This window comes from Talpa occidentalis, unplaced genomic scaffold (assembly GCF_014898055.3).
Source record: "Talpa occidentalis isolate TD23 unplaced genomic scaffold, MPIMG_talOcc4v2.1 talOcc4.4, whole genome shotgun sequence".
Lineage (NCBI taxonomy): Eukaryota > Metazoa > Chordata > Mammalia > Eulipotyphla > Talpidae > Talpa > Talpa occidentalis.
In genome coordinates, this window is record NW_023604295.1 from 102,880,278 (window position 1) to 102,951,956 (window position 71,679).

At 44.1% G+C, this 71,679-nt stretch overlaps 1 protein-coding gene across 2 annotated transcripts; it reads right to left on the reverse strand.

Moving 5' to 3' along the window:
* Positions 1-7,062: 7,062 nt before the first annotated feature.
* On the reverse strand, positions 7,063-47,366 carry LOC119256941 (inhibitor of carbonic anhydrase-like). 2 transcript variants are annotated; one of them, XM_037524676.2, is made up of 17 exons: positions 47,309-47,366; positions 41,479-41,639; positions 39,575-39,683; positions 38,612-38,773; positions 37,284-37,431; positions 36,172-36,224; positions 33,130-33,308; positions 31,545-31,716; positions 30,593-30,735; positions 28,819-28,909; positions 27,644-27,700; positions 25,671-25,826; positions 22,617-22,758; positions 14,830-14,894; positions 13,905-14,089; positions 7,941-8,130; positions 7,063-7,217 (listed from the first exon to the last, which is right to left on the reverse strand). In XM_037524676.2, exons 1-17 carry the CDS (start codon positions 47,349-47,351, stop codon positions 7,183-7,185), a joined length of 2,091 nt encoding a protein of 696 aa, XP_037380573.1. In that variant the 5' UTR covers positions 47,352-47,366; the 3' UTR covers positions 7,063-7,182. The 2 variants fall into 2 exon arrangements, with proteins under 2 accessions (XP_037380573.1, XP_037380571.1); XM_037524674.2 differs by having other exon boundaries at positions 37,284-37,434.
* Between the last annotated feature and the right edge of the window lie 24,313 nt (positions 47,367-71,679).

Genomic DNA, 71,679 nt, shown 5'->3' on the forward strand with positions numbered 1-71,679 from the left:
TGAAATGAATTTTAATATCAAAAATACACAGTTACAAAATGGGAATTTGTGTTTTCCCTCTGATACAAGGACAAAGTTTTCTTGTATTGTTTGTTTGCTTTTTTTTTTTTTTAAATAATAAATTTTATTTTTATATTCCCCCATACAATTGCAAACGCCCCATTCTGACCCCAATCCTTCCCCTCCCGCCCCCCACCCCCCAAAAAGTGTCTCTGGTTCATAGTTTTTTGTTGATTTTGATTTTCACTTTCTTATATTCATTTTCCTGGTCCCTTATTTAAGTTTTCTAGATTCCTGCTATGAGTGAGACCATCCGGTATTTTTCTTTTTCTTTTTGGCTTATTTCGCTGAGCATGATCCCTTCCAGCGCCATCCATGTTGCTGCAAATTGCATGTGTTTATCTTTTTTGAATGCTGAGTAATATTCCATGGTATATATGTACCACATCTTCTTGATCCAGTCATCTATTTTTGGGCATTTGGGTTGTTTCCAAAGCTTAGCTATTGTAAACAGTGCTGCTATAAACATAGGGGTGCAGGTGCTCTTTGGAATTGATGTTTCTGTGTCCTTTGGGTAAATACCTAGGAGTGGAATTGCTGGATCATATGGAAGCTCCATGTTTAGTAGGTCCAGAAATCTCCACACAGCTCTCCATAGTGGTTGGACCAGTTTGCACTCCCACCAACAGTGCAGAAGAGTTCCTTTTTCTCCACACCCTCGCCAACATTTGTTGTTGCTAGTTTTTTTAATATGTGCCATTCTCACTGGTGTGAGATGGTATCTCATGGTAGTTTTGATTTGCATTTCCCTGATTACAAGTGATGTTGAACATTTTTTCATATGTCTGTTGGCCATTTGCATTTCCTCTTCAGAGAAGTTTCTTTTTAGCTCTTTTGCCCATTTTTTGACTGGATTATTTTCTTTGTTGTTGCTGAGTCTCATCAGCTCTTTGCAGATTTTTGTGATCAGTCCTTTATCAATAGTGTTGGGTGCAAAAATGTTCTCCCAGTTGGTGGGGTTTCTCTTTGTTTTTGTTATTGTCTCTTTTGCTGTGCAGAAGCTCTTTAATTTGATGTAGTCCCAGCTGTTTATCTTTGCCTTCACTATCACTGCTTTGGGTGATGTGTCTGTAAAGATGTCTTTGATGTGCCTATCATGGAGTGTTTCGCCTATATTTCCTTCTATGTATTTTATGGTTTCAGGTCTTATGTCTAGTTCTTTAATCCATTTTGAGTTGATTTTTGTGTATGGTGTGAGGTAGTGGTCAAGCTTCATTCTTTTGCATGTAGCGACCCAGTTTTCCCAGCACCATTTATTGAACAAACTTTCTTTGCTCCAATGCATAGTCTTTGCTCCTTTGTCAAAGATTAGTTGACCATAAATCTGTGGGTTTATTTCTGGATTTTCTATTCTATTCCATTGGTCTGTATGTCTGTTCTTGTTCCAATACCATGCAGTTTTGATGATTATGGCTTTGTAGTATAGTTTGAAGTCTGGGAGTGTGATGCCTCCATTTCCTTCTTTTTTTTTCAGTAGAGCTTTGGCTATTCGGGGTTTTTGGTGATTCCATATGAATTTCAGCAATAATTGTTCTATTTCTTTGAAGAATGCCATTGAGATTTTGATTGGAATAGCATTGAATCTGTATATTGCTTTTGGTAGGATGGCCATTTTAATAATGTTTATTCTTCCAATCCATGAGCAGGGGATGTCTTTCCATTTCTTTGTGTCTTCTTCTATTTCTTTTAACAGTGTTTTATAGTTTTCTTTGTATAGGTCCTTTACCTCTTTTGTTAGATTTATTCCCAAATATTTGATTTTTTTTGTTTCAATAATAAAAGGGATGGTTTTTTTGATTTCTTCTTCTTCAGATTTATTGTTTGTGTATAGGAAGGCTACTGACTTTTGCGTGTTGATTTTGTATCCTGCCACTTTACTGAATTGATTGATGAGTTGAATTAGTTTTTCTGTGGAGATTTTGGGGTTCTCTATGTATATTATAGTGATAGTTTGACTTCTTCTTTTCCTATTTGGATTCCTTGGATGTCTTTCTCTTGTCTTATTGCTCTGGCTAGGACTTCCAGTATTATATTGAAAAGCAGTGGTGAGAGTGGACATCCTTGTCTTGTTCCAGATCTTAATGGAATTGCTTTCAGCTTTTCACCATTGAGAATGATACTGGCTGTTGGCTTGTCATAGATGGCCTTTATGATGTTGAGGTATGTTCCTTGTATCCCAAGAATTTCAAGGGCTTTTATCATGAATGGGTGTTGCACTTTGTCGAAAGCTTTCTCAGCATCTATTGATATTATCATATGGTTTTTATATTTCTTTTTGTTGATGTGTTGGATAACGTTGATTGATTTTCGGATGTTAAACCATCCTTGTGCCCCTGGAATGAATCCAACTTGGTCGTGGTGAATTATCTTATGGATACATTGTTGGATTCTGATAGCTAAAATTTTATTGAGGATTTTTGCATCAGTGTTCACTAGGGAGATTGGCCTATAGTTTTCCTTTTTTGTGTTGTCCTTATTCGGTTTTGGTATTAGTGTAATATTGGCTTCATAGAACGTGTTTGGTATTGTCCCTTCCTTCTCAATTTTTTGGAAGAGTTTGTGAAGGATAGGCACTAATTCGTCTCTGAATGTTTGGTAGAATTCATTTGTAAATCCATCAGGTCCTGGACTTTTGTTTTTGGGGAGGTTTTTGATTACCATTTCAGTTTCGCTGCTTGTAATTGGTCTGTTTAGGTGTTCTATTTCTTCTTTATCTAGCTTTGGGTGATTGTAGAGTTGTAGGAATTTGTCCATCTCCTCTAGATTGTTGAACTTGTTTCCATATAACTGTTCATAGTAGTTACTGATTATTCTTTTGATTTCTGCTGTGTCCGTTGTGATTTCTCCTCTTTCATTTATGATCCTGTGTATTTGTGCTTTCTCCCTTTTTTCCTTTGTGAGCCTGGCTAGGGGTTTGTCTATTTTATTTATTTTTTCAAAGAACCATCTCTTGGTTTCATTGATCTTTTGGATTGTTTTTTTAGTTTCAATTTCATTTATTTCTGCTTTGGTTTTTATTATTTCTTTTCTTCTACTGGTTTTGGGTTTTTTTGTTGTTCTTTTTCTAGATCTTTGAGCTTCGAGATTAGGTTGTTTCTTTGAGTTCTTTCTTGTTTTTTGATGTGAGCTTCTATTGCTATATATTTTCCTCTTATTACTGCTTTTGCTGCATCCCATACATTTAGGATATTGGTGTCCTCCTTGTCATTCAATTCAAAGAATTTTTTAATTTCTTCTTTGATCTCCTCATTAGTCCAGTGGTCTTCCAGTAGTGTGGTTTTTAATCTCCATGAGGTAGGATAGTTCCTTGCCTTCTTTTTATGATTTATTTCTAGTTTGATGCCTTCGTGGTCAGAAAAGATGGTTGGTATGATTTCAATCTTGGTGTATCTGTTGATGTTTGTCTTGTGCCCCAGTATGTGATCAATCCTGGAGAATGATCCGTGTGCGCTTGAGAAAAATGTGTACTCCGTTTTTTTTGGGTTTAGTGTTCTATAGATGTCTGTTAAGCCCAAATGCTCTAGGTCCTTATTTAGAGCTTTAGTTTCTTTACTTATTTTTTGTCTTGTTGATCTATCCATTGTTGATAGTGGTGTGTTGAAGTCTCCCACTACGTATGTGTTTTCTCTGATGTCTGTTTTCAGAGAGGACAACAGTTGTCTGATATATTTTGGTGCTCTTTCGTTTGGTGAGTATATGTTAATGAGTGTTATTTCTTCTTGAAGTATTGTCCCCTTAATCATAATGTAGTGACCATTGGGGTCTCTTTTTATTTTTTTGAGTTTGAAGTCTGTTTTATCTGATATAAGTATAGCTGTTCCTGCTTTCTTTTTTGGCCCATTTGCTTGTAGGATTGTTTCCATCCTTTGACTTTGAGCCTATTTTTATCTTTTGTAGCTAAATGTGTTTCCTGGAGATAGCAAAAGGTTGGGTTTTGTTTCTTAATCCAGGCTGCAACTCTGTGTCTTTTTATTGAAGAGTTTAGTCCATTTACATTTAGAGTTAATATTGATATGTTAGCATCTGTATTTGCCATTATGTTTGTCTTTCCTTTGATTTTATTTATTTATTCTTTTAATAACTTTTTTTTTTTCTGGTCTTCTTTCCTTGTTATTCGTCCCTCTGAGGTTCTGGCTTTAGGATTCCTTGTAGTATTTTTTGGAGTGGGGGTTTAGTCGTAATGAAATTCCAGAGTTTCTCTTTGTCTGGGAAGGTCCATATTCTTTCTTCATGGAGGAAAGAGAGCTTTGTGGGATAGAGTATTCTTGGTTGGCATCTGTTTTCTTGAAGTCTGTTGACTATGTCCCTCCACTCTCTCCTTGCCCGTAGTGTTTCTTCAGAGAAGTCTGATGTCAGCCTGATTGGTTTTCCTTTGAATGTTATCTGTGTCTTCCCTCTTGTCAGCTTCATTATTTTTTCCTTGTCCTGGATTCTTGGGAGCTTTACTATTATGTGTCTTGCTGTGTTTTTCCTTTCGTCGTGGAAGTTTGGTGTTCTTCTTGCTTCTTGTATATCAATTTTCAGCTCCTTCTTCGCATTTGGGAAGTTCTCTTCAATTATCTCCTGGAATATTTTCTCTGTTCCTACATCTCTCTCCTCTCCTTCTGGAATTCCTATAACTCTTATATTTCCTTTCCTCATGGATTCAGATAGTTCCCGAAGTCTTTCTTCATTCTTTTTCCTTCGTACTTCTCTTTCCTTTTCTGTTTTGGTTCTTTTTATTTCTGTGTCTTCAAGAGTACTTATTCGTTCTTCCATTTCATCTATTCTGCTTTCAATGCTTTTCCCAGAGTTCTTTAGTTCCTCCATTAATTCTTTGATCTCCTGCATTTCTTTTATTTCCCTCTTTAGGGACTCTATTTCCTTCTTCTGATCTATCACTTTTTTAATCATGGCAATTTTAAATTCTCTTTCTGGAAGGCTCATAAGTTCTTCCAAGTTGCTGTCGTTGCAATCTGGGGAGTGGTTTTCTTTTTGTGGTGTGCTTCTTTCCTGAGGAGTTGTTAGGTTGTGTGTGGTTCTTCTACTCCCTACTGTCTGTTTTCTAATTTGTCGTATGCATTGGGACACTGTGTTGCTCGGACTGACTGGCATCTTGGGTGAACTTCTCCGCTCCCCTCTGGCTCTTCCAGGAGCCATCTCTGTCTTCTGGGGGAGCTTTCTGCTGGTTTTAGGCAGTTTTTACTGAAGAAATGTCCCTGTTCTAAAATGGCGAAGCGGGATGCAGTCCCTGTGCCTCGGGTTTCAGGCACACTCTTCTGCGCCCCCGGTCTGCCCCGGACGTGGGTGCCTGCTCCCTCTGTGGGCTCAGACTGCTGGTCGGAAGGGGCCTGGTGTGGGGTGGGCTAACTTCCCGGCTGGCCACTGCGTCCTCCAGGCGCCTTCTGCCCTTTTCAAGCAGTCTTAAGAAATTTCCTGTTCTATGGGATGTTAGTGACTTTTTTTTTTCCTGGTCACTAGGTGGCGCCAGAGATCTCTCCTATTGTCCTTGGGGGGCGGTTTTTCGCCCCCCCCCCACCCCGTGGGACAGGGAACAGAGCGGGAATGGTAGGGTAAACCTCAACAGCTTTGGGGTGCTGTGTCTGCCTTGTGCCCCACCGTCGTGGGGAACCCACGCTCCTAATTTCGTGCCGCGGGTCTCAGTTCAAAGCCCTCAGGTACAGGACGCGGGCTGTAGCCCAGTTCAGTGGCGCGGGAATGGCGCCTTTTGCACCGCTCCAGTGCCTGGGCGCCTGATTCCTGCTTACTCAGGGAGGGACCTTCACCTCAGTGAGGACCTCCGCGCGTCTCCCCGCAAGCCTAGGTCGCAGGCGCGGGGACCTGGGCCGCTGCGATCCCGGTCCGCGTTTTCTTTTCAAGCACGCCAAGCGCGCCGCGTTTCCGCGCCAGCTTACCAGCAGCCCGGGCTGTGTGCGCGTCTCCCGGGGTCTTTGTTCTTCTCTAATGGCGCCCGGAGCCGTTTGCTCACCGCCGCGGCGGATCCTGCAGGGTTCTCCTCAGCTCCCGTTCACAGGGTGTGGTGGCTGCAATAGTTCCTTTCCACGCACAGTCCCGCTTGCTGCGTCGTTTGTTCTTGTGGGCCGTTTTGGTTTGTTGTTTCCCTCCTCTCTGCCGGTCGGAGAGTGCCAACTCTGTGGGCGGGGGAGGGGAGCAGGGTTCTGCGCTTCCCTCCCTTCTAGTCCTCTTTGATGGCCACTTTCTTCTTCGGGTAGTTTGCTGGCGTCACCCGTTTATCTTCCGTGTCCCAGTTCTCTCTGGGACCTGCCGCTTTTCCTCCCTATTAACTTTTTTTAATGGGAGATCTTACTCGCAGCGTCTCCTCGCTGCCATGTTGCTCCGCCCGGTCTGTTGCTCCGCCCGGTCTTGTTTGCTTTTAATAAAAGATTATGAAAGGTTTTTCCTTTCCTTGATTTATTAGATTTTGGTTGGTTTGGGTCTTGAAGACCTTGACTCCAAATTTTTGCACTCCAAGCACTAGGAATTATCCTGCTTATAGTATTCATATTAATCTCCTTGGTGCATTGTATTCTCAACCTTTAAATATATGTTTACAACTGCAATTGCTAACCATCCAGTAGTGATTTTGCTAAGACCAAAATATTATTTTTGCAGTACTGTTAATATTTTCCAGTTATTATAAATTTTAAATGTGTATTAAAAACACAAACTAATTTTTTATTCTTTGCTTTTATTATGTAAGTTCTTGATACTGAATTTTTTTGCACATTTTTAATCAAACTCAGGCTCCCTTCAGACAATTGCATAGCTTACATTTTATTTAGGTGACTTGTCTCTCGGGTAAAATAATAAAAAAATAGGAAGGGAATTAACTTAGCTCTGTGGGATTCTTTCTAAAAAGGTATAATTTAGTGGATATTAAATTCCATAGCACAATTTTAGAAATAAAAATAAAAAAATAAAGAAATCCTTTTTTCCCCTTCCCCAAAGTAAGGATAATTAAAAATATGTTTTTTGAGAAGACAGAATCATTTTTATTCATTTCATTTTTTTCAGCAGTTATAGCACATAATTATAAAAATTATATATGCAGACAAGGGGAGATGTGGTCCTTCGTATTGGCAGGCTCTGAGCTTCTCTGCAGCTGCTTACTTTGATGGGTTATTAATTTCCATGAAATGTGCAGGCGTCCAGAAGTTCTGTGAAGAATAACATACGATAAAGACATTAGGTACTGCCTGTGCTTACTAAACACAATTCTGTTCCTATTTTCTAAAAGTAAATGGTAGCTAATAAATATTTTTTTAAAGTACTCTCCCCCAACTGATGTCATTGCTATCTAAATACCTACATATTCTTTTCCTCCTACTGTCATCATTTCCAGTGCACAACATAATTCAATAAAAATTCAGGTACACTTCCAATAATGTGACTATCCAACCCTAACGTATCTAACCCTTTTATCCTTCTAATGTATTTCTTTTTTGTCATCCAGATAAATTATAGATAGATAGATAGATAGAAAGACAGATAGATAGAGCTAGAAAGGGCCTAAAATAGTGCTAACTGTATGTATTTTACTTAAAATCTTTGAAAATTGGTCTTCTATGAACAGTTTATACTCCCTGCATTGACATGCTTAAATACATGGTCATTTTATTAAAAAAAGGAATACACCTGTAAACAGGTTCAATTTCCAAATGATCTCAAGTTCTATTGTACTCTATCTCCTTCAAACAATTAGACCTGTTTTAGTGTTATCTAATTGAGTCACCTAACTGGTGAGTCTGAAACTTCCTGCAGGAGCAGAATCTTTGTATTCCCATCAGCATTAGCCCAGGGCGTGGTACAAGAAGGTCCTTAAAACAAAATTGTTTACCTTGATCCCCAAGTTACTGCTCTTGGTATTTTATTCTACTCACCCGAAGTTAAGCATGGTCTCACATTAGCAATAGCCGTAAGATACTTGGGTCCTAGGTATTTTTGATAGGTCATTTTGTCCTGAAGGTTGGCCAAGCATTCTGTCTCATCACTGAAGAGGAGGTCCTTCACCTCTGAAGATCTGAACAGCTGGAACATCTGGTATTGAAATCCATTCCTTCCAAAGAGCTCCTGAGTCAGACAGACAATAAGTGACTAGCAGTACCAGGGAGCGTAAGGGTGTGTATTCTACCTCAGGAGCCTCAGTCTCCTGGGCTACTCAGCTCCAGCCCCAGGGAAACCTAGGATACAGCAACAGTTCATGACACACTGTAGTGAAAGATCAAAAACATTAATTTGAAAGGAAACCTGCTCTCCTATGTTTATGGCCGCGCTATTTACAATAGCTAAGATATGGAAATAACCTAAATGCCTAAAAACAGATGACTGGGTCGAGGAAATGTGGTGTACTATTCAGCAAAGAAGAAACACAGGGCCTCCCTTGTGGCACAAGGAATTAAGCACCGCACTATGAAGCAATCCGTAGCCTCTGCAGCACCAGTTCGATCCCTGCCAGCCAGGGAGCAACCCACATGGCGCAGCAGACTTCTCCTGACTCGCCCGCTGCTCCCCTCAGCAGTGTACTTTGGTCAATCTGCCTGTTCTGTTCCCCACTCTGTCTCTGGTGGATCTTTTCATCCCCCGCATCTCTGGCCTGTACCCCAGCTCTTGTATGCATAAATAAATAAATCTTAAAAAAAAAAAAGAAAAGAAACACATGCCATTTGCAGCAACATGGATGGAACCGGAGGGAATTATGCTCAGTGAAATAAGTCAAAAGGAGGACCATCTTTTAATAAATGGTGCTGGGAGAATTGGACTGCTACATGCAAAAGAATGAAGCTAGACTACTACCTCACACCATGCACAAAGCCCAACTCAAAATGGATAAAAGAATTGGATACAAGAACTGAAATCATAAAATATATAGAAGAAAATATAGGCAAACCATTACATTGAAAGGGAACTGCTAAGCAAATAAAATCTTTTCTGTTTTCTGCTAAAGGAAGAGTCACAGGCCTTGTGTGGTAAATAATGCAAAGTAAGTGTAAATAACAAGTTTGTTTCCTTAATAAGCATATCTAAAGGAGGTGACAGGGCCTCCCCAGTGGCGCAGTGGTTGAGCGCTGGGTTGCGAAGCTGCCCACAGCCTCTGCAGCGCCGGTTTGATCCCCGGCTGCTCCCCGGCCACCGGAGGAGGGTCCCACATGGTGCGCAGACCTCTCCTGCCGCCCGCTGCTCCCCTTAGCAGTGTATTTCAGTCTTTCTGCCTGCTCTGCTCCCCGCTCTGGCTCTGGTGAATTCTCTCACCCTCCCGCGCTACTGACTGTACCCAGTGCTTGTATAAATAAATAAATAATTCTTAAAAAAAAAAAAAAATAAATAAAAATAAAGGAGGTGACATTCTAACACAGTTGGACCACCAGCCTATTGATCTCCAACCAGCCAGGCTGATTGATCTCCCAAGCCATCCTTGAATATCTGCATTTCCCCCCTTTTGTCAAGAACTTTTGTGCTCACTGACCAATGTAATCAATGTAAAGTGGTTATATATAAAAGAAACCCTTTGTCTCTAGACCAGTGCTTATACCTTACAGTGCTACCCATGTCTGAGACCTCATGCATGACTAATAAAGCTTCTCCTGACCTCACCATTCCTGAAGTACCACTTGTTCTTCCTTTGCCCGGGTAAAAGGCTAGAATTTATTTCTGCAACAACATGACATACAACTCAGTAACATCTTTAAAGACACATCCCCCAAAGCAAAGAAAGGGAAGGAAAAGATGAACAGCTGGGACTACTATCAAACTAAAACACTTCTACACATTAAAAGAGACATTAACCAAAACAAAGAGAGACAAGACTGATTGGGAGAAAAATTTTGCACACAATACTACTGATAAGGGACCAATCACAAAAATCTACAAAGAGCTGACTCTACTCAACAAAAACAATCCAGTCAAAAAATAGGCAGAGGAGCTAAAAAGATATTCTCCAAAGAGGAGATGCAAATGGCCAACAGCTATATGAAAAAAATGTTCAGCATCACTTGTAATCAGGGAAATGCAAATCAATACCACAATGAGATACCACCTTACACCAGTGAGAATGGCACATATTAAAAAAACAGGAAACAACAAATGTTGGCGAGGATGTGGAGAAAAAGGAAACTTTCTACACTGCTGGTGGTGTAACAGGGTGGTCCCCAGGAAAGGAGGAGGTTCCCTGCCCCACCCAAGGGAGGGTGGAGCTGAGCAGGAAGAGGAGAAGCTGGAGAAGAGACTAAGGAAGGAAGCAGGATGGAGCCAGGAGACCTGGAGGAGGCGCATGGAGCCTAGAGACACGTAAAGAAACTGCGCTTGTCTTTTGGTTGTGGACTGGGTGACAGAGATGTGGGTGAGACCCGTGGAGAGGTGATAATGGCAGCTTTTATCTTGATGTCGATTTTGCTCTTTTCCTTCCGGTCTTGTCTGGTTGTTTCTGACCCTTTTCTGTGGGTCCCCACTGGAAGATGCTTTAGACTTGTGGCAGGCTTTGGGGCCTTGCTCTGGGCCGATCCCATATGGATGGAGTTTTACCCACGAGGGGACGGGTAATTTTGGGTGCTTCATTTAGAAACTAGACTCTTTTCCTTACCTGTATTGTTTCCTAGTTTTATTAAAGTTCCTTCCCATTAAAGTCTCATATGTTTTGTGTTGATGCGGCGGATGGCAGAACCCATTTAGAATAGGCAGGTCTGCGGGGTTTGGGCTGCCCCTCTCCCTGTCCTGTAACAGTGGGAAAGCACACTGGTCCAACCACTATGGAAAGCTGTCTGGAGGTTCCTCAAGCTACTAAAAATGAAGTTTCCATATAACCCAGCAATTCCACTCCTAGGGAGCTACCCAAAGGACACAAAAACATTAATTCAAAAGGATACCCTCACCCCTATGTTTATTGCAGCACTATTTGCAATAAGTAAGATATGGAAACAACCCAAATGTCCAAAAACAGATGACTGTATCAAGAAGATGTGGTACATATACACAATGGAATATTCTCCTTAATCAAAAAAGATAAACTCTTGCCATTCTCAGCAACATGGATGGAGCTGGAAGGAATTATGCTCAGTGAAATAAGCCAGAAAGAAAAGGAAAAATATTGGATAGTTTCACTTATAGGAGAATGGAGGGAAAACAAATAAGGGATCAGGAAAAAAAATAATAAATTAAAAACAAAATTAACAGCCAACTATAAATCAGAGACATTTTGCAGGGGAGGGTGAGGGAGAGGGATCAAAACAGAGGAGGCAGGGGACTCCCGGGTGGCACAGAGGGTTGGGTGAGGTGCTGTTGTTAGGGGGAAAAGGATGTCCTAAAGCTAATTCCATACAGGCTTTGTGGACTCCACCTCCACTCCAGACCAAAGCCATCAGGACATTGGGAAAGACAAATCCCATCACCACCAAAGGGAAGGTTGCTGGAACCTGAGGGTGGAGTTAAGCAGCCAGATTTGGTATAAAACCAGCCACGTGGGCTTTGAGGGGGGTGGTGGTGGCTCCCTTTTTGGCTCTCCGCCAGCTCGTAGCGCTGGGCCAGCTCTCAGAGTGCCTTTGGGTTTCCAGGTTGGCAATCGGGTAGGACGCATTAAAGACTTTATTTCCCTATTTTCTCCCTGAGTTGTACATTTCCTCATTTCCCCTTCCCTTGTAAATAAACCTTTTATTAACCTTTTGTGTGTGCCTGCAGTGGAGTATTAATAAGTCCCTTTTAAGCGCGCGGGTGAGGACCCACAGCCAGGCAACCTGTTTTATATTGGGGCTGCTCTGTAACACTGTGAAGCTGTACACAGCCTCAGCAGCAAAAGTTCGATCCCGGCCAGCTGGAGATACTCAAATGACCCAGCAGACCTCTCCTGTCTTGCCCACTGCTCCACTCAGCAGTGTATTTCAGTCCATCTGCCTGTTCTGTTCCCCGCTCTGTCTCCAGTGAATCCTCTCACCCTCTTGTGCATCAGGCCTGTACCCTGGTCCTTGTGTAGATAAAATAAATCTTAAAAACAACAACAAAATCTTAAAAAAAAAAACAAAAAACAAGGGAGGGAAAAGCACAAGGGTGATGGTACACGAGTGAAATGGTGGTGAAAACTCTACAGGGACTACACCTGAGAGGAGAAAGCATACATGTACAATAAGGAAGAATGAAGTAAAATATATATAAAATTTTTTTTTATAAAGGAATAAGTCAGAAGGAAAAAGAAAAATATTGGATGGTATCACTTATAGGAGGAATATAAAGGAACCAAACAAGGGATCAGGGAGAAAAAAAAAGACAATACTAGCATTCAGCAGGGGCAGGGAAGGGGGAGGGACTAAAACAGGGGTAGGAAGAGCACAAGAGACTGTGGTGATAGTTCACAGGTGACTTGGTGGTAGGAATTTTATGGGGACTACACCTGAAAGGAGAAAGCAAACTGTACAAAAATGAATAATGATGTAAAAATACATATATAGAAATAAAAATTTAAAAAAAAATATGGCCTCTGGGTTCAAATCCTGAATCCAACTTCTCCTTGTTATGTGACTTCAGGAAAGTTCTTTTCTAAGGTCAGCGAATCTCAGTTTATTCATTGTAAATAGAAATAACAATACTAAATAACAAGATGCTGTACATAAAACAATTGCTAAATAGAAAGCCTTCATATTCTTTGAGCTCATTCTTGAGCTAAAGCTCAAACTTGAGAAAGAGTTCAAATTTGCCACTATATCACCAATCCACTAGTCATTGCTGAATGTTTTCAACTTTCTGGGTCATATTTGCATGTCTACCTGCTGCCCGGGGCCCTTGCTACCTTGCCTCTTCTGAATCTACCCCAATCACCTGGCCACCTCCATCTCTTCATTCTCTTCTGTGCTCTATCTTTATCCACTTCCCTTGTTACCACAGGGGCAGCTCACTTCATAACCAAGAGCCTCTTGTTTTGCCAGCTTACTTCATAACCAAGAGCCTCTTGTTTTGCCAGCTCTCCCTGTGAGGGCAGTAAATGCTAAGGCGTGCACTACTTGTTTGGGGTGCCTCCAAGCATAGGGCATGCTAGTGCAAAAAGCAGAGGAGGCTTTGGGTTTTCCTTAAGATCCCATGACTTAGGCAGCCCACTACTTCATAAGGTCAGCTTTTGTGGGCTACTTGTAGGGGTCATATGTTGCCTGAATGTAGGCTCTTTAACTTTCATGCTTAGCTGCCCCTGGTTCAGTAGTGCACCGGCATCCACCCTAAGTACTGCTTTTCTCACATCCAGCTCAGCCTTGTGTGAAGAGCACTGAGCCTTCCCCCTTCTTTCTGTGACAGAACACGCCCAAATAGTACCATAACTCTGCCCAGAGATCAGTGAGTCACAGGAGACACTTCAGATGGCCATATGTCAGGGTTTGCCAGTTCACTTAGAAGCACTGCCAGGGCCTCCCTGGTGGTGCAGGGGTTAGGGTCTTAGTGCTATCAGGCCATTGCCAGCTATTGTGGCTTGGGTTTGATCCCCAGTCAGGGAGCTGCCCCACATGGCACAGCAGAACTCTCCTGTTTCATCCGCTGCTCCCCTCAGCAGTGCATCTCAGTAGATCACTGAGATTGAATCTCTCACAGGAGCCTGTTCTGCTCCCAATATGTTTCTGGTAAGTCCTCTCACCCCACACCTCAGGCTTACACCCCAGTTCCACTTGTCAGCCCCAGCGAGAAGTGAACACAGCCACCAGCTTTCTGCTTTCCCTAGAGGTGCAGCTGTGGGAATCAAGGTCCATAGCCAAGGAAGGAGAGTGCGAGGTGGGTCCATGAGGGGCCTGGATGCAGCTGGGAAGTGTCTGTGCAGCTCCATAAGGGAGCTACACACTCATTAGGTGGGCGGGATGGACAGGAGTCCCTGATGACCATACCTGCTGGTTGAAGAGCATTCTGCGAACAAATTCTGCCTTAGCTTTCCTTGATACCACAGCATGGTTTGGGACCACGGCCAGGTGGCAGCTCTGAGCCTCAGTCACAGGTTTCCTGGTGCCATCGAGGCACAGCAGCTCAAAGTCTTCCTGCTTCAGATCCTTAGCCCAAGATTCAGAGTTCCTTCCTAGGAAGAGAAACACAGAGAAACAAGATAGTATAGCTTGTAAAAAAAAAAAAAAAAAAAAGAACAACCCCCAGAAGAGAAATATTCATAATCATAAATTCATAACCATTCTAGTTAGTATTTTTTTGGTCCTGTAAAAGATAAAGATTTCTCAAACAGGCCTGAAAAAGAACTTAAACTGAAAGAAAAACATTAATAAATTGAACTTTATTAGAAATAAGAATGTCTGTTCATCAAGATACATCATTAAGGGCCTCCCCTGGTGGCGCAGAGGTTGAGCGCTGGGCTGCGGGGCTGCCCTCAGCCTCTGCAGCGCTGGTTCCATCCCCGGCCACCGGCAAGGGTCCCACAAAAAACAAAACAAAACAAAAAAAGATACATCATTAAGAAAGCAAAATGGCAAGGCTTTTCAGAGAAGGAAAAGGTATTTGCAATACATGTAGCTGACAAAACTTGTCCCCAGAATATATAAATAATGCCTAAGCATCAAGCGAGCCAGAGTGCTCATTCCGACTGCCACCTCTGTGTGCTCCTCTGTTGTGTTCAAGGCCAATGTGATAACCAACCTTGTCAAATTTGGTGAGACATGGACGATTTTGCCATCTCTTAAATAAAAAAGGTCAAAAAATAAGTCATTGGAGTCTGATAGGGTTAATAGACTTCCCTGCTTGCTCAGCAGAGGAGTGATTTCAGGTGAAAACAGCTTTTTCTGAGGGCAGAAGCAAAGCACAGGCACATACCATTGGTGTTCTGCAGGACCGCTGAGGGCTTCACGAAGGCCACGTCTCCCTTCTCAACCAGACACCTGCACAGCGAGGCTTAAATCAGGAAGGAGGATGCACACGAGTAGGAGGCAAAGGCACAGAGAAGGAACATGAGATGCTCACACCCCTCCCCCAACACCATTCAGTTCATCTAAAGCTGGCCAGTTCTCCCCACACAACTGCTAAGGCCCAGCTGGCCCCAAGATTAGAAGGAAATGTACTCAACAAAGATATTGGGGGCCTCCTTGGAAGTATAAGGGGTTAAGTCTCAGCACTATGAAGCTATCCGCATCCACTGCAGCACAAGTTCGATACTGAAACCTACATGGCACAGCAGACCTCTCCTATCTCTCCTGCTGCTCCCCTTAGCAGTATATTTCAGTAGATCCCCCTGCTCTACTCTCACTCTGTCTCTGGAGAATCCTTTCCCCCCACAATCACCACACATCTGGCCTACACCCCAGCTCTTGTATACAAAAATAAATAAATCTTTAAAAAAATCGTCTTATTTCATTTCTATCGTAGACAACCATGGTTTATTCCTTATATTAAATACTGATCAGTTTCTCTGCAGGACATTCTTATGCTCTCCTTTAACAAGGACATTCAAGTATGATTCTGGTTGGATCAACACTTATATCAGATGCAATCCATGCAATCCAGAATCCATGATTCTGAAGGAGTCAAATCACACCCACATGTCTACTCAGTCTTAAGAAGTCAGTGTGTATTACTGGACATTTATTTATGCTAATCCCCTAAAAATATTTCTTTGTGCTTAAGGTACATTTTTTATGAGCAATGTTAAGCACATGAAAAATCAGTATTATTTCAGTCAGTTGGAAATTGATTTTAATTATTAACTTCCAGGAGCACCTCTCCAGCTTTTTTTTCCTTCTTTCTAGGTACTTCTACACCTATCTAGTATCAATTATTCCCACCCAGGTTTTCCAAGCAATCTTGCCCTATTTCTTTCTTTACACCTCCACTTGCATATTCTAGACATGAACGAGAATGACCATCTGCTCCAGGTATGTCTGTACTTCTGCCATGAGGTAACCCAGAGACCTTATTATCATTAATCTCAAATGGAGCACTTTCTCTACCCTACCTTTCTCTACCCTGGACCAAAGGTTCTCAATCTTTGGGTCAGGACCAGCAGCAAAAGCATCAGCTGGGAATTTTGCAAAGATGCATTCTGGGGTCTCATCCCAAATCTATTGGATTAGAAACTTCTGGAGTTGAAGCCGAATGATCTGTGTTTTAATATGCCCTTCAGGAGATTCTGATTTGTGCTCAGGTGTAGAACCACCACTGAAAAGGCCATTTCCCCACCCCATAGAGCCATGACTTTGACACAGGAAGGGTCTCAGGACAAAACAGGAAAGACTCAAGGACAAAACTTTGCTGTTCCCATTGTTTTCATTGGGCTGGTAAACAAGAGGTTAAACAAATCAGATGACTCTAGGCCCAGACACCAGCTACCATACATTTCCTTGGTTCATAGTGGTTATTTATTTATTTATTTTTGTCATTTTTCCCTCAGCCTGTGCATTCCTGAGCCAACTCTGCACAGACCTTGAGAACGAAACCATTCAAACTGGAGTTGCAGGGACACAGCCTCCAAGAGCTATTCACCCATAAGATGTCATGGGCCCTGCACGACCACCAAGCTGTAGCTACCTGATTGGTCTCACAACTGGCAACCAGAAATGACCCACACTCAGATGGACAAATGGAGTTTAGCCAAGTCCTTTCTCCTTGCTTTCTCAGCCAATAAAGCTTAATTCCTTTGTCCTCTTTTCCCAGCCCTAAAACCTATACAGACCTCTAGTCCTGGCCCTTCAGAGAAGCTTTTTTGTTTCAGATCTCTCTGGGGCTCTGTCTCTTGTTTTTGTTGCTTTTCAATAAATCTCTTCTTTAATCAGCATCTTGAGCTCCTCATTCTAATCTTAGTCTTGAGGGTTTGAGTTTCTTTTGGGGAATAGGACACCAATTTGTCTAGGTGCCCCTGGATATTTGACCAGGACCAGAGCTTTTTGACTCTCAGGTGAAATAGCAGGCTGCGGCGACACTGGCACTGCCAGGAACCTGGGTCACAGTTTCAAAATGTTTTTGCAAGAAAACACTTGTATACTGGTGGTGGGAATGTCAGCTGTTCAGTCTCTATGGAAAAAAGTATGGAGGTTCCTCAAAATATTAAAAATGGATCTACCATATGATCCAACAATTTCACTCCTAAGTATCTACCTCAAGAATGCAAAGCATGGTGCCTGCAGACCTCTCCTGTTGGGCCTGCTGCTCCCCTCAGCAGTGTTTTTGGTGGTCTGCCTGTTCCGCTCCGTGCTCTGTCTCTGGGGAACCCTCTCACCCTCCCACGTCTCTGATCTGTACCCCAGTTCTTGTATAGATAAATAAATCTTTATAAAAAAAGAATGCAAAACACTAACTTGAAGGTATAGATGCACTCCTATGTTTATTGTAGCACCATTTACAATAGCCAAGCCATGGAAACAACCTAAGTGCCCAAGGCCAGAGCAGTGGATTTAGAAAATGTGGTGTGTGTATATATATATATATATATATATATATATATATATATATGCAGGAGAATACTACCCAGCTTTCTGAAAAAATGAACTCTTGCCCTTTGTGACAACATGGATGGAACTGGAATGGATAATGCCAAGTGAAATAAGTCAGGAGACAGACAAAAACTGGGTAGTTTCATAGAATATAAAGAAACAAAACAAAGGAACAAAACTAAACTAAAAACAATACTAGAAACCTGACTGCAGAATTGAGGCTACTGGGTGAGGGGGAGGGGATCAAAGGGGATAGGGGCCCAATGGGAGACGACCACCAAAGCGGGTAGTCATCCAACTATGGTTGACAACTGTGGGTGCTTTGAGGGTGCGTGTGGTGTGGTAACATACATCTGAGGAGGTGCCAGTCAACTTCCTTATATCATACACAGGGTTGTAAACCAATGTTACCTCAATAAAAAGTAAAAATTTTTAGGCTACCCCACTCAGGACCCCTCTATTCAGAAAACATTTCCTGTTCTTCTTATCTGGTTTAAAAAAAAAACAAAACCTTCTTGCTTTTCTGCCTAAAAATTAAAATAAAATTTAAAAATTTTAAATAATGTTTTCCCACTTTTTGCAAGCCTGTCTGTCCACAAACCCCCCCAACACTCACACACTCTAACTTGTGCTCCTGCTTCCCAGAGAAAATATAGAAACCATTACATGGTCTTCCTCTCAGCTTCCTTCTACCAGATCTGCCGCCCAAGTCTCCGTTGTTCTCCTGCCCTCAAAGTACAAATAAAGAGGGGCGTCTCCCTCCCACAAAAGGATTCTTCCCAAGGACTCTGCATCCCTCCCTGCCTACATTCAGGCACTTTTCACTATTTCTCTTAAATAACTGGATGCTTTCCCTGTTTGTTTGTTTGTTTCTTTTCATCAGCATTTATAGGTCTTTTCTTTTTTAAAAATACAATAAGCCCTGGGCCTCCCTGGTGGCACAAGGGGTTAAGAAGCAACCTGTGATGTTATCCGCAACCTCTGCAGCATGAGTCTGATCCCCAGCCAGCCAGGGAGCAACCCACGTGGCGAGCAGACCTCTCCTGACTCGCCTGCTGCTGCCCTCAGCAGTGTACTTTGGTCAGTCTGCCTATTTTGTTCCCCACTCTGTCTCTGGTGAATCCTCACCCCACACCCACATCTCTGGCCTGTACCCCAGCTCTTATATGCATAAATAAATAAATCTAAAAAAAAAACCACACACACAATAAGCCCTGCCCTGCCCTGACCTTACTTACATTGGCCTCGATAAGGATTTCTCCATTTCATTCATCCAAACCCTTAAAAGTAATCATACATGTGGTGGTTCTAGGGGTTAAGCTATCCACAGCCTCTGCAGCAAGAGTTCGATCCCCAGCCAGCCAAAGAACTACCCATATGGCACAGCAGACCTCTCCTGTCTCCCCTACTCTTCAGCAGTGTATATTAGTCAGTCTGCCTGTTCTATTCTCCACTCTGTCTCTGGTGAATCCTCTTACCCCCCGCATCTCTGACCTGTACCCCATTTCTTGTATGCATAAGAATAAATTAAAAAAAAAAAAGTAATCATACACTTACCATTAGCACCACTGTATACCACCCTCCCTGACCCTGCAGTCAGCTTATGGGACTAACTATTCAATCTGCCCCCTCCAGTGTCGCCAGAGCCAGGGGCTAGTTTTTTGTATTCATTTCACTTGATGTCTCAGGTTTATCCTTTCTCCAGTGAAATGTCACCTTTACTATAATATGTCCATGTATCCACCTGTATTAATCACAGTATTCCTTAGCATTGTAATGTGGTTTTTACACCTAGGAAAACAAAATTCTCATTCTACAATTTTATTTAAAAATTCACGACTCTGTCTTGATCTCCCAAGCATGGACACTATGTTGAGAACTGATGGCTCCACTTCCACCATTGCTCTCAGTCCACCTGGTCACAGTAGAGGCAGCTGAAAGAAACTTTACAGTTTCACTGTGTGAATTGTATGAGCCTGAAATTTTCACTGAGCCAGGCTGACAGTCTCATTTCCTAGGAATTGGGACTAATACATTATGGTCTGTGTTTACGACTCCTTTATAACTGAGGTGCTGTAACAATGCTCTACCAGTGGCCACAATTTCCTCTATGGAAATTGAAAAATAGAGAAAAATCACCTTGTAAAAAAGAGTAAAATGAGGCAGATCCGCAGATACAAATGAGAGAGTCAGAAAGGCAGAGACAGAAGAAACATATATATCCTCCTACACTAAACATTCATTCGTTTATCTGGAATTCTAATTTAACTGGATGTAATAAAGTTTATCCACCTTAAAATATCTTGACTAGTTCCTGAGGCCCAAGTCTCAGCCCTTATAAGGAAGGTGCTCTCAAAGTACCTGTTAAAACATCCCCCTTGGCTTAAGATGGCTCATGTGCAACACAAGAGCCCTTATTCATTTTTTTGAAAAAATGAGACAAACAAGATAAGTAATCAAAATGTATGGTATGCTGGGCCTCCCTGGTGGTGCAGGGGGTTAAACACAACACTGTGAAGCTATCTGCCGCCTCTGCAACATGAGTTTGATCCCCAGACGGCCAGAGAGGTGACCCACATGGCGCAGCAGACCTCTCCTGTCTTGCCTGCTGCTCCCCTCAGCAGTGTATTGCAGTCAGTCTGCCTGTTCTGTTCCCTACTCTGTCTCTGGTGAATCCTCTCACCCCCTGCCCCCATACCTCTGGCCTGTATCCCAGTTCTTGTATGCATAAATAAATAAATCTTTAAAAAAATGTATGATATGCTAAAGAAAACACAGTAACGAAATGGGTACGAATGTGGAATTATGGCTGGAGTAGCAAGAAAAGACTTTCCTGAGAAGTCCTAAAGGAAATGAGGAAACTGTGTACAATGATATGAGATGGGAATGAGGGCAAGTGCAAAAGCCCTGAGGCAGGAGTGCGCCTGATGTGTTCCAGGAACTGCTGGGATGCCAGGACGACTGGGCAGAGAGAGCAACGGGGAAAACTGTAGGAGAAGAAGTATGAAGGGCCCTAAAGGTCATAGGAGGACATTGACTTTTACCCTGAGTGATATGGGAAATCAATGGAGGACTTTGAGCAGACACACCTGATGTTCTGAGTTATGTTTGAACAGAATCACTGTAGCTACTGTGCAAAAGCATGGAGAACAGGTAGGGGCTATTACAACAGTCTGGGGAGAGATAATGATAGTTTGAATCCAGGTAGTATAAGTGGAAATGAGTGATGAGGCAAATTCTGGTTACCTTTTGCCAGGAGAGCCAACATGATTTGGATGAAAGGCTGTTGGAGCTGGGAAACTGGAGGGTATGAAAAGGCAGACAGAAGCAGTGGGGAGAATGAGATGTTTGAAGCTAAGATTGTTCTCTGTGTGTTCATTTTCATGTTAGATAAAGGGGAAGTTGTGGTTTAGGACAGAACCTGATAATTCCAGGTCCTCTGTGGCATTATTTTAACAGTCGCAAAATGGGATTGTCAACCTTAATACCAGTGTACCTTCTATTGTAAAGAAGAATTAAGCCATTTTAGTTTAGGCTTAACATTCAGCATGTCTTGTTGGACTAAGATCTGTGAAAATATGTAATGTATGAAAGAGACTTTGGAGAGGGCAGGACATAGTCTGGCAGTGTTCCAAGTAAAAAGGATCTTTCCAGAGCCTCACACATTCTCCACACACAGGCACACATCCTGAACTCACACGACATGCCCCACTGCCTCAAGGCATCCCAAGCTGCCCATCAAAGTTGGAATTAAGTCTGTCAACCTCCTTACCCCGGCTAACAGGGCACCCGGACATGGCCAGTGTCTGCTGTCCCAGCCTCCTCATACATCTGACCCTTGCTCCATGTTCTACCCTGGGCCTTCTTTGGCCTCAAACATGGTGTGATTTATCCCTGCCCTGCCTTCATCCTAATTCTTCTTCCTGGATTCCCCCTCCTTCATATGTTCTCAGGTCTGATTCTCTCTCGTTGTTTAAACCTTGGTTCACATGGCCCCTCTGCTTGCTGAGGCGTCTCCTGACACCGTTTTCAAAATTGTACCTTACCTGAGTACACTGCCATGTAACCCCCCGCCCCCACCCACGTGGTTTTTCTATAACATTCATCACAGTTGGGAAGTGATTGTCCTTTATTGAGGTCTTTATTGTCCTCCTGTCCCCATGAGGCAAGAAGATACAGGATCTGTGTGTGTGTGTGTGTGTGTGTGTGTGTGTGTGTATTGTTGCTGCCGTGACCCCTGTGTCTAGATCAACATCTGCCACATAGTTGGTGCTCAAGAAATATTTCTTGAATGGAGAAACCCAGGAATAGCTATTTTTTTAAGTGTACTCATCAACCAGGTATATGTCCAGTGTCCCTGATTTGATTTTAAACTGGGACTCTGACAGGTTCTGTGACTTGTCCAAATCACACAGAAGAAAGAAGCAAAAGTGGGCCTCCCTGGTGGTGCAAGGGGTTAAGACACACCTATGAGGCTATCCGCAGCCTCTGCAGCACGAGTTTGATCCCGACCAGGGAGATACCCACATGGGGCAGCAGGCCTCTTCTGTCTCGCCCACTGCTCCTGCAGCAGTGTATTTCAGTCAATCTGCCATTCTGTTCCCCACTCTGTCTATGGCGAATCCTCTCACTCCCCACACCTCTGGCCTGTACCCCACTTCATAAATACATACAAGAACTGGGGTACAGGCCAAAGGTGTGGGGGGTAAGAGGACTCACCAGAGACAGAGTGGGGAACAGATCAGGCAGATTGACCAAAGTACACTGCTGAGGGGAGCAGCGGGCGAGTCAGGAGAGGTCTGCTGCGCCATATGGATAGCTCCCTGGCTGGGGATCGAACTCCTGCTGCAGTGGCTGCGAATAGCTTCAAAGGTTGCTTCTTAACCCGTTGTGCCACCAGGGAGGCCCAATAAATAAAATCTTTTTTTTTTTTTTTAAAAGAAAGAAGCAAAAGTGGAACCATAATTCTTGCCTCCCCCAGGTGCCTGACATCAGCTGGGCTGCAAGTAAATGCTCCAGAAAAGAACTGAACTGCAGGCCTCGGGACACTGGGAATTTGTAATTCTATTCCCTAATTCTGGCCCCACACAATGCAATACCCATTGCCAGGATGATGGAAAAGTTGAAAGGATAACTGGGTTGGTGCTACAGAGCAAGGCAGTTCCCGACAGGGCTTACCTGAGTGCCCCACTGGAGCCGTAGTATTTCTCCCGGCTGTTGGGGACACACTTGAGGCCTGGATCGCCGCTGTCACTGCACAGAGCACAGAGTCTGGACTTTGGATCAGACCCAGGGGCACAGCTTCCGCTGAAGAATTCATCTGTGCAGAACAAGAGAACAAGAGGGGGTCAGCTCTTCTGCCTGTGTTAGCAAGAAAGTCTTAACTTTTCCCCTAGAATTGCCTAAATGATATAAAGACATATTCTGGTATTTAGTACCACAGTACTAGAAGAAAGAACCAATGGAATGAAAAGAAAAATTGCAGCTAGAGCAAGGTAAAGGAGGCTGGCCGAGGTTGGGAGAAGGGTATGTGATCTCAAAGATGCCCACCTCGTCCTGGACAGGGTAGTGGCGTGGGATGGCAGACACTGATTCAGCAATACAGTAGACTCTAGAGAGTGAACAAACACACATGTTCTTGCTGGCTCACCCTGTCCCACATGTCTCCCGAACTCTGCTGCCTTCCTTCCAAGGTCTGCAAGCATGACTCCAAGTTTGGGAAGGGGTCTGAGAGGCCCACCCCCTTGTGCACAGGCTCCTGAGCACCCCTGTAAGGAAACCATACAGTACCTACCCTCCTGGAACCTAAGCCCATGGTGTGACAATCATAACTCAAGTAACACGCCAGGGAACTTGTGTCATTCCCCTTTCTGCCTCAACCCTTTTCCCCGCACTCTGGGGAAAATAATATGTTCCATGAGACTGAAATAAAGGAATCTGGTGTACCTGGGAGTCAGGGAGAGATTTCAAGCAGAGAGATGAAGAAGGAAAAGAAATTACCCACGTGAAGGGCAAGGGAAAAGAGCTTTCAAGACCGGAAGCAGCATTTGTAAAAGCCTAGGGTAGGGGATTTGGGGTGGAGGGCAAACACTCAGATGGCTTAATGGAGGCCACTGGGCTGGAGCACCCAGAGTAAGAGTAAGTGGAGAGGGGGCAGGGTCCAGGTCACCTGGGACCTTTTACACTTCTGTGTCGATTTTGTTCTTTATCCTTGGAGAGATGGGGGAGCCTGTGAAGGGATTTTGACAGTAGTGGGTAGCACAGTCAGAGCTGTACTTTACAAAGATCATGCTGGCAGGAGGGTAGATGGAACCAGGGCAGATGTGGGGTGAAGGCAGTGGGCTACTGCAGTGAAGGGGAAGCTAGGATGAGTTTAACACACAGAGGAGGGAGTGGGGGCCGGGCACTAATACCACTGATGGAGGATGGATGTGTGAAGGATCACAGTCTGATTTCCAGCTGGAGCGAATGAATGAACTGTGGGCACTTCCACAGCTAGGCAGCTCTAGCAGGACCAGGCTTAGCAGAGATGATGCTTCCATTTTGAACAGGTTGAGCTTAGTGTGCTTTAGAAATATCCAACTAGATAATGTCAAATAGGCAGTTCAAATGTACAAGTGTACACACATATGCACATATACACAGATCTGGAGGTCAAGGAATGATCTGTGCTAGGGATAAAAAACTTGATTGTCATCAGCACAGAGACATATAAAAATAACGATAGCAGGAAACATTTATCTAGTGCTTACAATAAAGCCTAGCTTTGTGTGTTTAATACTAGTTTAGACAGTAATTGAGGCTATAGGTGTGAGTGCTTGGGAATTGAGTTTAGAGCTGCTTTAAGCAACTCAAACATTTATTAACCAGGTTGGAATGGGGAGACTTTGTAGGGGTATGAACAAAACCAAGCCAGTGTGTTTTCAGAGATAGTGTTGTAAGGTGATTTGAAGAAATGCTGCTGAGAGGTCATAGAGGAGCAGACCACAGCTGTCCTTCCAATTGAACAATGAGGAAGTCACCAACAGCCTTGACCAGAATCCTCCCTGTGGGACCAAACCAGAGGGCAGGGAGAGCGAGGGCTGGTGGGTGGGAGGTGAGTGCTTGAGATCACACTTCTAAGTCTGGTATAAATGGGAGGAGAAAGAGAAGGCAGGAGCTGGAGGGGAATGTGGGAGAGGGAGGGCTTGTAAAGATGGAAGACACTGGGTACTTTCACAAGTTGTAACAAATTGGATATATCAGAGGGAGAAGGAGTAACTGAGGGTATGAGGCACTGAGAAGGGGAGAAAGGGGGGGACCTGCACTCATATGCGGGTAGAGGGATTGTGGGGCTGTGGAGCAGACCAGCGCTCTGGAGGCCCAAGGCTTTGATGGAGGGATGTTGAAGAGGAAACTTTCTGATGGTTTCAATTGTCTCTTGCAGGTGCAGACAAGATCATCTGCTGAGAAAGGGTGGAAGGGCGGTGTGAGATGGAGGTATGTAGACAACTAGGATATTAGGATAATTATCGAAAAGTGTGGGGATGTAGATCAGAGGAAAGTGGGGGTGCTTAACAGTGCTGGGGGCCCACTGAAGTTAGAGCTGGAGAATTTCCAGTGGAGAGTCCTGCTCTTCCCTGTGACATTCTCCAGGCATGTTCAGGCACAGCTCAGGTGCAGAAGGCAAAGAGAGCAGTTAATGGGGCTAGGATTGGCCGATGGCTGGGGAAAGCAGGGGAGCAAGAGTCTTTAAGGTATTGACAAGAGAGCTGCTAAAATGATTAACATGGAAATCTAAATGAGATGATGACAAAAGTGAAAAATAAAATATTTACTGGTACTATGTTTTCAATTAAGAAAGCAGCCTATTTGGCTTATATGGGGAAACAACACACAACACACACACACACACGCACATGCACACACACACGCATGCGCGCACACACACGCACACACTGCACCATATATCACACCCTTGTTTTGCAGTCCCAGGCTTGTTTCCAGAGCCAGTTGCACAACATTGAGAATGAGGTCTTTCTCTGAGAGTTGCCCTTTGAAGCAATCATTCCAGCTAGAAAGAAGGGGCTAAGGAGAGCAGGGAGGCCATGCAGAGGGACGTGAAGACTGCCTGCACCTTCCAGCCTCTGGCCCTGTCACCCACTTTTTGCCTTTCAGTGAATTGAATTCCTTCCCTTCACAGGCACAGGTGCAGGGAACGGGCTGCCACACCACTTCCCAGAATGCACTTACCAAATTTACAGGACCCCGTTTGGTTGTATATTAAACCCATGGGGATGTTCCAGCCTTCTGAAGTGCCAACGGCAGGGTGGCAGGATTTCTTGCCTCGAAGAGAGTTCCAGGTGAGACCAGCATCTGACTTCTTCACCACTGCCACGGAGTAATAGCCTTGCAACAGAGACGCAACATGCAATTTCAATACCTCCAGGATCCTCCAGAAATGTACTCTAGAGCTGCTGTGGCTACCACCTGCCTGCCACTCTCCCAGGGGAGGGGGAAATAGCTTGGGCCCCTCACTTTATCGGCAGAAGTTTCTCCCAATAACTATCACTATTAGGTACTGGGCCAAACAGACTGACAACTGCATTCCCAATACATCTATACGCATATACTAGTAATATTTATATGCACACTTCATTTTTATTTCAATGGAATCCGGTTATACAATCTTCTCTGCGAGTTGCTTTATTCTTCCTCAGTGATAGTTGTGGACACCTTTTTGATTCAGTAGAAGTAGCTATAGCTATAATGGTCACATTCTATTTTGGGGTTGATTCTGAATTATGTCCCACTGTATTTTATAATCCCCCTACTGGGCGGTGTTTATCTTGTGACCAATCTGCCCATATTAGAAACAATTTATCTGTAGAAATCATTGTATTGCTTGTCAGAAAGGTCACGATGTATTTTTTCTATGTTTCAAGCCCTGCCTCCCGCAGCTTTTCCCACTCACAGGAAATTCCAAATCCAAGTGGACACCTGTTTTCATTTCAGGATCCTCTATCAGTTTTTACACCTTAATGCACATCAGAATCAGCAAGAAGGCTTCTTAAAACAATGAATGCTGGGCCTGACACCCAGAGTTTTATTTATTTATGTATTTATGTATTTATTTATTATTTTATTTTATTTTTTTTAATAGAGGCATGTTTTATTTATTTATTTATTTGTTTGTTTGTTTGTTTTTGTTTATACATGCACTGGGTACAGTCAGAAGCGCGGGAGGGTGAGAGAATTCACCAGAGCCAGAGCAGGGAGCAGAGCAGGCAGAAGGACGGAAGTACACTGCTGAGGGGAGCAGCGGGCGGCAGGAGAGGTCTGCGCGCCATGTGGGACCCTCCTCCGGTGGCCGGGGAGCAGCCGGGGATCGATCCGGCGCTGCAGAGGCTGCGGGCAGCTTCGCAACCCAGCGCTCAACCGCTGCGCCACCAGGGAGGCCCGACACCCAGAGTTTTTGACACAGTAGACCTAGGATGGGGTCTAAGAATTTTCATTCTGACAAGTTCTCAGGTGATGTTGATGCAACTGGTGGAGGCACAATGCTAGACAGAGAACTGCTGACTAACTAATGCCCAAGCTTTGGTACTTCAGGGAAGTTGCACATCCTCTCTGTCTAGGTGGAGACACAGATGGAGAACTTGTCGCCTAGTGTCCTATCCTAAAGATGAAGTCAACTCCCCTGCTATTAAAACTCAACCTGTGAAAAGCTAGAGGTTTGATTTCATTTTCCTCCTCCTTATTAGCTGCATCTGTGAATCTCCTCTCATAATGCTTCTACTTGACCCCAGAAATGTTTGAAATGGACTCCTGCCCTCATGCTGGCCTTGAGCTTCAGGCAGAGAAGGGCAGGTGGCATGTGATAAAGAACAATGTGGTTGGTCAGATTTCCAGTCACCCTATATTTTCTCAAGCCCTTGGGCAGTCACTCCCTGATTGCATGGGCAAGTCACTCAGTCCCTGTACCTCAGTTTCTCCAACTACATAACCTGGGGTGATGATGCCCACATACTAGGTGTCTGCTGAGAAGAGTAAACAGGGACTGTGCAAGCGGGAGTCCTCTGTCGACTCTAAATTATTATTGTAATTTTTGGACAAATTTGCTGCTTAAAAATTAAATGTGGCTTTTTTTCAATTTTTGTTTTTTTTATCTTCTCCCCAACAATATGCCTTTACCTTTGAGACCCAACATTACTGCTCTGGCTCACCTCCTATGTTTGTATCCACACACTGAGGCCCAAGCTGCTCATTGCCATCTTTATGCTCTAAAAAGAAAAATAATAACATTCAAGACACATGGTATTAAACTCTCATGTTACTCAATCCAATGTCATGAGCTTTTCATTCTCAATCGCCAAAAAGAAATTAAGTAGAAACACCAACTAAGCAGTTTGTGGTTGGTCCTAAATGAGCTGGAATCTATAGTTTCATGTTACCTCCTCTTCCCTTGCTCCTTGTCATCTGAACATTAGGTTCCAGACTAGAATCTCTCTTATACTCAGGCTGAAGCTGAGAAAGAAAATAAGAGGCCCTTAAAGGGGAGTCAGGGAGAGAACAGTGGAGATAGTGACCAAGATCCTATTGCACTAGCTGTGTGATTCAAATCATCCTGGCATTCTTTCCCCAGTAGCGATCATATTCGGGCTATGTTACAGGGTAAAAACCTGCCCATGAGGTCAGAAGACCTGGATGCTGTCTTTATTCTATCTTGGACACATCATTTAACTTTTGTAAGCCTTCATTTCTACATCTGTAAAATAGAAATACTACTATTCACAGAGCTGTTTGTTTTGAAGAATAATACACGGTTTCTTGTTCACTGCCGAGCAGACAAAGTAGTTAACAAATGATATTGGTGAAATCCTCTTTCCCCTGGTTTTGTTTTTCCATGTGCCCCCATCTCTCAATCTTTCAGCACAGCTGGCAGGAGTTAATTTTGGAATATTGACTAGTAAATTGGATAAAAGGACGAAGGCACACGTGGTCCAGTTCCTTCTTTCTTTAATGAAGAGAGTCCGGGTGGTGGGTAGTTTAGAGCTTCTCAGTTATAAAAAAATGTGTTTTCCTGTGCTCTCTGACCTGCGCTAAGTCAAAGACCTTATTCTCCTGAATTAGTGGGCTACTCTAACTCAAGGACAGTTTGGCAAGCCTTATGACCAAGGCTATTGATCATGTCACCATTTCGGTAATAAAGGTGTTATTTTGATCTCAATCTCCCAAACTCCTGCATCTATAATCTTAATTGGTTCTGGACTCTGGAGAAGGGGACTGTTGGATGTTGTCTGCTAGCTCTCTACATGGCAACAACATAATTTAGCAGTGAACTAAATTATGTCCTCATCTTTCTATTTCCATAATCCCAAGAGGTGCTTCCTCCACTTACTGTAGTTTTCTGCCATGACAGGCACCAGGCCACACTTGCCCGCAATGTAGACATAGCCTCCGTCCAAGGTCATGGCATCAGCTTCTCCTTTCTGAAGAAATAAATCAACAGCACCATAACTGAGTATCCTGTCCCCGTGACTCTCAGAGGTTTCCATTTCGTTGGTTTCATGTCACATGTCCCCCAAACTCATGGATTCCCCAAACTTTCACCACATAAACATATTTGTAACAATATATACTATAATAAAATTTATATGAATGTGGTTTTTCTCTCAAAATCTCTTACTGTATATAATATTTTTTAAACTGTTATTGACTGCAGGTAACTAAAACAGTAGAAAGAAAAATGTGGATAAGGGGGCTGCTGTATACTCAGAAGTACTGACAGCTATATAATAAAAATCTTCTATCTATATTATTTATAACAGCAAAGCATTTGGAAATAAACCAAATATAGACATTTAGAAATTGGTAAAATAAATCGAGATAGAACTATACTCATGCACCATTTTTAACAGCATTCTGGACACTGATAGACCACATTTACAACAGTGGTGCCAACAGGCTATACCATATAACCCAGGTGTGTAGTAGGTTATACCATTAATGACACCTTATGGCATTTGCACAATGATGAAGTCACCTAACACATTTCTCAGAATGTAACCCCATCTTTAGGCCTCCCTGATGGCACAAGGGGTTAAACACAGCACTATGAAGCAATCCACAGCCTCTGCAATGCAGGTTCGATCCTGGCTGGCTGGCGAGATACCCACATGGAGCAGCAGACCTCTTCTGTCTTGCCTGTTGCTCCTCTCAGCAGTGTATTTCAGTCAGTCTGCCTGTTCTGTTCCCCACTCTGTCTCTGGTAGGTCCTCTCACCCCTTGTACCTCTGGCCTATACCACAGTTCTTGTATGCATAAATAAATAAATCTTTAAAAAAAAAAAAAGAATGTAATCCCATCTTTAAGCAACGCATGACTATACTTGGTGGACCATTGTGCAGCTGTTAAAAACATATTTTAAATAAACATTTCACTATCTAAGAAAGGATGCCAATCATGTTCGAGGCCTTAAATGATAACAACAATAGTTAACATTTATTGATCTCTTACTGTATGCCAGGCAATGTTATGAGCACTCAAATTCATTTAATCCTTATAATTGACATATTTAGGAGAGAACAATCCTGTATAAAATCAGGATTTTAATCTCATGGGTTAGTCCCAGGGAAGTTTACCAAAATCAGGATCACAAAAATTTTTGTCTGCTCATAGAGAAATGAAAGTTAATAATAACACAACTTCATAACTCAGAAATTATGAGGTATGATTTGAAGTTGTTAATGATTTTATTTATTTTTCATTACTATTCTAGTATGTAATATTTTTATCACCAGAAAAAATTAAAAGTAGGATTGAAGGATTTAGAACTTGATTTGCTTTCGTAATCCACAGGGTCCCTGACCATACCCTGGGCTGTCACCCTACTGCTTGCAGTCCTGAGGCAGGATACCCATTCGAGCTCCACTGACTCCTGGGCTGAGTCCTAAGGCGCTAGGCCTTGGGCTGGCTCTGTGTTTCTGCCCAGGCTGCACTGGAAGGGCCCAAGGGGAGTAGGGATGTGGAGAGTGGAGTGGGGATTTGGAGGGTGTGGGGAGCACACCACAGGCATGTCTCGTAGCTGACAGTAAGGTGTCTGGGAAAGAGGCAGAAAGGTCCAGTGTGTGAGTGTAGGAGACCAGTGTGGAGGAGGGGGCCTTCTTACTCACCGTGATGGCGGCAATGCAGTCCTCCGTGGTCTCCTGTGAGGAGCACTGTAAGATCCCACCACTCACAGCACTCCACTCATCACACTTGGCCCTCTCGTGCTGGCCCACTGCACACCACCGCACCCTCTGGGAGTCTTCCACACCTAGACATTCAAAGGAAGTCTTGACATGGGTCTGGGGGCTTAGTGCCACTGGCTGAAGAATGGCTGCCCAATGCTGCTATGACTGACAGCAGCAGAGCTGGCATGTCTCACGCCTGCCTCTTTCCTCATTCCTGCCTATCGCCCCCCAGGAGAAATGCGGGACCTTGTTCTCAGAGCATGAAGGCAGAGCAATACCCCTCCCTCCTGACCTTGCCTCCCCAGGCATCTCCTCCCCAGCTCAGCTCAGCAACTCCTGGTGTTTTCTCTTCCAGGATTGGGTTCTGCCATCCAGGGAGTGTTCCCCAGTTAGAAATCAGTGTATTCTGTTCTTGCGCTATGCCATCCCCCCAATGTCCACATCTAACACGGTGGCTGGCCTTCAGCAACTGTTGGTTGACTAACTGGAAGGGAAATAAAAAGAAAGAAAGAAGAAAGAAATGAGTCATAGGGGCTTAGTGGAAGGCCGGAGCTCTCATAAAACCTGAAATTCTACCTCTGCTTCTAATGGTGGCAGAGGCCATGTTCCCACAGTGGCTTAGGATGGGCTATTCCCTGTCAGGTGGACCTGTCACTGGGTGGGGTGACCCTGATTAATACAAAGGAGCTAGAACCATCATTACGTCAATGTGTCTGTACTCTGAAGCTAATTTAGGCTTTTTCCCCAGTTCAACAGAAAATCCCCTCATTACCAATGCAGTTAGCAGACCCCTGGATTCCACAAGCCAGTGACACTTGGGGGAGGCAAGGCAGCATAGGGACAACCCCTGTGGTCCCCGCCCTGCACTGTGTCCTCAGAGGACCTCACTCACCTCTCCTTAAATGCTGAATGGCAGCAAAACGCTCATTTCCCAGGTACAGCTTGGCATCCATAATAGGTGGGACTCTTAAAAACCCACGGGTGGCATCTGTAAACAGCAGGTCCTCCCCATGAGGTGAGTCAAAGAGCTGGAATTGTGTCGAATTACCTTTTCCAAAATTTTCCTATTCAAATGATCAAAGAAATAGTGAAGGAAGGAGGCTGGCATAGAGAGGGGAAGGGAAAACCACCCCCAAACCAGACACAGAAAACAGAAAGGTAGAAAAATATGAGCTCCTGAGAATGAAGACAGTGGCCACAGGATGCTCACAGAGTTCTCTAGTCTCAGTCCTCACTCAAAGGAAGTTCTCATAAGCCCAGTTTGTTGGGCTTATTCAGCCTCAGGGAAACTGCCAGGAGTGGGCTCCTTCCTTCCCCTAGAACTATATGAAGGAGTAGGAGTCACTGTGTGCCAAGCAGCTACCCCTGTCCAGTGCCATGTTACCACGGGCAGGCAGCGAAGGCTGCCTCATTCCTGGTTTTCTGATGGCTCCGAGTAGCTCTGATGGTCTTCACCCTGGAGTGGCTGGTGGTCCAGCTCCCTGCCAATGACCTTGGACATGGGGCTAGGATAGGAGTGCATCTATTTTAGGCCTGCCACTGAAGGACTTCAAGCAGTCCCCTTTCCTTTCTGGCCTCCGAGAAAACCAATGGCCCATTGCCTATGGCCCAATGTCCTTGACAGTAGCTGATGAGAGTACCTACCCACATGCTCCTTCCAATGTCTGCCTGCTTTTGCTTTTGCTGAGGTTCTGTGGGAAATGTCACCTGCTGCCTTCTCTGGAAAACCCCACGCTTCCTTGGGAGTGCAAAGGCTTACTCCCTGGGGCTCAGGAATCTCCCCCCCACCCCCGCAAGTCAGTCCCTCTACCCTCTACAATGTACACAATCCATGTCCCCAAGGTTGTGCCACCTCATCTGGTGATCATCTATTTTTACATTACTCACTGGATCTTCCACATTAATCCGTGAGCAACTCAAGTGCAGATTAATGTCTAGTTCATCTCTGAATCCCCAGGGCTGAGCAGAGCACACTGACAGAGACAGGACAATGTGGTGAATGAGACTGGGAGAGACACTGCCCATGCAGGGCAGAGAAAATACTCTTGGCCAGGTAGGCACCTGCCACAAAAGGAAGTCAGAAGGGAAGGCTCCTATGCCAGTAGGGTAATAGGGGCCTCTTCATGGAGAAAAGGCATCTGTGCCACATTCCAAGGATCACACTAGAGCTGAAAAGAAAAAAATGGGGCCACAAAGGAGCTTTTGCAGAGAGTATTTTGCCTATGGGGTCAATGATGCCAGAGATTTTTATGTTTTCTGCTGTCTAACACATATAGACTGAGTGGCTTGTCAGTGAAGCTGATGATATGTGGTATGGTTCCTGCTGTGTCCTGCCTGAATGCACAAGAACTTCTGTGAATGGCAAGAAGGGAATGCAGGAAAAGCCCCAAATCCAAGCAGGGACCCCTGGATATCAGGCCTGATTGCCCTCTCCTGGCATGTTGAACACAGGAAGGGAGCAGGGCACGTGGGGATACCTGGGCATAGTTGAGAAGCTCCCAAATCGAGTCCTCCTTGCCACCCACACTCCGGGCCACAACGGTATGGGAGGGGACCTGGGCCAGGTGGCACTCCTTGTAGTCTTCCACGGACTTCCGGGTGTTGTCCCTGCAGAGCAGCTCATATTGGTCCCTGTCAGCCTTGTCTTTCAGGTTCTCTGGGGGAGGAAGGTTCGGATGAGCCAACTGAGAACAGAGGCATGAGCTGTGCTCCCTGCTTCTCCCAGGATTACAAACTGACCTTATCGACATAACTTTCTGGGCTCAAGATGGAGCCACTTCTGCCTGGATGCCATGTCAGCACATTAAACCTTAGAGAACTTTTGGGTTCTTGTAAATGCTCCAGAAATTCAGTCTACACAGTTGGCCAGTCCCCAAATGCTAAGTCAGCTCTGGGCTCTATAGTTATTTCCTTATTCCTTCTCACTACAAAAAAGGTTGACGTGAGCCAATCAGATATTTTCTACTTCCTCTTCCTTCCTTTACCTTATTTTTTCCACTTCCTCTTCCTTATTCTTTATCCTACAGAAGCCTGTACCATTTTGCATTTCTCCAATGGATATACCCTACTTAATGAAGCTTTAGTTTGTATCACCTAATTTTCCCTCTTTAATAATTTTTTAACCACCTGAAAAGAAATTAATCTTTTCCAAATACGTTTAACATAGATGAAGAGCCTGCAGCTTCAGGAGATGAAATGAGCGGTTCTCACAGCAAATAGACACAGGCAGGGAGGCATGCTTGGCCCAGGGCCCCTCTGACTGCCCCACATATCTCTGGCTCTGTTGATAAGAATGATGACAACCAATGCCTTCTGAACCCGCACACACACCAAAGACTATCCTGAAGGCTCTCCATGCTCTATTCCATTTAACCCTCTGGCAACTCAGGAAGAGAAGGAATGTAATTATCCCATTCTAGAGGTGAGGGAACTGAGGCTTAGAGAATTAAGAGTGTTCATTAACTCATCAAAATGTCACCTAGTCTAAGGCTGATGTGTCACCACATTAGGACAGTCAAAATGCCCTCTAAAGTGACAACACTCCCTTAGGGGCACAGTCTGAAGGAGAAAGATGGAAGGAGAGTCTTAGGGCCAAAGTTAGGGCACCCAGGTATAAAGAAGTACCTGAAATCTGTGGCTCCTTGGTTCACCTTGATTAGGTATTAGAAAAGACTTTTAGGGTCTCCCTGGTGGTGCAGGGTTTAAAGTCTCATGCTATCAAGCAATCGCCAGCCACTGCAGCATGAATTGGATCCCCAACTAGGGAGGGGACCCACATGGTGCAGCAGGTCTCTCCTATCTCACCCGCTGCTCCTCTCAGTAGTGTATTTCAGTAGATCTGACTGTTCTGCTCCCCACTCTGTCCCCCACTCTGCAGGGGGTGAGAGCATTCTCACCCCCTGTACCGCTTGCCTACACCCCAGTTCTTGCATGCACAAATAAATTTTTTAAAAAATCTTTAAAAAAAAGGAAATTTGGGGTCAGGTAAACATGCACAGAGGCAGAATACCATGTAAAGATGCAGACAAGCCAAAAATGATGCCTAAGATCAACCAGCAAACCAACTAGAGGCTGGAGAAAGGCATGGAGCAGATTCTGCCTCACAACCTTGAGAAGTGGATGTCCGCTCCAACATCTTCATCTTGGAACCTCTAACCTCTAGAACAATGAGAAATTTAATTTCAATTGCTTAATGGAAAAAGTGGTACTTTGTTAGAGCAGCCCTAGCAAACTAATATAGATGGTCTTATATGAAAAAAAGACTATTAGAGTTCACATACATGGTTATAATTTAATTAGGTATGTTGCAGAGAAAATACATTTTAAGTCTTTATATTAAAAAAAAATTTGGTGGCCTAGGAGTTAAGTCTCAGAGCCATCACTGCTACAGCCTGAGTTCGATCCCCTGCCAGGGAGCTAATCCACAAGGCACAGCAGACCTCTCCTGCCTCACCCGCTGCTCCCTTGAAAGGGGGATCCTACACTTATGTTATGAAAATGATACAGATCAATATTAACTAAATAAAAAATATTTTAAAAAAATGAAATAAATAAAATAAAATTCTCCTTGAGAAAACAGTTTTTTTTTTTTTTAACTGAGCTTAGCATAGTGAATATATCTTTGAGTTTTAAACATCTTGAGTAATACAGTGTGTTCTGTATCAATCAGAAATTTAATTGGTTACAAAACCCAGAATCTGCAATGTTAACTTGTCTGAAATATTATTTTATTTTGTTTGTTTGTTTGCTTCTGGTAGATTGCCCAAAAATGCTAGAAAGTGGTTTTTTTTTTTAATATCAGAAGAAATAAACAAATAAATTGTTGTCCATGTTAATAATGTTTTTGTAACAGAACAAGTTAAGGTGTGCTAAGTTCTGAATCATTAAAATAATTTGTGTGTTTACTTAAAGCATTTGAGGCATTTAGGAGCTGTTTATAATGAAGCATTCAGGAGAATGTGGTTAAATTTGAAATTGATATTTCAGTGACTAAGCGAATTTAATTATTAAAACTTGTTTTCTTTTATTCATTGCTAAGTACCATTCAAATGTTCAGAAATTTTGTTTAGTAGATTTATAGACTGATGTAATTGAGCACTAAACAAAGTACAAATAATAGAAATGTATTTTATACAAAAATCTCCTAATTGGGTCCCCCTAATGGTGCAAGGGGTTAAGACGCAGCACTATGAGGCTGTCTGCAGCCACTGCAGCGTGAGTTGGATCCCTGGCCAGGGAGCTACCCACATGGTGCAGCAGACCTCTCCTGACTCACCCGCTGCTCCCCTCAGCAGTGTATTTCTGTCAGTCTGCCCGTTCTGCTCCCCACTCTATCTCTGGTGGGCCCTCTCACCCCCTACAGCTCTGGTGTGTACCCTAGTTCTTGTATGCATAAATAAATAAGTCTTTACAAAAAAAATCTTCTAATTCATTAAAATCATCACCACTTCTAGATAAAAGGAAACCAGCAGGCAAGAGCCAGCTACCTGGTCAGGATTCTCCCTTCCTCTGGCACTTACCAAACACCGTCATGTGTCTCATGAAGCCCACGTCCCCGCCGTTCTGCAGACACCTGGGGAAAAGGACAGCTGAAATCAGGCCACCCTGTGGGATCAAGCTCGACCTGGGTTATTTGCCCTGTGAGGTTCTGCTGTGGCCACTGGCTCACAGGGCTTTATGCACCATTCCTGGGCTCCAGGCTGTCTTATACAGGTGATGATCCTGTCTGAGGGGCTGTTGAACCCAAACAGGCAAGGCCAGGAGCCCTTTAAGCCATACTAAGGACCTCTGGGGAGGGCTGGTGCAAAAGAAAGCCCTTCACCTTCCTTTTCCTCCCCTGTCGCCTAAAGCCTCTGATTATTCTTTTTTTAAATAAAAGGTGTAAAACCTTTAACACGGAGTATAAAAACTTGGCTTGCCTTGGATCCCCACAGAGTTTTGCTCTGAATTTTTGTTAATATCTAAAAGGGCAGGTTATTATAAAAAGGGAGAGAAAAGTAAAGGACACTTGCACAGATACAAGTGGGCAGAAAGAGCTGCCCCCAAAAGGGACAGGTTTGTTAAAAGAGAGACCTGTGTGGTCACAGGCAGCAGTCTTGGGAGGAGAGCTGCCTCTGCTGCTTTGCAAAGGCAGAAGGTTGGTGAAGCGAAAACACCTGCATGGTCACAGGCAGGAGAGCTGTTGTGTTGTGGCATTGCTCGAATTTTGAGAGTAACTGTCTCTTACAGAGCATGGGTTATGGAAAGCGACTGCAGGGGGCTGCGAGGAAGGTGAGGAGAGGCAGATAGGTGTCCAGGCACAGGAAGATGCTCAGGCAGAGAGAAGCAAGCCAGGTTAGGCCCTGCTGTGGGCTGTGGACCCTGGAATCCCAGAGATGGGGCTGTAATTCTAGTCCTCCCTGGTCCAAGAATGTAATGTAGACAGGTGGATGCAGACTCTGAGGAGACAAGCAGGGCTCCCCCACAGAAGACTGCTCTTTTGGATGGGCACAAGCTGGGTGGGTCATGGAGGGCACTGAGGACCCTGAGTTTCACACTGACACTCAAGGGAGACTGGAGCAGGCCCTGTCCACTCCCTGTGCCTTAGTTTTACCACCCCCAGAGTGAGGATGAGAACAGGAGTCTCACTCACTTGAAGGCGCCTGTGTAGCCAAAGTATGGTTCGTTGGAGGAGCAGGCACACTTGTCCACGCCTTTCCCCGCACACAGTTGACACAGGTTGGGAAACTTCTTCCTATCCGCACAGGGGACGCAGCTGCTAGAGAAGAACTTGGCTGCTGCTGCTTAACACAGAAGACACAGATGTCAGGGTGTGAGCTGGTGGGGCCCCTGGGGGTCACTGGGTTATGCATGTATGTGAGTGGCCCTATTAGTCCACACACACCTCCCAGGAGAGTCCTGTGGAAGCAGGTGTGTATGGGTTGACCAGACGTAGATAGTCAGAGGTGGCTGACAGTGCCTATGTCCAAAGGAAAGAATGGCCCAGGGCCCTGGGTGCTTGGGCATGACATGCATGTGTAGGTCTGGGGCCCTGGTCCCTGAGATGCTTCCCAGCTTGTCCACGACAGGGCACAGGAGCTGCTAACCCACACTAACCAAGTCGCTGCCCCAGCGCCATCACTTTATGGACTCACCAGGGGGGCCAAGCAGGAACTCTCAAAACATCCCATTCATCCCACTTGCCCTTCTGATCCAGAAGCCTGATGGCTCATGGGCCCCCTTTTTCAGGGAACCCACGGGAAGTGGTGGGATAACCTGCCTGGCAGGGAGGTGAGGGCATGCCGACAGCCACCTCACAACTGCCACCCATGTCCTACAGTACCTGACACGGAGCCATGTGGGGACCCTCAGAAAGGGCAGACATGATTGGCACTGTGGCTCAGGTGGCAGCAGTTGGTGCTAATCACAGGTGCAACATGAAAGGGGTCTCAAATAAATTCACTTTTGCAGAACACAGACAGCTTTGGCTGTTACTTTTCAAGGGTTAAAAAGGCACCCTAGGCTCACCTTGCCTCATCATAACTGATCACGAAGCCTGAAGTACACACACAAAAAAACATAGCTCCTGTCCACTCTTGCCTTCTTCACAACCTTTACCCAAAGTTCTAGGCCTGAATGTCAGTCTGTGGCCTTAATCCCTAGTCAGCCTTCCTGGGAAGCCAGAAGGGCATTCTCCTTCCTCAGTGTGTCTCAAATGCCTCCCTTGTCAAGCCAAACTGCAGAGATTACCATGAATGCACAGCTGTCAGGAGCTCAGAGAAATAGCGGCACCTTGGCTGAGACTCAGCTGCCAGTTCCTGAGGGTTGCTGGCACAGCCAACCCAGCCAGCGCATGTGTAAAGCAAATTGTTCTCACTCCATCTTGTAGTTCAAGAAACACGTACACTTGATAGTGACTGCATGGCCACAATACAGCCCATGTGGGTGGCCACTGTGGCCACTCAGCCCAGGCGGCCTTACCTTCTTCACCAGGGTGAGAGGGAAGGAGCATCTCAATGGGGATGTTCCACCCAGTAAACCATCCCAGGCTGGGGTGGCAAGACTTCTTGCCTTGGAGCTGGTTCAGCTGAAAGTTGCTGCCCTTCTTTACCACAGCTACGACATAATGGTAGTTTTGTGGATCTGCAAAGGAACAGAAAGAAAGAAGGGCCAAAAGCAGAAGCCAAGCTGTCATAATTAATCTTCTGGAGTGTGTTCAATGGGGATATTAAAGCAATCCTAGGATGCACCCCAACTCCTGGACAGCAGGCTGAAAAGGTAAAAATCCCTTGATTGACAAAAGAGAGAAAATGGGCCTTTTCAAGGCAATAAACACTAGGTCCTTTCCTGCCAGAGCCTACAAGTCAACAGAGACATAGGGAAGGGGATACCAGATTAACGGGGCCTCAGCACCCAGTCACTGTGATGTTACAGTTTCTCCCCAAGGGTTGTTCTCCCTTCTTGGCTGCAGCCCAGACATGAAGGTGAAAGAGAGACACAGAGGACATCCCCAGGATTTTGCCAGGGCCCTGCAGCTTGGAGTCAAATTGAGGCAGGGTGTGCTCACATACACACTGATGACAGTCTTCGACAAAGAGGCAAAGCCCCCTTTTTTTGACTCCCTCCACTCCCAAAACCTCTCCTCACCACAGACACAGGCTCATGTTCTATAGCACTTGGGGGATTTAGTATAGGGAAGAGGCTGTCAGGGACCGTGGTGCAACCCACTGGGTGGATGGGGGACAGCACATCCCCCTTCAATCCAGCAGCACCAAAAGCATTTCCATCAGGACGCACAAAGTTTACAACTTCCAGTCCTCCTGGAAGCAGAGGTGACAGCATCCTTCAATCCCAAGGGTTTCAACAACTTTGTTGTTCCCTTCAAGGTAACTCCCACAGAGACCCTGCCTCTCCCGGATGCTGTGTCAGACAGGGAGAACACACCATCTTTTGAGCCGTAAAATTCTGTCACGATGGGCTTCAGGTGGTTGGAGGCCAGGCTCTCCCCAAACATCAAACCCCCTTCAATGGTCACAGCATCTGCTTCATTTGCCTGAAAGAAAAGAGGCTGGATCAGCCCTTCACTTCTGAAGAAGGCTGTGTAGCTCTCTGCCAGGGACCTCTGTTCCATAGACCCTTGAATTCTTCAGGCCTCCTTCACTTTCTCATGTCAGCTCAGATGTCACCTCCTCAGGGAGGCTTTCTCTGGCAACATTCTTTTTTTTTTTTTTTAAGATTTATTTTTATTAATGCATACAAGAACTGGGGTGCAGGCCAGAAGTACAAGAGGTGAGAGGATTCACCAGAGATTGAGTGGGGAACAGCAGGTGAGACAGGAGAGGTCTGCTGTGCTTTATGTGGGTCAGCTCCCTGGTTGGGGATCTATTGATAGCTTGATCGCTCTGTGTCTTTAACCCCTGCACCACCAGGGAGATTTATCTTGTTATATCTATCTATAGTATATATAATATCTATCTATATTTATCTTGTTATATCTATCTATAGTATATATTATATCTATCTATATCTATCTTGTTATATCTATCTAAACCCCCGAGATTTATCTTGTTATATCTATCTATACTAGTCAAACTGAGTGAAGCTAAGCAACTGATTTGACTTTTTTCCTAAATGATTAGCCAGTTGTCCAACTAAAGAATCCTTTCCCAGTTATGGGTTTTGAAAGTTTGCCTTATCAACCATACCTACAAAAATCTACATGTATGTAACCTAAATTAATTAAAACTAGAACCCTAGTCCTCTAATGTTGGATATTTATCATAGTTTGCCTCTACATCATATCATGTAAAAAATCAGATCAATGGATGTGTATACAGAAAGCTGGGGATATGTTTAAATTTTGTTCTTTTCTAGCTCTTCAATCTCTACACCAGGACCCCATGGTGATTTACATATGTAACAGTTTCGGATGACCTCAGCCACTCTCCTCCTAATTTTTTTCATAATGCTATTTAGTCTCATCCATGTGCTTTTTTCTTAAGATTTTATAATATTTTATTTTTTCTCTTAAAGATACTGCATTTGGGGGGCCTTCCCGGTGGCGCAAGGGGTTAACCACCGCACTATGAAGCAATCCACAGCCTCTGAAGCATGAGTTCGATTCCCAGCCGGCCAGGGAGCAACCCACATAGCGAAGTAGACCTCTCCTGTCTCACCTGCTGCTCCCCTCAGCAGTGTATTTCAGTTAGTCTGCCTGTTCTGTTCTCCACTCTGTCTCTGCATCTCTGGCCTGTGCCCCAGCTCTTATATGCATAAATAAGTAATCTTTAAAAAAAAAAAACAAAAACAATGTTAAGTAATAATAATTCTTATCTATTAGTTGTTCAATTACTATTGCTGTTTTTACTATTAATGAATGTTAAAATAATTTTCTCTATCCAGAGCCTCTATACGTTCTGGACTTTAGCTTATTTCTTTCTCTTCTAATACATGGTCCAATTCCTGTGGCAAGAAAGTTGTTCTGGGGCCTCCCTGGTGGCGCAGCAGTTGAGCGCTGGGTTGTGAAGCTGCCCGCAGCCTCTGCAGCGCCAGTTCAATCCCCGGCCACCGGGTGAGGTTCCCACATGGTGCGCAGACCTCTCCTGCCGCCCGCCTGCAGCTCCCCTCAGCAGTGTACTTCGTCAGTCTGGCTGCTATGCTCTCCCCTCTGACTCTGGTGAATCCTCTCACCCTCCCGCGCTTCTAACTGTACCCAGTGCTTGCAAAAATAAATAAATCTTTAAAAAAAGAAAGAAAGTTGTTCTGAAGCAATAAACAGTAACAAGTGCAGAAAAAGAATGAAAAAATATGGATTTTCTCCTACTTTCATCTAGGCAAAAGTGACTTACCACAATAGCCTCGATGCACTCAAAGTAAGAGTTTCTCTTCACACAGGAAACAAGAGGAACATCAATAGGGAGGACTTTGCTCAGACTGGAGCATTTCTTGGCCTCACGATCTGAGATGGTGCACCATCTCACAGTTTTCTCAGGGACAGCCAGACACAGGCCTAGGGGGAAAAAGCCAAGGTGTAAGGAACCCACATCACTCACCTTTCTCCAAAGGCTGAAGAGATTAAAGACAAAGTCAAAAGTTGACTGAGTGGGGTAGACACAAATTGATTAGCTGCATGGTTCATATGAATGCTCAAATTGCAAAAGATTACAAAAGTAATTTGTCATACCATAGTGATTTGTCATACAATATCAAGTGATTTAATATTTCTATAATTAGAGTTCTAGGCAGAAAAGGGACACCAGGTAAAAATATTTGAAGAAATATTTGGCCAGAATTTTCACAGACTTACAGATTTATAAACTATAAACTCTCAGATCTATAGCAAGAAGAGAAAAAAGACAAATTAAGTACAGAGGAAGAAGACAATAAGCACTGTATATTTTTTGTCAAAAATCACACAAGTCATAGACAATGGAATTATATCATTAAAGTGCTAAAGGGAGAAAATAACTGCCAACCTAGAATTCTCTATAAATGAAAATGACGTTCAAAACAAGGCAAAAGTAAACTTTTTCTGGGCCTCCCTGGTGGTGCAGCGGTTGAGCGCTGGGTTGCGAAGCTGCCTGCAGCCTCTGCAGCGCCGGTTCGATCCCCGGGCTGCTCCCCGGCCACCGGAGGAGGGTCCCGCACGGCGCGCAGACCTCTCCTGCTGCCCGCTGCTCCCCTCAGCAGTGTACTTTGGTACTTCTGCCTGCTCTGCTCCCTGCTCTGGCTCTGGTGAATTCTCTCACCCTCCGGTGCTTCTGACTGTACCCAGTGCTTGTATAAATAAATAAATAAATCTTTAAAAAAATAAAAATAAAAAAATAAAAAAAAAGTTTTTCACACAAACAAATCTTGAGAGCACATGGAAATAGCAATCTTGCACAACAATATATGTCAAAGGAAATGCAGGCTCAAGGGATTTCACTGGTGAATGCTATCCAAAACTTAGGAAAGAAATAATACCAATATTACCAATTCTGCACAAATTATTTTACTAAGCAGAGGAGGAAAATAAATCCCTAACTTATTTTCTAAAACCAGCATTAGCACAATCCAAATCCAACAAACTATAGTCAAGTATCCCTCATGAACATGAACAAAAAATCCTTTATAGGGCCTCCCCGGTGGCGCTGCGGTTGAGCGCTGGGTTGCAAAGCTGCCTGCAGCCTCTGCAGCGCCAGTTCGATCCCTGGCTGCTTCCCGGCCACTGGAGGAGGGTCCCGCATGGCGCGCAGACCTCTCCTGCCACCCGCTGCTCCCTCAGCAGTGTATTTCGGTCCTTCTGCTTGTTCTGCTCCCTGCTCTGGCTCTGGTGAATTCTCTCACCCTCCAGCGCTTCTGACTGTACCCAGTGCTTGTATAAATAAATAAATAAATAAATAAACCGTAAAAAAAAGTTTTTTTAAAAAAATCCTTTATAAAATATTAGCTAATCAAATCCAGCAAAAATAAATGTATAAACACACTAGTAGCTAGGAAAGCAATATTGATTTAATGTAGTAAAAAATAACCAATATAAGTCACCATAGAAATTCACCAGAATGAAAGAGGAAAATCCATATGATTATCTCAATAGATACCAAAAAGACTTGTCAGTTCAAAATCCCAAGCAGAGCCTCCCTGGTGGCACATGGGGTTAAGCACCACACTATGAAGCAATCTGAAGCCTCTGCAGCTATGAAGCAATCTGAAGCCTCTGCAGCATGAGTTCGATCCCCGGCCGGCCAAGGAGCAACCCACATGGCGCAGCAAACCTCTCTTGTCTCACCCTCTGTTCCCTTCAGCAGTGTAATTCACTTAGTGTGCCTGTTCTGTTCCCCACTCTGGTGAATCCACTCACCCCTCGCATCTCTGGCCTGTACCCCAGCTCTTGTATGCATAAATAAATAAATCTTTAAAAAAAAAATCCCAAGCAAACTAGGAATAAAGGGGACTGCCCTCAACCTGATAAGGAACATTTACAACGACCCTAAAATTAATATATTTAGTGGGGAAAGAGTGAATGCTTTTCCCTTAAGGTCAGAAACAACCCAAAAACTCACAAACACTTTCAACACTCCTATGTAACAATGTATGAGAAGCCTTAGCCATTTCAATAAGATTCAAAGAGAAATAAAAGATGTACAGATTGTCTTTGTTCATAGATAACTGTGTTTTTTTATATACAGAAAGGTTTAGAATCTGCAAAAAAAAAACCCATATAACTAAAACACATGTTTAGATACATCATAAGACTCTAAGTCAGTATGTAAAATCAATTGAATTTCGATAATACTAAAACAATTATAAAATGAAATTGTAAAAATACTAGTTACAGGTAGGGATAAATTTCACAGTTTCTGAACAGGACCTGTAAAATAAAAACTGTCAATGAAAGAAGATCTATTTAAATAAATAGATATCAAATGATCATGGATTAGAAAACTCAATATTGTTAAATTCCCAAATCTCATACAGATAATCTATAAATTACATGCAATCCCAATAACCTAAGACTAAACTTGTTTTTTTATAAAAATTGGTAAGCTCATTCAAAAATGTGCATGAGTGTGAAGATCTAAATGACCAAACCAAACTGAGGTAGAACAACAGAATTTTCAAGATTTAATGTAAAGCTACAGAAATCAAGATAGTATGATATTGGCACAAGCAGAGACACATAGCTTTGATGGAACAGACTGGAGTCTAGATATTGCTCCACATATATAAGATCAGCAAATTTTTTACAAAACTTCCAACACAGGTTGGTGAGAAAAAAATATTCTTTTCAAATCAAGTCCTGAAATACGAATCTCAAAACTTACTTAACACCATACACCAAAATTAACTAAAAATGCATCATAGGGGCCTCCCCAGTGGTGCACGGGTTGAAGTCTCAGTGCTATCAAGCTATCACCAGCTTGAATGGCATGAATTCGATGCCCCACCAGGGAGCTAACCCACATGGCATAGCAGACCTCTCCTGTCTCGCCCGCTGCTCCCCTTAGCAGTGTATTTCAGTAAAAAATCTGCCTATTCTGCTCATCACTCTGTCTCTGGTGAATCATCCTACCCTCCCCACACCTGGCCTATACCCCAGTTCTTTTATGCAAAAAAAAAAAAAAGCCCAAAATAAAACAAAACACAAAGCCAATATCCAGTCACTGGGTAAACAAACTGTAGCAAAGTCATACAGTGGAATACTACTCAGCAATAAAAAGGAATACACTTTGACACATGCAGCAATGTGGATTAATCTCTAAAAATGATGCTGAATGAAAAATGTCAGACACAAAGCTACATAGTGTGCCATTCCATTTATGTGAAGTCCTAGAAAAGGCAAAACCTATCTATAGTGGGAGAAAATGAGAAAGACAGGGAAGGGATAGGAGAAAGTTTGGGAATGATCGAAATGTTCTTTATCTTGATTGTGGTGATGTTATCTGGGTAAGTATATTTGTCAAAAAATCATTGGTTTGTATGTACAATTAAAACAAGTACATTTAATTATATGTAAATTATACTTCAATAAGAAATGATATTTAAGCAAGCTAAGAATAAATGGGTCAAATAACTTAGATTAGGTCAATCATTAATAACACTCTATGCCAGCCATGTGGCAATTTCAAGAAAGGGCAATCAGAGCTCATTGTGAATATTTCAAACTGATCCTGAAAGGGATAAGCAGCTAGTAGCCACATGTTCACTGCATGAAGAAATCTTTTAAACTCTATGAGGGTAAGAGGCCAAGAAAGGAGGTGGAGGTACAGGTTGTTGTGAACTCTTTTTTTCCCCAAAGATTTTATTTATTTATGCATACAAGAGTTGGGGTGTAGGCCAGATGTGCGGGGGGTAAGAGGATTCACCAGAGACAGAGTGGGGAACAGAACAGGGAGATCTACTGAAATACACCGCTGAGGGGAGCAGCTGGTAAGACAGGAGAGGTCTGCTGCACCATGTGGGTTAGCTCCCTGGCCGGGGATTGAACTCAAGCTGCAGTAGCTGCTGATAGCTTCATAGTGCTGAGACTCAACCCCTTGCACCACCAGGGAGGTCCCTGTTCTGAGCTCTTAGTTCTTGGCTCTTGCAATACCTACTAGTACTCACTCCTTTCTCATTGGTCTTCTCAGTTTAAGCCAGTTGTATTTCTGTCATTTGCCCCCAAAGAGCTTTTGTCGAAAAGCACTAAGCTTTGAAGAAAAAAACATTCTAGACTCCACTTTTGTCTGGGAGTCAAAAGACCAATATAGGGAGGGCTGTGTTGGACAGGCAGTTCTTTGGTTCATAAACACAGAGCCAACTGGGCAAATGAACTTTGGTCAGTGCCGACATGGCCAGCAGGGGAGATGGAGACAGAATAAACAATGCAAATCCTGTTCAAGAAATGTTTGGGAGATCAAGGGGGTGCCCCCTGACTACACACACCTTGCCCAAATTCCCCAGACCCCCCCAGAGTTCACTTTGTGGCCCTAGGTGGCAGCACTCCCCTTGTGGGAAGGTCCCTTTGGCACTCCTTGCCCTTCAAGTCTTCTCCCTCTGCCCTGCCCCAGTTACAACCTCCTCAAACCCATGATACTGGACCTTGACCTCAGAATTTAGTCCTTCAGAGCCAGAGCTAGCCACAACCAGTAGTTATTGAGCCAAGGAGGACTCTTCACATGCATGAGCTCACTGACTTTATACCTTTACTTTCCTTACAGATGTCCAGCCACAGGGCCCTGGGGTCTCCCTGATATAGGGAGGGCCCCCCTACATTAATGTGCAGACTGGAGTCTAGAGATAACTCACATGTGTCTAGAGCCCTGCCATTAGATACATTATCTCATTTCACTTTCACAGCAACTGTGTGTTTGTTGTGATAAAAACAATTCCTACTGAGCAAATGGAGAAGCCCGCTCAGTTAAAGGACTGCCCAGTGTCACACAGCAGTGAGTGGTGCATGGATCCCATTCTAGAGTGATTGTTTTCCTCAGGCATTCCATTGTGTGGGAGGGATGGAAGTCATCCCACAGTTTAGAGCAGGAAAGATCTTGACAGGACAAACCTACAAGACCTGTGAACTTAATAATACCCTTGAGTTCTGAGAAAAAAATCCTTCTCTCCTCTGACCCTGCTTCTTTCACTATAAATGGGATCAAAAGTGCTAGGTTAGGGGTCATGAGCTTATTCTGTAATAGAATAGCTAGTAAATAATTTTAGGTTTTGTGGGCCATATAGTCTCTGTGGCAACTCCTCAACTCTGCCCTTGAAACCTGAACACAGCAGCCATAGACCATTGTTCATGTGAATGAGCATGATTGTGTTCCAATAAAATGTTATGTAGGGACTCTGAAATTTCAATTTCATGTAATATCCACGTGACAAAAGTGGAAGTATTTCCACTTTTTTACATTTAAAGATGTAAAAGCCATTTTTAACTCATCCAACTATACACACCACCAGGTGGCAGGTGGGATTTGGCCCACTGATCACAATTTGGCAACCCCTGCACTAAGCTACAGAATTTCTGCAAGAAAGGTTTGTCAAATGCACCTGTGCACACGCTGGAGGATGGCACTTGAGGACCAAGCAGAAGCCAGGAAGGTTCGAGCCCCCTTAGATGCAGGCTGCACAATGTCCTCTATGGCTGACGCTTGGCTGGCACCCTGGTTCCCATCTTAGAGGTCCTGCCCTCACCCCGGCTCCCAGAGCACTCACCTAGGGCCCCCGCACACAGCAGGGCACCGATGGCAAGCCTCATGTTTCCCTGCGCGAGCGCGACGCTGAACCAACTCCTTTTGCCAGTTTTACCTGCCTCCAACTGGGCAGGATCCGCCTCCTGCAAAGGATTAGTCTCTCCCTACACACCCCACCCTCCCGGAGGCCGCGGGGAGCAGCCCTTGAGCAGACCCAGCCTTCTGCAGGGCGGGGCTTGAGGTCGACTAGCCCCCTCTGCCCTGCGCCCTGAGCTGCGATTTCGGATTTTCCCTCGCGGGTTGAAGTACACTTGGAGCCCCCTGGACCGATCGCCTTACTCCACATAAACTAAGGCTCCAGACTAGTTGATCCCTGGTTAGTTACTACCCCCTGGATCTTCACCTAGTCATGCAGCTCTTAAATGTTTTGAAAATGGAAACCTCCGGACAGGGACCAGTCCACAGGCTGAAAACTGTGAACACTTTACTCAGGAAAGCATGTGCAAACGTATACACAGCGTTTTGAACACACCTTTTCAGGATTTCTCAGACTTTCTCTAAAAGCGCCCTGTTGCACACTCCAGGTCCCTCCGGGAAGCCTCACCCTCAACCCCAGAGACAGCCTGCATCCACTGCGGAGGGCTGAGGGCTGAACATGGAGAGGGCTGCTTCTGCTCACCTCTGCAGCCCGAAGCCCAGCCCTCTTGCTTGAAGTGTGTGTGTGTGTGTGTGTGTGTGTGTGTGTGTGTGTGTGTGTATGTGTGTAAGGGGCTGAGGGGAGCAGGGAGTCTTCCAGAGTTAAATGAAGTTTTTAAAACTTGTTATTGAAATGCAATAAATACACGGACCTTTCCGGTGGCTCAGCGGGTTGAGCGCAGTGCTGTGAAGCTGTCCGCAGCCTCTGCAGCGGGGGTTCTGTAACAGGGTGGTCCCCAGGAAAGGAGGAGGTTCCCTGCCCCACCCAAGGGAGGGTAGAGCTGAGTAGGAAGAAAAAAAAAACAACAGAAGAGACTGAGGAAGAAAGCAAGATGGAGCCAGGAGACCTGGAGGAGGCGCGTGGAGCCTAGAGACATGTAAAGAAACTGCGCTTGTCTTTTGGTCGTGGACGGGGTGACACAGATGTGGGTGAGCCCCATGGGGAGGTGACAATGGCAGCTTTTATCTTGATGTTGATTTTGCTCTTTTCCTTCCGGGCTTATCTGGTTGTTTCTGACCCTTTTCTGTGGGTCCCCACTGGAAGATGCTTTGGACTTGTGGCAGGCTTTGGGGCCTTGCTCTGGGCCGATCCCATTTGGATGGACTTTTACCCACGAGGGGACGGGTAACTTTGGGTGCTTCATTTAGAAACTAGACTCTTTTCCTTACCTGTATTGTTTCCTAGTTTTATTAAAGTTCCTTCCCATTAAAGTCTCATATGTTTTGTGTTGATGCGGCGGATGGCAGAACCCATGTAGAATAGGCAGGTTTGCGGGGTTTGGGCTGCCCCTCTCCCTGTCCTATAACAGTTCGATTCCCGGCCCGCCAGGGTGATTCGCACATGGAGCGGCAGACCTCTCCTGTCTCACCGCTGCTCCCCTCAGCAGTGTACCTCGGTCCTTCTGCCTGCTCTGCTCCTCGCTCTGTCTCTGGAGAATCCTCTCACCCTTGGCGCCTCTGGCCTATACCCCAGTTCTTTTGTGAAAGATAAATTTTTTTTTTAAGTCCCAATTTTTTTTTTAAAGATTTATTTATTTATTTATAGAAGCACTGGGTACAGTCAGAAGCGCAGGAGGGTGAGAGAATTCACCAGAGCCAGAGCGGGGAGCAGAGCAGGCAGAAGGACTGAAGTACACTGCTGAGGGGAGCAGCGGGCGGCAGGAGAGGTCTGCGCACCATGTGGGACCCTCCTCTGGTGGCCGGGGAGCAGCCGGGGATCGATCCGGCGCTGCAGAGGCTGCGGGCAGCTTCGTAACCCAGCGCTCAACCGCCGCGCCACCGGGGAGGTCCAAAAGATAAATCTTTAAAAAAAAAAGTATTTTTAAAAAAAAGAAGAAAGAAATGCAATAAATATACATAAAACTTCAAATATCCTTAGTGTAAAACTTGATGAGCTATGCCCAAGTGAACAATCCATAGCAAGAAGCAATGTTATCAGAGTTAGGGGCCCCTTAGTGCCCCTCTTTCAATGCACTCCCCATCTCCCTCAAAGATATCCATTATCATCTCTTCTAATTGTTAGGAAAGGATGTCCTGAGCTAATTCCGTACAGGCTTTGTGAACTCCACCCACAAATCCCATCACCACCAAAGGGAAGGTTGCTGGGACCTCAGGGTGGAGTTAAGCAGATAGGTTTGGTATAAAAACCAGATATGTGGGCCTTGAGGTCTCCCCTGTAACATAATCACATAGACCAATTAGGCTAATTTTTCGATGTTATCTAGATGGAGTCATACAATATGTACAGTTTTGTGTTTTCTTTCACTCAAGATTATATTTCCATGGAGAAAAAGGAATTCTCTTACACTGTTGGTGGTTATGTAGATTGGCCCAGGCCCTGTGGAAAGCAGCGTGGAGGTTTCTCAAAAACTAAAAATGGACCTATTGCATGATCCAGCAATCTTACTCCTTGGTGTCTACCCCCAAAATGCAAAAACATTAAATCAAAAGGAAACCTGAAGGGCCTCCCTGGTGGCACAAGGGGCAGCGCTATGAAGCTATCCATAGCCACTGCAGCACAAGTTCGATCCCCGGCCAGGGAGCTGACCCACATGGCACAGCTGACCTCTCATGTCTCACCCTCTGCTCCCCTCAGCAGTGTATTTTTGTAGATCCACCTGTTCTATTCCCCAATCTGTCTCTGGTGAATGCTCTCACCTCCAACACCTCTGGCCTGTACCCCAGTTCTTGTATACATAAATAAATAAACCTTTAAAAAGAACCTGACTTGTGATATGATTTTCACAACTAGAATTTTGGGATTTACCCTCTCTCCTCACTTTAACAGCAACTGTGTCAACTGTGTGGGCTCTACTGTGATGGTTCCTTCTGGACTTCAATGGCAGGTGAAAACTGGTGGCCACCCTTTGCTGACCTCTGACCCTGAAGCCAGGGCTCCAGGAACCCCATTTAGGGGAAGGGGTGAGGAGGAACACTACATGAATAGGATAGCTGAACAAGGGAGGGCAGCTAAGGCAGTGAACAATGGAAAAGCAGCGAGGACACCCTCGAAAACAAAGATCGGGCTTGTTTTCTAGAACTGATCATTTGCTACTGTTCTTCTCCAAGCAGAAAGCTGGCAGCCCTGTGCACACTCAGTGCATGTGGTGGAGGGAGGACAGGACTGAGGGAGGCAGCAATTGGAACCCTAAACCCTCTTCTCCAAAGGTGTTTAAGTATGGGAGTTGTGTAAAAGTATGGGAGTTGTTCCCTGGGAAACCTGGTATAAATCGTGTATCTGATTATACCACTTAGGGGTACAAGAAAGTCTTATAAACACCTAGTCATCACTTTTTACACCTCAGATTTAACAAAAATTTCTTTTTATAAAAGTTAAAAGCAGGGGCTGCCCTGGTGATGTGGGGGCTGGGGTTTGGGGTGGGCGGTTAAAGTCTCAGCGCTATCAAGGTATTGCCAGCCATTGTGGCATGAGTTCCATCCCTGGCCAGGGAGCTGACCCACATGGCACAGCAGATCTCTCCTTTCTCCTCTACTGCTCCCCTCAGCAGTGTTCCCCACTGTTCTGTTCCCCACTGTTCTGTTCCCCTGTTCTGTTCCCCACTCTGTCTCTGGTGAATCCTCTCACCGTACCCCACCCCCCCACCTCTGACCTATGCTCCAGTTCTTGTATGCATAAATAAATGAAATAAATCTTAAAAAAAAAAAAAGAGTAAAAAGTTCTATTTGAGACCTCGTCCAATATCCTAACAGAGCAAATGCAAATTGAGCTCACAATTAAGTTCTATAAGAGACTGAAGCCTGTGTGTGCTGTTACCATGATTATAGCTGTTGCTGCTTTTCACAATTAAAAAACTGGCTTGGAACTTGTGGAAACTTGGTGTGGATGGGTACAAGTTGTTTGCAGTCATTAGTTCAGAGGATTGCTTTTGTGGACATTTGTTCTAAATGGTAACAGGCAGTTTGATTCAAAAGATGGCAGTACGGTGCAACCTGTGGCCAGATCAAAGATGGCATCTGGTGGGCTTCTCTGGAACTCAGAAGTGTTTGTTCTTTTGGTCTTCTAAGACTTTTGCTTTCTATTTGTGGCATCCTTTGTTAGCTAAAGTTAAGTTGCTGGGACTTTGGACTTTTATTTGTGATCTCTGCTGATTTACAGGTTTGATTAGCAATTCTAAAGACAGTACTGGTCCTTCAGGGGTAGATTGCTGTGACATTGTTTTTACTGTGACTACTTCTTGATCTCTGCGTGAGGGGATTTTGAAAGCCAACACTGGAGCACTGGTGGGTTGAATTAGCAAAGGTGTGCCTGGGTGCTAAGGTGAAAGAAGCCTTAAGCAGTAACTGGTAAAGCTGATAGCCTTAATGGTTTCTTGGAAAATAGGTTTTTACAAGGTCTGAGTTTAAAAGAATTTGCTGCAGGGAATTTTTGTCTGCATCTTTTGTTTTGGGCATGTTTGCCAACTGAATTTTGTATTTGGTTGCTGGTATAAGACAAGATTGTAAGATTTTGTTACCTACTGAGGAAGTGTAACTGGGTGGTCCCCAGGAAAAGGAGAGGTTCCAGGTTCCTTGTCCCATCCAAGGAAGAGTGCAGCTGAGCAGGAAGAAAGAAGCTTGAGCAGAGAGTGGGGTAGGAAGGAAGGATAGAGAGCCAGAAGTAGACCTGGAGGAGGCACATGGAGCAGAGACATGGGAAGAAGCTGCGCTTGGTTCTTGGTCCTGAATTGGTTGAAACAGATGTGGGTAAGAGACGCATGTCATTGCAGCTTTTATTTTTATTTTGCTTTTTTCCTTTCAGACTTGGCTGGCTGTTTCTGACCCTTTTCTATGGGTCCCCAACAGAAGGTGCTTTTGACTGTGGAAGGCTTTTGGGCCTCAGAGGCCCTGCTTTGGGCCAATCCTGTTTGAGTTACCCATGCAGTTTAGGATGGGTGACTTAGTGTGCTTGATTTGGAAACTGTGTTCTTTCTCTTATTGCATACCAATTTTGCTAAATTTATTTTCTATTCAAGGTTTTAAGCAATAAGAGCATGCTGGTCTGGATGCGACGTATGGCAGAACCCATTTAGAGCAGGCAAGTTTGGACTTCCTGGGGTTTCCTTCACCAAGCCCTGTAACACCTTTTGGAAAATTGTGTGTATGCATGGAATTTGTTTCTAATCATTTGTTCAGAGGATGGATTTTGTAGCAATTCTTCTGTGTGATAGCATGCAGCTTTACCCAAAGATGTCTTTTTTTTTTTATTTAAATTTTATTTTTATATTCCCCATACAATTACAACCCCCTTATTTTGACCCCAACCCCTCCTTTCCCTGCCCCCCACCCCCTATAGAGTGTCTCTGGTTCATAGTTGTTTGTTGATTTTGATATTTTCTTTCTTATAGTTATCCATATGATCCAGCAATTCCACTCCTAGGTATTTACCCAAAGGACACAGAAACATCAATTCCAAAGCGCACCTGCACCCCTATGTTTATAACAGCACTATTTACAATAGCTAAGCTTTGGAAACAACCCAAATGCCCAAAAATAGATGACTGGATCAAGAAGATGTGATACATATACACCATGGAATATTACTCAGCATTCAAAAAAGATAAACACATGCAATTTGCAGCAACATGGATGGAGCTGGAAGGGGTCATGCTCAGCAAAATAAGCCAGAAAGAAAAAGAAAAATACCGGATGGTCTCACTCATAGCAGGAATCTAGAAAACTTAAATAAGGGACCAGGAAAAAGAATAACTATAAGAAAGAAAATAGCAAAGATGTCTTTTGTTGAAACCACAATGCTAGTTAGGTCAAAGACGGAATCTGCTGCAAAATGGCATTTGAGGTCTGCCTGGTGGTGGCCTTCTCTGGAATTAAGTAAGCAGTTTTAGTTAAAAGATGGTGGTAAGGTACTGTGACTTCAGACTTTTGTCTTAGATCTCTGCTGGCTTACAGGTTAAATTAGTAATTCTGAAGATAGTGATGAGCTTTGGAGTGGCTTTGGGCTTTTGATTGTGTCAACTCCTACTCTCAGCCTCAAGGGATTTTGCAACAAAGATGCAGTGATGATTTGAATTAGGCTGAGTGCTGAAGTAATAAAGCCTTGAGCTGTAACTGGTAATTAATTGCGTGTAGCAATGAATTATGGATGGATTAATGGATTCTGGGAGATACTTGGGCCTTGCAAGATCTGGATTAAAAAAAAATAGAGTTCTTTGTCTGGATTAAATTTGAAGGGATTTGCTACTGAGAATCTTTGTCTACACCATTTGTTTTGTGCATATTTGCAGTTGAATTCTTGGATTTTTTCTGCTGGTGGAAGACAAGGTTCTAAGACACTGCTTACTACTGAAGAGGGTCTGTTTGGGAAATCACTCTACTTCATAAATAAAACCCTCTGGGAGCACCAGAAATGCAGTTTAGGCTCTCCAAATTGGCGGGCAATCACTTGTGATATGTTTTTGCATGGGATAGTGCTACCAAGTTTTGATAACCTGCGTCATTGTCTGTCCCTGAGTTTGGAGTTCATGATTTGTTGCTCTTTCAGCTTCTGTTCCAGGAGGCTAACAGAAGTAAGGAGATAATTACTTCTAATTGAAATAACTATTGATGTTTTCATTTTGGTCTTTCAGCTTCTATAGAATACGCCCCAGGATTGTGCAGAAAATAATTTTGTGTTTTCATTTTTTTTTAAAGATTTATTTATTCATGCATACAAGAACTGGGGTACAGGCCAGATGTGCAGGAGGGTGAGAGGATTCACCAGAGACAGAGTGGGGGACAGAGAACAGGCAGACTGACTGAAATACACTGCTGAGGGAGCAGCGGGTGAGACAAGAGAGGCCTGCTGCGCCATGTGGGTATCTCGCGGCCGGCCGGGATTGATCCTGTGCTGCAGAGACTGTGGATAGCTTCACAGAGCTGTGTTCAACTGCCTGTGCCACCAGGGGGAGGCCCAATTTTGTGTTTTCTAGTAGTGTTACCAGGTATGGTGAGGGGCACCCAAGAACCCTCAAACCTGCTTGCTCTATATAGGTTCTGCCATCTACCGCATCAAGACAAAACATACCCTAGACATAGGAACTTTAATACAATTAGTGTGCAATAAAGACAAGAGAAGGGAAAGAACAGAGAATAGTTTTCACAGGAAACACCCAGAGTTTACCCATCTTCTTGCGGGTAAATGCCCGGCCAAGCAGGACTGCTGAGGCCCAAAAGCCTGCCACCAAGTCTAAGGCACCTTCTGGTAGGGACCCATCAGAAAGGGTGGAAGAAAAAGAGCAAAATCAAAATCAAGATAAACGCTGCCATTGTTAACCTGCCCACAGGTCTCTTACCACATTGTTTCAAGTGTCTTCCATGTCCCCCAAGTCCCTTGTACAAGTCCAAGGCTAAGAAGCAAGTGTAGCTTCTTCACATGTCTCTCTGCTCCATGTGCCTCCTTCAGCTCTCTCTGGCTCTCCACCCTTCTTGCCTTCTCCCAGTCCCCTTTCCGGCTTCTCCTCCCTGCTCAGCTCCATCCTTCCTTGGGTGGGGCAGGGTACCTGGAACCTCCCCTTTTCCTGGGGACCACCCTGTTACAGTGGTCATCCAAATGGACAAAGTTCTGTAAGTTCGATTTTAAAATTGAGTTTAGACATGTGAATGTATATCTGTATGTTGTAAAACTTGAGATGGTTGTTTAGACTGGGAAAGTAGTTACTCTGAATCGCTTTCCTAACATCCTTACTGAAGATGCCATCGATATCAGATGCTTTTGTACAGCAGATTCAATTTTGTAGTCTAGGTAACTGATGGCCCTCCCTCTGCTTATTCTTTCTCTTAGTCGGCTTAATTCAGTGTTTTTGGGAAAGTCAGATCATGCTCACAAGGTCACTGAGATGACATGCACAGATTTCCCTTAAGATTGCCCTGCTCATAGTATTCTCAAAGGGTGTTCCCCAGGAAAGGGGGAGTTTCCAGGTTCCCTGCCCCACCCAAAAGGTGGGTGGAGTTGAGCATCGAGAGAAGAAGCTGCAGACAAGACTCAGGAAGAAAGGAAGGAAGCAGGATGGAGAGCCAGAAGGAGACCTGGAGGGGGCACATGGAGCTGAGAGACAAAGAATCTACACTTGCCTTTTGGTCGTGGACAGGGTGAAACAGATGTGGGTGAGAGACCTATGGGGAAAATAACAATGGTGGTTTTTGTCTTGATTTTGCTCTTTTCCTTTCAGACTTGTTTGGTTGTTTCTGATCCTTTTCTGTGGATCCTCACTGGAAGGTGCTCTAGACTTGTGACAGGTTTTGGGACCTTGTTCTGGGCCAATCCTGTTTGGGTGGACTTTTACCCACGAGGGGATGGGTAACTTTGGGTGCTTGATTTAGAAACTATATTCGTTGCCTTTCCTGTATTGTTTCCTAATTGCATTAAAGTTTCTTCCCATTAAAGTCTCATATGTTTTGTGTTGATATGGCAGATGGCAGAACCTATTTAGGCGGATGGCAGAAACTATTTAGAGCAGGCAGGATTGCGGGCTCTGGGGTGCCCCTCTCCCTGCCCTGTAACAGTATGAGAAGAGCCCCAGGGCTCTCTGACATACACCTTCACTGTGGTGAGGGCAATGGTGACAGATGCCAACATGTTATCTGCCATACTGCTGTTTTGTGCCAATCAAAGACATTCCTTAATTTGAATCCTGGTGAAGGACTGCTTTATAATAAAATAAACCTCCCCTTCAGGTTAGTATATATTAATTTAATAGGATAACAGAAGTAGTGATCTTATGATTATTTTGTGTATTTAAAATAAAAGCTTCTGTGGGAAATGACAGCAAGCAGTGCATGGTCAATTATGAAAGGAGTGCTTGCTATGTGGAGGTAAGATTTAAGAGCCTCACCATCTATTCTGTGGCTCTGCTCCTGTGCTCCTTCCTCTGTCTGCTCACAGTGTGGGGGCCCACTCCTACCTGCACGTGTGCTCTTGAACCTACCAGGGCAGCCTCTTTGTTCCTGGGGTCTTGAGCCATTGCGCGGGTCTAGTCATTGGAAATGTGGAAATAAAAGCATCCTTTATAGCTCTTCTAAAGTCTTGCTTTTGGCTGTCCCATCCTCGCTGGATGGGTGTGGGATCTTGCTGTGTAAGTGAAGCTTCCGTGTCGTGCACAACAGAATTGCTTCCATTCGGACAGAATGTCCACCTTCCAGAAGCTGGCTTCTTGTTGTGGATGTAGAGAACTGGGTGAAACCAGCCAAGACCTTCAAACAGGCCCATGTCCAGGCTCGTTAGAAAGCACTGCTGACCTTCTATTTGGGGATCATGAAGTTCCACTCTGTGTTGGCATCACACTCTAGTCCTTCTTGGTGTCTCCTTTTGCTCTTATTTACTCGGGCAGCTTCAGTAGAGCAGGACTGATGGATGTTTGTGGTTCTGTCATCACTCTCCACATGGGCCTCCTGGCTCCTCATTGTCCCATGCCAGCCTGTCGGTTCCTGGGCCTACTGCCAGAGTCAGCAGGGTCTAGTCCCCTGTCGGCCCTGCTGTTAGCAGATAGGTTAAAGGGCATTTTAGGACCCCAAATCTACCTGCTCTAAATGGGTTCTGTCATCTGTCATAAAAGCAAAACACACTTAGTGTGTAAGACTTTAAATAGTGTCCACTCTACTAGCACAGGGAATAAAATCTAAGAGCTATCAAGCTACCACCAGAACTGTGACATGAGTTCGATCCCTTATGAGGGAGCTAACCCATATGGCGCAGCAGACTTATGTCTTACCCGCTGCTCCCCTTGTTACAGAGCAGCCCTGATATAAAATGGGTTGCCTGGCTGTGGGTCCTCACCCATGCGCTTAAAAGGGACTTATTAATACTCCACTGCGGCACAAACAAAAGGTTAATAAAAGGTTTATTTACCAGGGAAGCGGAAATGAAGAAATGTACAACTCAGGGAGAAAATAGGGAAATAAAATCTTAAATGCGTCCTACCCGATCCGCCAACCTGGAAACCCAATGGCACCCTGAGAGCTGGCTGAGAGCCGCGAGCTGGCAGAGAGCCAAAAGGGCGCCCCCCCAAACCCACGTGTCTGGTTTTATACCAAACCTGGCTGTTTAACTCCACCCTCAGGTTCCAGCAACCTTCCCTTTGGTGGTGATGGGATTTGTCTTTCCCAGTGTCCTGATGGCTTTGGTCTGGAGTGGGGGTGGAGTCCACAAAGCCTGTATGAAATTAGCTTTAGGACGTACTTTTCCCCCTAACACCCTCAGCAGTGTATTTCAGTAGATCTGCCTGTTCTGCTCCCCACTCTGGCTCTGGTCCCCCACACCTCTGGCCTGTACCCCAATTCTTGAATGCATAAATAAATCTTAAAAAAAAAAGAAATGAATTTTAATAGAATTAGTGTGCAATATAGAGAACCATAGAAGGAGACTCATCTCAGATTGGCACCTGGGGACACCCTCCACCCAGGGTCAGTCTCCCTCTGGAACCAAACTCCCTGGGTAGTGGTCCCTGGCCCACCAGAACAAGCAGTCAGACTGGCAAGGGCTTCCTGTCTCAGCTTGTTTTTCTGCCATATTGTAAGGGGGAGGTCTGGTTTGGGAACATTATTGTTGTAGAAATTCTGTCCTTTTACCCCAGCAGAGGAAGAATAAGCAGTACTTCAAGAATGGTGAGGTCAGGAAAAGCTTTATTACTCATGCATGAGGTCCCAGACCTGGGTAGCCCCGTAAGGTCTGAGCCCTGGTTTAAAGACAAAAAGGGATCGTTTTATACATAACTGTCTTCATATTTGTTACATTGATAGCATCGTTTTTCAGCAGGCGCAAGGATTTGGTGCAAAGTCCATAGACAAGGGTGGGGAGGACAGGCAAAGGGGAAAAGAGGCTGACAACCAGGATGGCCTTGGAGAGAGAGACCAGCTTTGACGGGCTACCTGACCCTTCTGAAATGCAAGTTTGTTTAGATAGGAGTGCTGAGGCCCTCGCCATGAATCTTGAAAGGGAAAGAGCTGTAAGTAAGCAAACTTGTTAATTATGCCTGCATTGGACCTCGGCTGGAAGTTCTTTATTATATTCATTTGCTCAGTAATATTTTGTCTTTTCATTGTGAAGGGTCAGAGTTACACCAGGCTCAGAGCAGGGCCCCCAAGGCTTAGTTGATGCTGTGGATAAAAGCCACATGAGTGAATCCAGGTGGCTGCACTGAGGAGCAGTCTGTGTAGAGGTGGGCAGTGGCACCCTGGGGAGAGGTAGGATCTTCCTGAGTTACTGCCCTGTACTTTTCAACTTAGTGCAAGGTAGTCAGCACCACTCCCACTGCTGAATTGCTAGCTGATGGCAGATCTGGAACTCGGCACATGTGACTGCCAAGTAGGAAGAAGTGCAGACGGTGAGGCTGTGAGGGATTGCAGTGACCCTGCCTGTCTGCATGCTCTCTCCTCTGTCCCCAGGATGGTATAATGTCTCCAGATGTGGGTGCGTGACGGCGTGGGCTGGGGTCGAGTGAGGGGTGTGTATCGGTGTGACTGCGCACAGCATGGGTTTGATGGATGACTTTCAGGAATAATGTTGTTGGCAATGTTTTGGAATGTGCTGGAGAATGATGCAGATTTTTTAATTCTTTTCAGCATTTGTAAACCTGATAGGAAGAGTGACTTCTAGTAGAGTCCAGAGAAAATTTCTCCTGCTGAGGGAAAATGGAACTCCGAGCAGATCAGGGCTCTGAACAGATATGTCCCCGGTCCCATACCTGCTAGATCCCTCTGTATTAGAATGTGTGTATGGTCTTCTGGTGCTCTGATCAATTATCATGTGCTTAGAACACTGGATCTCTGCTGACTCGTGTGCCAATGTCCATACACTACTCTGTTCCTTTGTATTATCTGACTGATATTACCTGGCTGTGATTCTGGAGGCTGTGGTGGAGTGATATTTCCCAGTTCCAATAGTTGCTTAGTTCTTGGGCCACACTCTATGAGGCCCAGCCTGTCCCTGTCCAGCTGCCCCTCTCCCCCAATCTCAGACATTTCAAGGGGAGGGAAGCCATCATCACACCTCACACTGGACATTTAGGTGAGCAGGGTCTCCCCATCCTCAACTTTGTGGTCAGCTTCCACTCTCCCCCAGTTCGCGCTTCTTGAGCAGGTGGTGATTTGGAACCAAGGCAACTGTCTTCTTCTTCTTTTTTTTTTTTAAGATTTATTTATTTATGCATACAAGAACTGGGGTACAGGCCAGAGGCATGGTGGGTGAGAGGATTCACAGAGACAGAGTGGGGAACAGAACAGGCAGATGGGCTGAAATACACCGCTGAGGGGAGCAGTGGGTGAGTCAAGAGAAGTCTGCTGCGCTACATGTGTTGCTCCCTGGCCATCGACCTTGTGCTGCGGAGAGCTTCATAGGTTGCGTCTTAACCCTTTGCACCACCTGAGAGGCCCATGCTTCTTGTATTTTCAATCCCTTTTTCAAGCAGATTAGTTGCTGAAGTTTCCTTGCCTTTTTCTTCTTTTAGTACCAATTCCACAGAACTCCTTTCTGCTCAGAGCCACCTGTGTTTTATTAATAAGGATTCCTGAGACATCAAGCAGAGATGCAAATTTTGAAAAAGCCGCTCATGGTATTTTCATATTAAACTAATACTGGTTAGCCCAGAAGGTAAAAAATGCAGGTAACTGCATTTTTACCTCAACCCTTCAAATACAGCAAAAACTTCCTTCTCAAATATGTGCTTCCATAATAAAAATGCTCCAACTAGCTTTCAAAATCTGGTAGGTTTTCCATACACAAGAGTTTTCTCCTAATTTTTCTGGGATCTTTGCTGTCAATCACCTGAGTTTTTAGTCTTGGGCTTTGGGGTTGACAAGTATACATTTGATTTGAGAAGCATCAATGGGATGATATCATATCCCAGAAGATGTTGCTGTTGTCACATGGGAAACTAGAAAGCAAACTAATGCTATATCTCTGCTTTTTGTCTGAAACAATTTGGGAATGTATTATTTCATATTTCAAGTTCATCTGCTGAATACCATCCCTGAGAACACAAGCCTCTTTCTACCCTTCCAAGCTGGCATCTTCAGCTCTGTGCTAGACAGAAGACGTACCTCCCCAAAAATGTTCTGATCCCCAGAACTTGTGCATATGGTTAATAGAAGTCCATTTCAGGAAATGGCCCAATTTTATGTTTCAATTGTATTTTCATTATTATAAAAGTAAGATTTTGTTTGTTTGTTTGTTTTAAAGATTTATTTATTTATGCATAAAAGAGCTGGGGCACAGGCTAGAGATGTAGGGGATGAGAGGATTCACCAGACACAGAGTGAGGAAACCAACAGGCAGACTGACTGAAATACACTGCCGAGGGGAGCAGTGGGCAGGACAGGAGAGGTCTGCCTCGCTATATGGACCGCTCTCTCTGACCAGCCGGGGATCGAACTCGTGCTGCAGAGACTGTGGCCTGCCCCATAGTGCGTTGCCCAACCCCCTGCACCACCAGGAAGGCCCAAAGTAAGGTGTTTTTTTTGGGGGGTAAAACATTCAAATTTTATTTAAATGTATAAAGTGCAAAGGGAACACTCTTACTCTGGGTGCACACACTTAGCAGTTTTTCATTCTTTTTTTCCTAGAAATTTTATGTGCATATAGAAATGTGTATTTTTCTCCACAAGTACATCAATGTAAATATGCTTTTTTAAATTACTGTAGATAAATATTTATGCATTATTTGCTCTATCTCTTATTTACTTAAGGAAATGGTTTATTTTTTTTTAAAGTTATGTCTGCATTTTTCTAACTAGATAAATTCATTGCTGTGTATTAGTTGCCACAGGCAATAAGAATGTTTTCAACTATGGTGGAAAACAGTGAACTAATTAATGCATGAACAGTCAAAATAAACACCTCAGTTAGTACTATATAAATTCATTCATTCAGTGAGGAAGTAGAGTCCAAAAGACCCACTACTTAATTAAACCTATGTGCTTGTCCTGAATTCATTAGAAGCATGATTTGATGCTGTAGAGGACAAAATTTTTCACTCAGGACCTCCTTTTCCCCACCAAAAGAGTTGGAGCAGCAGTTGTTAGGATCTCAATGTGCTAAAAAATTCAAAGCCACCTTAGTGAGTAATTGTTTGAACTAATGTATAAAGAAGTATAAATGCCAAACACTCCAACTAGACTTCACCCATTGAGACAGAAACGCTTGGCTGTTCTCCAAGAATCTGAAAACTGAATTTGAGTACAAACAGACAGAAATATTGAAGTCTGTGTTACCAGTGGATACAAACCAAGACGTGCTCTTAATCAAAGTCTTTGTTTTGTGTTTCCACACAGACATGCTTTTAGTGATCTTCTCCCAATATCCAATATTACAGAAGTTAAAGTCTAACTCTATAGTAGTATTTTTAGCTTGAGATTCTAAAATCCTGATTAACAATTGAGCCTACTCAGGAATTTGTTATTCTTCAAGTTATATGTATTGGAAAATATAAGGTGTGGTATTTTGTACAGAATTAGATATTTTAGCTGATCTAAAATCATAAAATTTACAAAATGGATGCTTCCATGGACATTTCTCTAAATCTAAATATATAAATCAGTTCACAGATGTTTGTAAAACAGGGCCTCCCTGGTGACTCACAGCATTAAATCTCAACACTATGAAGCTATCTGCAGCCACTGCTCTTGAATGCACAAATAAATAAATCTTTTAAAAAGTTTGTAAAAAATTTAACCCATTATTAACAGCAAGTTGTTTATGAGTTTCTTCCATTCATGTCCAACTGTTTGCAAGCACTCTGTTCAAAACTATGACAAGAGTAATGCCACATGAAGCCATCTCTCAGAAACAGTAAAATTGTTTGGTTAAATTAATTTTCATGATCAAATGTGCATCTCCTTCCAGACAGTTATTCGGAAAGATTTTGCAGTACAAATGTATAAACACCCCAGCCATTGTGATGAAATCAATGTAACTCCATTGAAATGATTCTGTTCTATATCAATGAAGAATTCAAGGCACAGTGAGTCTGTAACCACAGGAATGTTACACCTCCCACCATAACATTCTTTTCCCCATTCCACCATAGGTGTATTTTTGAAATGAAAACACAAAAGAAGTTGGGGACAAGGGGAATATCCTGCATTATGTAGCCTGTTCCACGACTCCCATTTCTTTATCAGTGTGATGTTGCCTAATACAACAAATGGCTCCCAAACAGGGACCCCATGCCCTGCTTCTCAAGCCCGGAGACGGGAATTGGACATCCTCTCAAGCCTGGCCAAAAGGCTTCACAGACCCAGAGTCTGCAACGAAGCGAAAGACGAACCCACTCTTAAAAATCTTTGTTAGTATGAATAAAATCTCTCCTCCTTCTGTGTTTAGTTAAAAAAAAAAAAAAAGTTGGGGACAGGGATATTTACAAATGGCATTAACACCAAAAAGATGTATTTAACTTCCATAATTTTCATAAGTAAACTGGAATTGGTTTGTAATTCTCTGCAATCCCAATAGATAGCTACTCATATTTAAAACAAAACAAAACCACAGTCACACATAAAGGTACATTTCTGGGACATCGGGGAAGAAGGAAAGATTTTGAATTTTTAAACACAAGAGCTTTGCGCCATCACGCGGTGTGATTCTTTACGATTTAACCTAGAGAGTTTATAAAAGCAGTGTCGGCACAAAGCGCTTTCTTCAACAAAGCCAGCAGGTGGCAGTATTGACTGCACACGAGAGCAGCCGAAACCATGCTGGAACTTCTCATTGTTTCAAGAGTAACTCCAAAGAAATACAAATGACTTCATCTTATCTGTGTCTTGAAAGTTTCAAAGATCTTATTCCATCCGATCAGAGGCTATATTGACCCTCCTTTGCACAGCCTCTTGATGTATCCATTCCTCTTGGCACCAACAGAGCCGCCATGCCCTGAGGCTTCAGCAGGGCTGCAGTGTCATTGACACCGGGCCTGCCACCCCTCCGCTCTGGCTCTGTCCCTTAGCCCCCAGGCTGGCTGGAAGTGCCTGCAGGAGGTGCACTGACCTTCGGACCCCAGCACGCACCCGAACCTTTCTACTCAGGGCTGTCACCAGGGCCAGCGCTCAAATGTGGCTCCGGCCTGACAGTAACAGATTCTGGGTCGTCTGTTCTTTCGGTTTTTGTGAAGAACCAGCTCTTAGATTTATTTGTCAATTGCTAATAACTGCTTGATTTTTACTAATTTCATTCCTTTTTTTTTTTACAAAATTATAGGATACTTTCATAGTGTCATGTAGTGACTGCTGTTTTTAGCTTTCGATCTAGCTTAATAAATACTTAAAGACAAAATGCCATTTTCTCTTAGCACATATTTATTTATGCCCATCTCACAGGTTTTTTTTGTTTGTTTGTTTGACCTAGTGTTTAAATTTCTTTCCAAACAAATCATTTATAACTACAACTTTACAGAGTCTTTATAACTCTATATTTTATTTACCTGAACATTTTTTTTTAAAGATCTATTTATTTATTTATTTATACAAGCACTGGGTACAGTCAGAGGCGTGGGAGGATGAGAGAATTCAGCAGAGCCAGAGCGGGGAGTAGAACAGGCAGACTGACGAAGTACACTGCTGAGGGGAGCAGCGGGCGGCAGGAGAGGTCTGCGTGCCATGTGGGACCCTCCCCGGTGGCGGGGGATCAAACCGGCGGTGCAGAGGCTGCGGGCAGCTTCGCAACCCAGCGCTCAACCGCTGCGCCACCAGGGAGGCCCTACCTGAACATTTTTTAACGTGTTGTGTGTGTAACGGTGTTTGTGTAGCTCTTTTGCAGTTCCTAATTTCTATCACTGCACCTGTGTCAGAGATTATAGCGTGTACAATTTCTTTTTCTTTTAAGATTTATTTATTTATGCATACTGGGGTACAGGCCAGACGTGTAGGGGTGAGAGGATTCATTAGAGTGGGGAGCAGAACAGGCAGATCTACTGAAATACAATGCTGAGGGGAGCAGCAGGTGAGACAGGAGAGGTCTGCTTTGCTGTGTGGATAGCTCCCTGGCCGGGGTTCTAACTTAACTCCTTGCTCTACCAGGGAGGCCCCAATTTTTAATTTAAAATTTTGTTGAGGCTTAGTGGTCTATGTTACATATTCATTTTTACAAATGTTATGTGTACATTTTCAAAGAATGCCTATAAGAGCCTAAATAGTCCACAAATTGCCTGTAGGAGCTGAGGAATTCAGCCAATTTGCAAAACACAAAATCGACATGCAAAAATCATTTGCATTTCTATACAGCAACAATAAACCATCCAAAAGGAAATTAAGAAAACAGTTCCATTTATAGTAGCCTAAAAAGAATAAAATACTCATGAATTAACAAGGCAAAAGACCGAAAATTACAAAATACTGCTGACAGAAATTTAAAAAGACGGGCCTCCCTGGTGCCGCAAGGATTTAAGCATGGCTCTGTGAAGCTATTTGTGGCCTCTGCAGCACAAGTTCCATCCCTGCTCAGCCAGGGAGATGAATGAATCACATGGCACAGCAGACCTCTCCTGTCTCTCCTGCTGCTCCCCTCAGCAATGTATTTCAGTCAGTCTGCCTGTTTTGCTCCCCACTCTGTCTCTGGCGAATCCTTTCACCCCCTGCACCTCTGGCCTGTGCCCCAGTTCTTGTATGCATAAATAAATAAACCTTTAAAAAAATTAACAAAGGCCCTCCCTGGTGGCGCAGGCGGTTGAGCACAGCACTGTGAAGCTGTTCGCAACCTATGCAGCACGGGTTCGATCCTGGTTGGCCAGGGAGAATCCCACATGGTGCCGCAGATCTCTTGTCTCACCCGCTGCTCCCCTCAACAGTGTATTTTGTCAATTTGCCTGTTCTGTTCCCCGCTCCATCTCTGGTGAATCCTCTCACCCTCCCGTGCATCTGGTCTGTATCCCATTTCTTGTAAAATAAATAAATCTTAAAAAAAAAAATTACCTTTGTTTAAAAAAAATTAAAAAAGACACAAACATGAAGGGCACATCTTGTTCATACATAAGACTGGATACTGCTAATCTGTACTACCTAAAGCAAACTGCGTTCACTTCAAACTCTAAATCTCAATGATTTTTTTTTTTTTTTTCAGAAATAGAAATACCCATCCTAAAATTCAAACCGAATCTCAAGGAAGTTGAATCAGCCAGAACAATTTTGAGAAGCCAAAAATACAGCTGGAGAACTCACACCTGTTGTTTTCAAAAGTAATGTAAAATTTAGAGTAAAAACTTCTACATGATAGAGAAACCAAACAAAAGGTCAAGAAAAAGGTAACTAGCACGCTGACCTTAGATCTGGGGCATACAGCAAGGAAGGGAGTGGGAAGGCGGTTCAAACCAGGGGAGGGAAAAGGGTGATGGTACATGGATGATATTGAATCCAAGAACAAGTTAGGGTAATTAGGCAGTTTTAGGGACAATGCAGGAGGGGACCTCTGAAGGGGATCGCTGCCCCTCAACAAGAGGGCAACAAGAGGAATGTAACTAAATCCGCTGGGAATAATAAACATCCCAGGACCAAGGACAGCACTGTTAACGCTGGCCTTGGTTTCCCTCAGGTGATAAAGGGAGGTGGAGTTTGGGGAAATGGAGAGTGGTTTAATTTATGGACAAATTAGGAGGGCAGCAGACCCATGTCTGTAGATCACTGTCCTCCCCTTTGTCAGAGTGCAGGGATATTTATGCAAGGGGGAGATGAGAGAGGTTGGCACCAGTGGGTGCCAGCCTGTTTTTATTCAATAGCTGATGTTTAACTTTCTCTTCCCTAAAATGCAGGGGTACTCATCTGGGAGACTGGGCCATAAAGATAAATCTATCAAACAAGGGGGAAGGTGCAACAAATAGGGAAAGACAAACCTGTTAGATAAGGAATGTGAAGATCCCCCACTCAGTAGCAGATTAAGTGAGACAGCCGAGAACTAACCAATCACGAAGAGACTGGTGGAGCTTTAGAATAGTGAGGGAAAGAAGGTGTATATTCCCTGAGACATGACTCCACTTTGGCTTCCTTGCCCCTCCCTGGCCTGGTTTCATTGCCTGGGAGTCCCACTTTATTTCTGTTCCTTTTCTCCTCAATAAATTTTTTCTTCCTCTAAACAAATGTGCCTCTTCTCTCTTGCTTGCCTGAGAGTCTGCGAAGTTCCTGCTGAGGCTTCGTGAGACACCAACCCGTGGTGGTCTAATGGCTTGGGCTCAGCGCTGCCCCTGCAGCCTGGGATCCGTTCCTGGTTGGGAGACTAGGCCTGACAATTTCGATATCAATATGGTGGTGGGAGAACGATGGGGACTACAACCATACAAAAAAAATAATTAATAATAAAAACCGGTGCCTCTGCAGCACCGGTTCGATCACTGGCCTCTGGGTGAGGGCCCCACATGGCGCGCAGACCTCTCCTGCCGCCCGCTGCTCCCCTCAGCAGTGTATTTCGTCAGCCTGCCTGTTCTGTTCTCCCCTCTGGCTCTGGTGAATTCTCTCACCCTCCTGCGCTTCTGACTGTACCCAGCACTTGTATAAATAAATACATCTTAAAATAAAACCAAACCCAACATTTTAAAAAAAAAAGGGGGGGAACCCAAAAACAAAAAAAATGTAAGGCCTTTAGGTAGGCACCCATTCTGGACATTGTACCCACCACAAAACAAACAAAAAACCAAGAAAAAACTTCTACACGAGCACCATGTGTAATAAAATCAGAGAGAACTCAAATGGAGCTCACAATTGAGTTCTACGTGAGACCACATGAGATAATTAAAATGGAGACGAAGCTAAATGAACTCACAAAGAGTTCTACATGAGACCTCGTTCAATAATTACAAAGAGCAAATGCAAATTGAGTCACATTTGAGTTCTACATGAGACCATATGCACCGTGAGAATGGACTGAACACTAAATGAGCTCACAACTGAGTTCCACCTGACCACCATGTGCAATAATTACTTTGGAGCAAATGCTAATTGTGCTCGTAATTGAGTTCTGCATGAGCACCATGTGTAATAACTACATAGGAGCAAAGGCTAAATGAGCTCACAATTGAGTTCTGTAAAAGACCTACTTCAATAATTACAGTGGAGTGAACACTAAATGAGCTCACAATTGAGTTCTACATGAGACCATGTGCAATAATTACATGGGGGCCAAGGCAATTGAGCTTATGCTAGAGATGTTTGTGAATCCTGGCCTGGGCTGTGTGGGGGCTCTACTGGGCTGGAGAGACCCTACGAGGCTTAGCCTCCAGTGCTTGTCCATTGCAGACCTGTTACCTGTTCATCTGGCGTCACTTTTTGACGCTCTCTGTGCCAGGAGTCTGTGCTGTCCAGCCTGACCTTCACACTTGCTCGTGGCTGCTGTGGTGTTCTCTTAAGGGCCCCACCTAGGTGCACCTGTTGGAGTTGGGTCCTGGCCCACTGCTTGCCAGAGTGCCAAGACCTCTAGGCCCTAGTGGACAGGACAGCTCCACTTTGAACATGTGGCCTTTGGTTTGGGACTTTTAGACACTGTGGACACCATCTGGTGAGACAGCTGGCTACCTCTGGTCTTAGAAACTCTTTCTCCCCTCTCTTTGTTAAAGTCTGTAGATTTTTTTCCCCCTGTGCCTGAGTGGTCTTGGAATTGTCAGCGCAAGGGTGACACCCCACAGTAACCAGTCCCCCCCTTTGGCACTGTTTTAGTAGTGGAACTTGATAAAACTTTGCCTTGGGCAGCTGCAGGTTGAGGTTCCAGATGCGGTAAGCCTTGCCACACCCTGCCAGCTCCAGCAGCTTCAGCTCCATGTCACACCATCTCATAGTAACTGGACCTCCTTCTCCCATGCTAGTTCTCCTCTGTTAGTGAATTTTTAAAAAATATTTATTAATTTATGCATACAAAAGCTGGGGTGCAGGCCAGAGGTGCAGGGGTGAGAGAATGCACCAGAGACAGAGTGGGGAGCAGAACAGGAAGATCTACTGAAATAAACTGCTAAGGGGAGCAGCAGGCAAGACAGGAGAGGTCTGCTGCACCATGTGGGTAACTCCCTGGTGGAGGATCGAACTCATGCTGCAGTGGCTAGATAGTTTGATAGTGCTGAGACTTTAACCCCTGTGCCAACAGGGAGGAATCAGGTGTTTTTTTTTTTTTTTTAATTTTTATTTTGTGGTAGGTACAATTTCCAGAGTGGGTGCACATCCTAAAGTCTTTTCTTTCTTTTTTTTTCTTTTATCCCCCCCCTTTCATTCATTAATTATTTTTTTCTTACATGGTTTAGTTGCCATAGTTCTGCTGATGCCGGGCAAAGGATGCCCTGAATGAACTCCACAAATAGTTTTTATGGCTCCGCCCTCATTCCAGGCCAAAAGAGCCAAGGCACCAAGGACTACAAATCCCATAATGTCATCACCACTGAAGGGAGGATTGCTGGGAACTAAGGGTGGAGTTAAGCAGCCAGACTTCTATAACGAGACACACTTGGGCCTTGGGTAGCCTTTTTCCCCAGCCTTCAGCATGCTGTTGGGGGTCTCAGCTCAGCGGAACTGGTAGGATGCAAACCCTTTATTAACTTTTGTGTGTGTGTGCCTGCAGCTGTGTCTCATTATAAGTCCCTTTAAGTGCGCGGGTGAGGACCCACAGTCAGGCCAGCCCATCTCATGTTGGGGTTGCCCTGTGACACTGCCACCATATTACCCATGAACTATCACCCTATTTCCCCGTGTTCTTCCCTCCCCTGGTGTGAGCCCCTGCCCTCCTTCCCCTGTTCTTGCTGTATGCCTCAGATCTATGGTCAGCTTGCTAGTTTACCTTTTTCTTGACCATTTGTTTGGTTTCTCTATCATGTAGAAGTTTTTACTCTAACATTTAAATTGCTTTTGAAAACAACAGGTGTGAGTTCTCCAGCTGTATTTTTGGTTTTACAAAATTGTTCTGGCTTCTTGGACTTCTTTGAGATTCGGTTTGAATTTTAGGATGGGTTTTTCTATTTCTGCAAAAAAAAAAAAATCATTGCGATTTAGAGTTTGAAGTGAATGTGCAGTTCGCTTTAGGTAGTACTAGATTAACAGTATCCAGTCTTATGTGTGAACAAGACGTGCCCTTTATATTTGTGTTTCTTCATTTTTTTTTTAAATGAGCTGGGGTGCAGACCAGAGATGTGGGGAGGCTGGAGGATCCACCAGAGACAGAGTGGGGAGCAGAATAGGCAGATTACTGAAATGCACTGCTAAGATGAGCAGCTTTCACAGATGAGGTCTGCTGCACCATTTGGGTCACCTCCCTGGCCAGTGATCAAACTCGTTAGTGAGGCAGTGGCTGCGGATAGCTTCACAGTTAAGAGTCTTAACTCCTTGTGCCATTTCTGTCAGCAGTATTTTGCAATTTTCAGTCTTTTGCCATGTTATTTCATGAGCATTTTATTCTTTTTAGGCTATTATAAATGGAACTGTTTTCTTTTTTTTTTTTAAAGTAGTGATTTTCTTTTTTTAATAGAGGCATGTTTTATTTATTTATTTATTTTATTTGTTTGTTTATACATGCACTGGGTACAGTCAGAAGCGCGGGAGGGTGAGAGAATTCACCAGAGCCAGAGCGGGGAGCAGAGCAGGCAGAAGGACCGAAGTACACTGCTGAGGGGAGCAGCGGGCGGCAGGAGAGGTCTGCGCGCCATGTGGGACCCTCCTCCAGTGGCCGGGGAGCAGCTGGGGATCAAACCGGCCTGCAGAGGCCCAGGGGAGGCCCGGAACTGTTAATTTCCTTTTGGATTGTTTATTGTTGCTGTATAGAAATGCAAATGATTTTTGCATGTCGATTTTGTATTTTGCAAATTGGCTGAATTCCTCAGCTCCTACAGGCAATTTGTGGATTATTTAGGCTCTTATAGGCATTCTTTGAAAATGTACACATAACATTTGTTAAAATGGATTATGTAACATGGGCCAGTAAGCCTCAACAAACTTTTAAATTAAAAATTGTGCCTCTGACACCAGTGCAATGTTAGAAATTAGGAACAGCAAAGGAACCACACAAACACCGTTACACACACAAACCATTAAAAATTGTTCAGGTAAATAAAATATAGAGTTATAAAGAAACTGTAAAGTTGTAGTTATAAATGATTTGTTTGGAAAGAAATTTAAACATTAGATCTAAAAAATTGTGAAATGGGAATAAATATATGCTAGAAGAAAATGGTGTCTAGTCTTCTAGTATTTATTAAACAAAATTGAAAGTTAAAAAGGGAGCAGTCACTACATGACACTATGAAAGAACCCTATAATTTTATAGAAAAAATGAAATTAATAAAAATCAAAGCAGTTTTAGGAATTGATAAATAAATCTAAGAGCTGGTTCTTCACAAAGACGGAAAGAACAGACCACCCAGAATCTATTACTGTCCAGGCCTGAGCCAGATTTGAGCGCTGGCCCTGGTGACAGGCCTGGGTAGAAATGTCGGGGCGCACTGGGGTCCGAAGCTCAGTGCACCTCCTGCAGGCACTTGCAGCCAGCCTGGGGGAAGTGCAGCAGGGTCGCGGGCCTTGTGGCAGTGACACTTCAGACCTGTCAAAGCCTCAGGGCATGGCGGCTCCGTTGGTGCAAGAGAACTATTTGCACATCAGCAGATTGTACAAAGGAGGTTCACTGTAGTCTCTGATGGGATAGAATAAGATCTTTGAAAGTTTCAGGACACAGGTAAGATGAAGTCATTCGTATTTCTTTGGAGTTCCGGCTGTCCTAGTGTACGGTCAATACTGCCACCTGCTGGCTGTATTGAGGAAAGCTATTTGTGCCGACATTTCTTTATAGATTCTCTAGATTAAATTATAAGGAATCACTCCGCATGATGGCGCAAAGCTCTTGTGTTTAAAAATTCAGAATCGTTCCTTCTTCTTGCCCGGGCTGTTACAGAAATGTACCTTGTGTGCGATAGATCAAATAAGTACCAATGTATAAATAAATGTCTAGGGTAATCGAGAAAAGAATGTTAACATTGATCTGTGAGGAGAAAAATACACATACAATGTTTTTACATGCATATAAAATTTCTAGGAAAAAAGAACAAAAAACTGTTAAGTGTATGTACCCTGAATAGGAAGAATGTTCCCTTTGCACTTTATACTTTCAAGTATAATTTGAATGTCTTACACCCCAAAATGCCTACTTTTGTAATTATAAAAGAACATTTAAAACTTAAAAAAAAGTCACTTCCTGAAATGAACTTTTATTCACCATTTGCACAAGTTCTTGTGTGGGTGGGGCGGGGTCTTCTGTCTAGAACAAAGCTG

Excerpts from the sequence above, each read along its gene's own strand:
- LOC119256941 (XM_037524674.2), bottom strand. The coding sequence starts at position 47,351 with ATGAGGCTTGCCATCGGTGCCCTGCTGTGTGCGGGGGCCCTAG. Across the intron at positions 25,827-27,643 it reads TGTGGATACAAACATAGGAG|GCTATTACTCCGTGGCAGTG; the intron begins GTGAGCCAGAGC and ends CTCTGTTGCAAG. Across the intron at positions 14,090-14,829 it reads GGTCCTGCAGAACACCAATG|GAAGGAACTCTGAATCTTGG; the intron begins GTATGTGCCTGT and ends TTCTCTTCCTAG.